The following is a 72,089-nucleotide window of genomic DNA, read 5'->3' as shown; positions in this document are numbered from 1 at the left end:
ATTTGCGTCATTCTGCTGGCTTACATCCCGGCACTTTTCTCCTTTCTCACTCAAAGGTTTGGGGGGCAAATAGCTTCTTCCACACAAATTATCATATCTAGCCTATACCTAATTGTTCCTCCAATGCTGAACCCAATAATATATGGAATAAAAACCAAAGAGATCCAGAGGAACATTTTGAAATTATTTTGTCCGCAAAAGTCCAGATTTCGGTAATTTTGGACATATTTTGCTGGACTTACTCAACAAATGCTGCAAAGAACAGGACTATGAGAACCAACCATCTTTCAGAGGTAGAACAATGACAAAGTGTTTCTGATTATTTACCAAAGGTACAAGTGGAGTCAAATTTGGGGCGGAGGTGTGCAATTGACTGTAATGTTGCTATAGACTCAAATAGGGGGTTATAAGGCCCCTGAATATCAAACTGAAAAAAGTGTCACTTCCTGATGACATGGCCCTAAAGGTTTACAATTCGACACGGAGAACTCTAATCCATGAGAAAGGAAATATGACATTTGGATTTGTTCTATGAGGTGTTCAAGATCTGTAATTTGTAGGCATTAGGTGGTTAGAGGAGAGAGGAGGAGCCGGAACATGGCGCCGTAAGCAGCATGGCTGGAGAGCTCTGGATTCCAGCCGGCTTACATGTGTGAGGTGCCCTAGGTGAAAAAGCCCTACCTGGACCGGAGCGAGGTGGAGTGCACCCGAGGACCAAGCGTGTGGACCGGAGGGCGCTCGAGTGTGTGGACCAGTCCCTCGGTGAGGCATGGGGAGTGGAGCTGTAGATGGTCCTCTGTGCTCCGTTGGCTGGTGGGAGGAAGGAGGTCCCGATTCCTCTATATAGATCTATATATTACTAGAGGGGTCACCGGCAGGAGGAAGGGGGTCCTGATTCCTCTATATAGATCCTATCACTGGAGGGGTCACCGGCAAGAGGAAGGAGGTCCTGATTCCTCTATATAGATCTATCACTAGAGGGGTCACCGGCAGGAGGAAGGAGGTCCTGATTCCTCTATATAGATCTTTATATCACTAGAGGGGTCACCGGCAGGAGGAAGGAGGTCCCGATTCCTCTATATAGACCTTTATATCACTAGAGGGGTCACCGGCGGGAGGAAGGAGGTCCTGATTCCTCTATATAGATCCTATCACTAGAGGGGTCACCGGCAGGAGGAAGGAGGTCCCGATTCCTCTATATAGATCCTATCACTAGAGGGGTCACCGGCAGGAGGAAGGAAGTCCTGATTCCTCTATATAGATCCTATCACTAGAGGGGTCACCGGCAGGAGGAAGGAAGTCCTGATTCCTCTATATAGACCTTTATATCACTAGAGGGGTCACCGGCGGGAGGAAGGAAGTCCCGATTCCTCTGTATAGACCTTTATATCACTAGAGGGGTCACCGGCGGGAGGAAGGAGGTCCCGATTCCTCTGTATAGATCTTTATATCACTAGAGGGGTCACCGGCAGGAGGAAGGAGGTCCCGATTCCTCTGTATAGATCTTTATATCACTAGAGGGGTCACCGGCAGGAGGAATGAGGTCCCGATTCCTCTATATAGACCTTTATATCACTAGAGGGGTCACCGGCAGGAGGAAGGAGGTCCTCATTCCTCTATATAGATCTTTATATCACTAGAGGGGTCACCGGCGGGAGGAAGGAGGTCCTGATTCCTCTATATAGATCCTATCACTAGAGGGGTCACCGGCAGGAGGAAGGAGGTCCTGATTCCTCTATATAGATCTATCACTAGAGGGGTCACCGGTAGGAGGAAGGAGGTCCTGATTCCTCTATATAGATCCTATCACTAGAGGGGTCACCGGCAGGAGGAAGGAGGTCCTGATTCCTCTATATAGATCCTATCACTGGAGGGGTCACCGGCAGGAGGAAGGAGGTCCTGATTCCTCTATATAGACCTTTATATCACTAGAGGGGTCACCGGCGGGAGGAAGGAGGTCCCGATTCCTCAATATAGATCCTATCACTAGAGGGGTCACCGGCAGGAGGAAGGAGGTCCCGATTCCTCTATATAGATCCTATCACTAGAGGGGTCACCGGCAGGAGGAAGGAGGTCCTGATTCCTCTATATAGATCCTATCACTAGAGGGGTCACCGGCAGGAGGAAGGAGGTCCTGATTCCTCTATATAGATCCTATCACTAGAGGGGTCACCGGCAGGAGGAAGGAGGTCCTGATTCCTCTATATAGATCCTATCACTAGAGGGGTCACCGGCAGGAGGAAGGAGGTCCTGATTCCTCTATATAGATCCTATCACTAGAGGGGTCACCGGCAGGAGGAAGGAGGTCCTGATTCCTCTATATAGATCCTTATATCACTAGAGAGGTCACTGGCAGGAGGAAGGAGGTCCCGATTCCTCTATATAGACCTTTATATCACTAGAGGGGTCACCGGCAGGAGGAAGGAGGTCCTGATTCCTCTATATAGATCTATCACTAGAGGGGTCACCGGCAGGAGGAAGGAGGTCCTGATTCCTCTATATAGATCTATATATCACTAGAGGGGTCACCGGCAGGAGGAAGGAGGTCCCGATTCTTCTATATAGATCTTTATATCACTAGAGGGGTCACCAGCAGGAGGATGGAGGTCCTGAATCCCTTTTATAGATCTTTATATCATTAGAGGGGTCACCAGCAGGAAGAAAGATGTTCTGATTTCTCTATATGGGGGGTCAACAACCAGTAGATCTCGACCAGGCAACTGATAGATCTTGGTCAGGGCATGCTGGCCCACAATCCTGGGTCCTCAAGGACTCAGAGGGACCAGGAGGTTCCCGTGGACTGCCTGAGCGGTGGGAGGGCAGCTCCTGGAGGGGGGCTGTGGCGGACCAGAGTCTAGATTCCCCTGAGGTGAAACATCTGAGGGGCCACATTACCCCACTCTGAAAATACAACATACAACCACAACAGCTCCCCCAAAGCCCACTGTGGGGGGAACAACAGTGGTCCAAAGACACAAGACCTGAAGGGGATCCCGTTTGCATCGGGGGTCTCTAAGCAGATGGGACAGCAACACTAAGCCGCACGAAGAGGAGGGTGAGTTGTAGTAAGACCCTGTAAAATAGATCTATGAACTGCTACTGACCTGCATCAAAGTAACATACCAAGTGTTTGCTGTCCGAAGAAGAAAAAAACAATTAAATAGAGGGCTTTTGGGGTCTTGTGACCCAGAGGGACCAACCATTCATTTATAATTTCACTACATTTAAAGTATAAGAAGTCATGTATCCCTAAGGAGTAAAGAGACTTTTCAGCGATGTGTTTTGGGGGAAAGGAAAAGAGGACTATATAGGTGGCAGTGTATTGTGACCCTAAAAGGTTAAGAGGTAATTAACAGGTAAAGTCCTAAGGGAAAAAAGAAAAGAACATGAGAAGCAGACCGACTAAAGGGGGTTCGTCACGTACCTGATGGGAGACTGAAATGACGAGGCCGGCCTCACTTGTGTCACCAGCCCTGACCCCACTGGAGGTGGAACAGAGGGAGTCTAGGACCCAGGGGAGGAAGAGCGCCAGTAGTTGTTGTTTGCAGCTCTTGCAGATGATGACTCTGGAAGACCGATGATCCTCTGATTCAGGCACAGTAGTAGCAGGCAGAGCAGGTCTTGTAGATTGCCAGGCGTGCACCAGAGCAAGGCAGGTAGTGAGGGTAAGAGACAGGAGCAATGTCATGGAATAGCCAGGGTCATCAACAGTCGGGCAGCACGGTACAGAATCAGAAGGAAAAGCCAAGGTCAGGAGCAGAGCCGAAGTCAGGAACCGGTATCAGGAGAGCAATCAGAGTCAGGTGAGGAACAAGCCGGGTCAGCAACAAAGGAATCACACAGGAACAAGCAGGACACGGGGGAGCTGAAGACCAGTCAGCACTGAACATGAGCAGAGACACTCCTTAAATAGGCCATCTGGCGCCAATCTTCGCCGTGCGTGTGCACGATAGTGCAGTTCTGCACGCATGCGCACAACCGACCACTCTTCTCCGGACGTTCCTATTCACATGCGCACTTCTATTCGCAATACGTCTAGCCGGAAATCCCTTACAGGGTAGTTCAAGGGGGGGACACAGTGGACAGAGCAGGTTGGCAGTCCGGGAGGCTCAGTACATGGCTGCCTTCAAGCTAGGAATGTCATCTGCCCAGTTGAAGGAGAGGTGGCCATGTTTTGAGTTTCACCCTAAATTAGGAATCGGTAGTAGAGATATACCTCAACAGATTCCAAGGCCTAATGCAGGCCAGGAGGGGAGGAGGTTGGGAGAAATGGATTATATATTTATGAAATATTTTTTATAATGGATGTTTTCTAGTTTTTTTTGTATAATAATCAAATAAAAATTTAAATTATAAAAAAAAAAAGATCTGTAATTTGTACTGAATGGAATTTTTTACTTACTTTATTCTCTTGTGTAATCAATCAGTCTTTAATAACCTGTTATGGTAACAGGAAAGCCTGAGGGTAGGGAGACAAGAGATGTCTGTGAAGGTTCCCATCTATCCAGGTCATGGTACATCTAGCAGGAGTTCTTCACCTTCAACTGGACTTGCTCTGTAATGTTGAAGACATTCCCTAGCTTATCCAATCCGCCTCGCCAGTTCCAATGAGTGCCTGGAAGACACCCCAACACTTACAGTATATCCACACAGGTGGTACAGACACCTTTATCCAATCACCATGAGAAGTGTTGAGGAAGATGTTGATTGTCCAAGAACAAGATGGGAGGTGTGAAAGTTGTGGAACCACCACACCACCATCCCATCCATGGTGGCAGGACGTCTGTGGAGGTGATAATCCTTTGATTCACATGGATAATTGTGTACATTTTTGTCAAATCACCAGGGTAGAGATGTTAAAACAGCATAGTTGATAGATGTTGAGAAAAGCCCCCAACTCTTGTGTGAAAGGGTGCACCACTGAATATGATGGAAAGCCTTGTGTCGAACTTTGAAGTGCTTCTGGTGAAGCTTCAAATCCTTAGGTGAGGTTACTTGGTTAGCTCCAAGGGTGCTTAGGAATAGGCTCCCCAACTCTGCCAAGGCTGGGACCTCTATGAACGTCCTCTGAGGCTCCAAACCCCAGACTATTTATTGCAGAAACAATGGAAGAAAGGGCTTATCAGCCTAGTGCAATACCTGAGAACAGGATTTTTATTAAAACACCAAAATATATAATCACAAACAATTATGTGTCAAAAGCATCAGAGAGCTGATATACAGAAAGGATACAATGTTGCAGAGAGTGATCTGATATACAGAACAGATACAATGTGCAGAGAGTGATATACAGAACAGATTCCTCTATATAGATCCTATCACTAGAGGGGTCACCGGCAGGAGGAAGGAGGTCCTGATTCCTCTATATAGATCCTATCACTAGAGGGGTCACCGGCAGGAGGAAGGAGGTCCTGATTCCTCTATATAGATCTATCACTAGAGGGGTCACCGGCAGGAGGAAGGAGGTCCTGATTCCTCTATATAGATCTATCACTAGAGGGGTCACCGGCAGGAGGAAGGAGGTCCCGATTCCTCTATATAGATCCTATCACTAGAGGGGTCACTGGCAGGAGGAAGGAGGTCCTGATTCCTCTATATAGATCCTATCATTAGAGGGATCACCGGCAGGAGGAAGGAGGTCCTGATTCCTCTATATAGATCTATATATCACTAGAGGGGTCACCGGCAGGAGGAAGGAGGTCCCGATTCCAGTATATAGATCCTTATATCTCTAGAGGGGTCACCGGCAGGAGGAAGGAGGTCCTGATTCCTCTATATAGATCTATCACTAGAGGGGACACCGGCAGGAGGAAGGAGGTCCTGATTCCTCTATATAGATCCTATCACTAGAGGGGTCACCGGCAGGAGGAAGGAGGTCCCGATTCCTCTATATAGATCTATATATCACTAGAGGGGTCACCGGCAGGAGGAAGGAGGTCCTGATTCCTCTATATAGATCTATCACTAGAGGGGTCACCGGCAGGAGGAAGGAGGTCCTGATTCCTCTATATAGATCCTATCACTAGAGGGGTCACCGGCAGGAGGAAGGGGGTCCTGATTCCTCTATATAGATCCCATCACTAGAGGGGTCACCGGCAGCAGGAAGGAGGTCCCGATTCCTCTATATAGATCTATCACTAGAGGGGTCACCGGCGGGAGGAAGGAGGTCCTGATTCCTCTATATAGATCCTATCACTAGAGGGGTCACCGGGGGGAGGAAGGAGGTCCTGATTCCTCTATATAGATCTTTATATCACTAGAGGGGTCACCGGCAGGAGGAAGGATGTCCCGATTCCTCTATATAGATCCTATCACTAGAGGGGTCACCGGCAGGAGGAAGGAGGTCCCGATTCCTCTATATAGATCTATCACTAGAGGGGTCACTGGCAGGAGGAAGGAGGTCCCGATTCCTCTATATAGATCCTATCACTAGAGGGGTCACCGGCAGGAGGAAGGAGGTCCTGATTCCTCTATATAGATCATTATATCACTAGAGGGGTCACCGGCAGGAGGAAGGAGGTCCTGATTCCTCTATATAGATCTATATATCACTAGAGGGGTCACTGGCAGTAGGAAGGAGGTCCTGATTCCTCTATATAGATCCTATCACTGGAGGGGTCACCGGCAGGAGGAAGGAGGTCCTGATTCCTCTATATAGATCTATCACTAGAGGGGTCACCGGCAGGAGGAAGGAGGTCCTGATTCCTCTGTATAGATCTATCACTAGAGGGGTCACCAGCAGGAGGAAGGAGGTCCTGATTCCTCTATATAGATCCTATCACTAGAGGGGTCACCGGCGGGAGGAAGGAGGTCCCGATTCCTCTATATAGATCTATCACTAGAGGGGTCACCGGCAGGAGGAAGGAGGTCCTGATTCCTCTATATAGATCCTATCACTAGAGGGGTCACCGGCAGGAGGAAGGAGATCCTGATTCCTCTATATAGATCCTATCACTAGAGGGGTCACCGGCAGGAGGAAGGAGGTCCTGATTCCTCTATACAGATCCTATCACTAGAGGGGTCACCGACAGGAGGAAGGAGGTCCTGATTCCTCTATATAGATCTATCACTAGAGGGGTCACCGGCAGGAGGAAGGAGGTCCTGATTCCTCTATATAGATCCTATCACTAGAGGGGTCACCGGCAGGAGGAAGGAGGTCCTGATACCACTATATAGATCCTATCACTAGAGGGGTCACCGACAGGAGGAAGGAGGTCCTGATTCCTCTATATAGATCTATCACTAGAGGGTTCACCGGCAGGAGGAAGGAGGTCCTGATTCCTCTATATAGATCCTATCACTGGAGGGGTCACCGGCAGGAGGAAGGAGGTCCTGATTCCTCTATATAGATCTATCACTAGAGGGGTCACCGGCAGGAGGAAGGAGGTCCTGATTCCTCTGTATAGATCTATCACTAGAGGGGTCACCAGCAGGAGGAAGGAGGTCCTGATTCCTCTATATAGATCCTATCACTAGAGGGGTCACCGGCGGGAGGAAGGAGGTCCCGATTCCTCTATATAGATCTATCACTAGAGGGGTCACCGGCAGGAGGAAGGAGGTCCTGATTCCTCTATATAGATCCTATCACTAGAGGGGTCACCGGCAGGAGGAAGGAGATCCTGATTCCTCTATATAGATCCTATCACTAGAGGGGTCACCGGCAGGAGGAAGGAGGTCCTGATTCCTCTATACAGATCCTATCACTAGAGGGGTCACCGGCAGGAGGAAGGAGGTCCTGATTCCTCTATATAGATCTATCACTAGAGGGGTCACCGGCAGGAGGAAGGAGGTCCTGATTCCTCTATATAGATCCTATCACTAGAGGGGTCACCGGCAGGAGGAAGGAGGTCCTGATTCCTCTATATAGATCTATCACTAAAGGGGTCACCGGAAGGAGGAAGGAGGTCCTGATTCCTCTATATAGATCTTTATATCACTAGAGGGGTCACCGGCAGGAGGAAGGAGGTCCTGATTCCTCTATATAGATCTATCACTAGAGGGGTCACCGGCGGGAGGAAGGAGGTCCTGATTCCTCTATATAGATCCTATCACTAGAGGGGTCACCGGGGGGAGGAAGGAGGTCCTGATTCCTCTATATAGATCTTTATATCACTAGAGGGGTCACCGGCAGGAGGAAGGAGGTCCTGATTCCTCTATATAGATCCTATCACGAGAGGGGTCACCGGCAGGAGGAAGGAGGTCCTGATTCCTCTATATAGATCTATCACTAAAGGGGTCACCGGAAGGAGGAAGGAGGTCCTGATTCCTCTATATAGATCTTTATATCACTAGAGGGGTCACCGGCAGGAGGAAGGATGTCCCGATTCCTCAATATAGATCCTATCACTAGAGGGGTCACCGGCAGGAGGAAGGAGGTCCCGATTCCTCTATATAGATCTATCACTAGAGGGGTCACTGGCAGGAGGAAGGAGGTCCCGATTCCTCTATATAGATCCTATCACTAGAGGGGTCACCGGCAGGAGGAAGGAGGTCCTGATTCCTCTATATAGATCATTATATCACTAGAGGGGTCACCGGCAGGAGGAAGGAGGTCCTGATTCCTCTATATAGATCTATATATCACTAGAGGGGTCACTGGCAGTAGGAAGGAGGTCCTGATTCCTCTATATAGATCCTATCACTGGAGGGGTCACCGGCAGGAGGAAGGAGGTCCTGATTCCTCTATATAGATCTATCACTAGAGGGGTCACCGGCAGGAGGAAGGAGGTCCTGATTCCTCTATATAGATCTATCACTAGAGGGGTCACCAGCAGGAGGAAGGAGGTCCTGATTCCTCTATATAGATCCTATCACTAGAGGGGTCACCGGCGGGAGGAAGGAGGTCCCGATTCCTCTATATAGATCTATCACTAGAGGGGTCACCGGCAGGAGGAAGGAGGTCCTGATTCCTCTATATAGATCCTATCACTAGAGGGGTCACCGGCAGGAGGAAGGAGGTCCTGATTCCTCTATACAGATCCTATCACTGGAGGGGTCACCGGCAGGAGGAAGGAGGTCCTTATTCCTCTATATAGATCTATCACTAGAGGGGTCACCGGCAGGAGGAAGGAGGTCCTGATTCCTCTATATAGATCCTATCACTAGAGGGGTCACCGGCAGGAGGAAGGAGGTCCTGATACCACTATATAGATCCTATCACTAGAGGGGTCACCGACAGGAGGAAGGAGGTCCTGATTCCTCTATATAGATCTATCACTAGAGGGTTCACCGGCAGGAGGAAGGAGGTCCTGATTCCTCTATATAGATCCTATCACTAGAGGGGTCACCGGCAGGAGGAAGGAGGTCCTGATTCCTCTATACAGATCCTATCACTAGAGGGGTCACCGGCAGGAGGAAGGAGGTCCTGATTCCTCTATATAGATCTATCACTAGAGGGGTCACCGGCAGGAGGAAGGAGGTCCTGATTCCTCTATATAGATCCTATCACTAGAGGGGTCACCGGCAGGAGGAAGGAGGTCCTGATTCCTCTATATAGATCTATCACTAAAGGGGTCACCGGCAGGAGGAAGGAGGTCCTGATTCCTCTATATAGATCTTTATATCACTAGAGGGGTCACCGGCAGGAGGAAGGAGGTCCCGATTCCTCTATATAGATCTATCACTAGAGGGGTCACCGGCGGGAGGAAGGAGGTCCTGATTCCTCTATATAGATCCTATCACTAGAGGGGTCACCGGGGGGAGGAAGGAGGTCCTGATTCCTCTATATAGATCTTTATATCACTAGAGGGGTCACCGGCAGGAGGAAGGAGGTCCTGATTCCTCTATATAGATCCTATCACGAGAGGGGTCACCGGCAGGAGGAAGGAGGTCCTGATTCCTCTATATAGATCCTATCACTAGAGGGGTCACCAGCAGGAGGAAGGAGGTCCTGATTCCTCTATATAGATCCTATCACTAAAGGGGTCACCGGCAGGAGGAAGGAGGTCCTGATTCCTCTATATAGATCTATATATCACTAGAGGGGTCACCGGCAGGAGGAAGGAGGTCCCGATTCCTCTATATAGATCCTATCACTAGAGGGGTCACCGGCAGGAGGAAGGAGGTCCTGAGTCCTCTATATAGATCTATCACTAGAGGGGTCACCGGCAGGAGGAAGGAGGTCCCGATTCCTCTATATAGATCTATCACTAGAGGGGTCACCAGCGGGAGCAAGGAAGTCCTGATTCCTCTATATAGATCCTATCACTAGAGGGGTCACCGGGGGGAGGAAGGAGGTCCTGATTCCTCTATATAGATCTTTATATCACTAGAGGGGTCACCGGCAGGAGGAAGGAGGTCCTGATTCCTCTATATAGATCCTATCACTAGAGGGGTCACCGGCAGGAGGAAGGAGGTCCCGATTCCTCTATATAGATCCTATCACTAGAGGGGTCACCGGCAGGAGGAAGGATGTCCCGATTCCTCTATATAGATCCTATCACTAGAGGGGTCACCGGCAGGAGGAAGGAGGTCCCGATTCCTCTATATAGATCCTATCACTAGAGGGGTCACCGGCAGGAGGAAGGAGGTCCCGATTCCTCTATATAGATCTATCACTAGAGGGGTCACTGGCAGCAGGAAGGAGGTCCTGATTCCTCTATATAGATCCTATCACTAGAGGGGTCACCGGCAGGAGGAAGGAGGTCCCGATTCTTCTATATAGATCTATCACTAGAGGGGTCACTGGCAGGAGGAAGGAGGTCCCGATTCCTCTATATAGATCCTATCACTAGAGGGGTCACCGGCAGGAGGAAGGAGGTCCCGATTCCTCTATATAGATCCTATCACTAGAGGGGTCACCGGCAGGAGGAAGGAGGTCCTGATTCCTCTATATAGATCCTATCACTAGAGGGGTCACCGGCAGGAGGAAGGAGGTCCTGATTCCTCTATATAGATCATTATATCACTAGAGGGGTCACCGGCAGGAGGAAGGAGGTCCTGATTCCTCTATATAGATCTATATATCACTAGAGGGGTCACTGGCAGTAGGAAGGAGGTCCTGATTCCTCTATATAGATCCTATCACTGGAGGGGTCACCGGCAGGAGGAAGGAGGTCCTGATTCCTCTATATAGATCCTATCACTAGAGGGGTCACCGGCAGGAGGAAGGAGGTCCTGATTCCTCTATATAGATCCTATCACTAGAAGGGTCACCGGCAGGAGGAAGGAGGTCCTGATTCCTCTATATAGATCCTATCACTAGAGGGGTCACCGACAGGAGGAAGGAGGTCCTGATTCCTCTATATGGGGGGTCAGCAACCAGTAGATCTCGACAGGCAACTGATAGATCCCGGCCATAGAGGACAGTGTATGTAGCGGCCCCAGGCTTTGCTCTTTATAACACTGATAGGGATCACCCTGTGCCACCTTCCTCTACAAGGCAATCATAATTGGTCCCTCAGCTGCCCGACACTCATTTTTCTCCTGATCTTTGACCCTCAAAGCAGAACTAAACTCTCTCGATCAGCGTGAACCACATTTAACTCTTGTGCTGCTAGCATTAGTAAACGGTCAGGAAGGTAGACTTTATTTACTTGGAACTTATTTTTACATTTCTTACAGTTGCTTCCTGGTTTCTGGTCTAGGCCAAAATGATGTCATGCATCCCAGGAGTCTTCAGGAGGGGAGGAGGTGATTTCTTAGCTAAGCATACACTCCTGCCTGCATGCCTGAGCTAAGGGCAGATGGTTTCCAGGAAGTCAATGCTACATGAATCATCTGCCCTTACTCAAGATGGCCGCAGCTAGAAATGCTGGGGCGGGGGGTTTCAAAGCGTTTCCTTAATAAGGCAAAGTATGGAGACATGGATGGATGGGGGGGAGTTTTCTTTGAATATTAAAAATGAATTAAAAAGCATTTTGCAGCTCGTGATGCTCAGATACCTTTCAATTCCACTTTATCTGTCTTTTACTGTAAAATATTATTTCCATGTATTGTTCCTGTGTTATCCGAGATTGAACTGCTTTCATATGTAAGTGACAGTCACAGTGACAGACTCTTAGAGTGATCAGTAATAAATCTGGGGAAAAAAACGTAATTACAGAATATTTACAAGGTGTCTCCATGCTGGGATATGTCACATTTCCCATTCTCTGATTTCACCTGTGGGAGGCGCTGATTTCCAAAAGGCAGTAGCATGTGATTCCACTAGCTACCAGAAGGTGCCTCTTCTTTGCACCCTCGCCTTTATTCTATACCAAGGCCCGTTTACTGTTCTTCAGACTTGAGGGGGGTGGGAGCAGTGGGAGGAGATAAGTCCCTGGCATTAGTGGACATAAATTCATCATTGGTTTGAATGGAAGGAATTGTTGGTATCAATGGGAAGAATAGTGCCCCATCATTGGTTTGAATGGAAGGAATTGTTGGTATCAATGGGAAGAATAGTGCCCCATCATTGGTTTGAATGGAAGGAATTGTTGGTATCAATGGGAAGAATAGTGTCCCATCATTGGTTTGAATGGAAGGAATTGTTGGTATCAATGGGAAGAATAGTGCCCCATCATTGGTTTGAATGGAAGGAATTGTTGGTATCAATGGGAAGAATAGTGCCCCATCATAGGTTTGAATGGAAGGAATTGTTGGTATCAATGGGAAGAATAGTGCCCCATCATTGGTTTGAATGGAAGGAATTGTTGGAATCAATGGGAAGAATAGTGCCCCATCATTGGTTTGAATGGAAGGAATTGTTGGTATCAATGGGAAGAATAGTGCCCCATCATTGGTTTGAATGGAAGGAATTGTTGGTATCAATGGGAAGAATAGTGTCCCATCATTGGTTTGAATGGAAGGAATTGTTGGTATCAATGGGAAGAATAGTGCCCCATCATTGGTTTGAATGGAAGGAAATGTTGGAATCAATGGGAAGAACAGTGTCCCATCATTGGTTTGAATGGAAGGAATTGTTGGTATCAATGGGAAGAATAGTGCCCCATCATTGGTTTGAATGGAAGGAATTGTTGGTATCAATGGGAAGAATAGTGTCCCATCATTGGTTTGAATGGAAGGAAATGTTGGAATCAATGGGAAGAACAGTGTCCCATCATTGGTTTGAATGGAAGGAATTGTTGGTATCAATGGGAAGAATAGTGCCCCATCATTGGTTTGAATGGAAGGAATTGTAGGTATCAATGGGAAGAATAGTGCCCCATCATTGGTTTGAATGGAAGGAATTGTTGGTATCAATGGGAAGAATAGTGCCCCATCATTGGTTTGAATGGAAGGAATTGTTGGTATCAATGGGAAGAATAGTGCCCCATCATTGGTTTGAATGGAAAGAATTGTTGGTATCAATGGGAAGAATAATGCCCTGTCATTGGTTTGATTCACAAAGCGCAGTGCTACTCAAGCATGCACAATAAGCACCTGGCTGAAGCCGGGTGAAGCCGCAAGCTGTCAGGTGCCCATGCTTAAGATGCCGACTCTGGGAACACAGGGCGGATAATGGAATAGGCTGCTGGGGGGGGGGGGCACCGCGAGACCGAGGGATAGGTGAGTGTCCATTTTTTTAAAAGTCAGCAGCTACAAAAACTGTACATTTTCTTTTATTATTATTTTCACTGGAACTCTGCTGTAAGGACTTCCTTCCTGAAGACTGATGACCAAAACTGCGAACTAAAGGTAAAAGTTCTTCGCTCCATTCCCCAGTGTGGGAAATTGATGGGGCACCTACTCCAGTACAGGCTGATCAGCTGCACCCTTTCAGTGTAGGGCCAGGGGGTTTGTTTTGGGGCCCTTATGTTACCGGCAGTCCCCTTCCTGTACTGGAGTGGGTCCTAGCTCCATAAATTTTCCACGCTGGGGCATACTAACAGAAATGGATGTAAGTGGATAAGGGTCCCCGTACGGTTCTGCACAGCCAGGAAACACAAATTTCCACACAGACTTTGCATTGAGGAGTCAGTAACCAGTCCTTGAACTTGTTTTGAAGTTTTACTACGGGGAATTTCAACTTAGATGGGGTTAGGGGTGTACAGGATGCCCAATGGAACTAAGAAACCGAGGACAGCTTCCTGAACTATGTACACATCTTTACACACAGATCCTCTTCTGGTAGAGCAAGCCAGCATCTCTGGTAGTACCACCCCAGAAGCTCCTCAATCTGGCTGCCTGGAGGAATACCTGGAGAATAGGGATCCAGAGTCTGCAGCTCTAAGACACAGTCCGGCTGGGGGCTAGTTCAGTTTCCCACCCAAATGCCCTCTCCCCTACTCCAGTCCAGAGGGTGTAGAAGTACTCGCTTAGCCATTCTCCTCTGCTGCGGATGGGTAGATGGCTTCTACCAGGCCTTCAAGCTGGCAGCTCCTTCCCTGCTGCCTGGTAGTCCTCTCTCAGGGGGCCAGTGAAGTTCCAAGCTTTCCTCCTGTCTGCAACCCTCCGGAAGGCAGGCCCCATCCCTGGGCCTCCTCCCATTCTCCTGCACTTCAGCCTCACTTCTTCCACCCAAACTCTCCTCCAACTCCCCTCCTCCAGCTTAGCATGCTCAGTTGCTCCTAAAGGTTGTCCCAGCCTCTTTCCAAGTCTCCTGTTGGGGATTGGCTACGATCCTTTAAGTGTACTGAACAGCCACTCTTCAAACCCACCCACTGCTTCTAGATCTTTCTCCAAAAATCCAGAACAGGGGGAAATTCCAGAGAACTGTTCTGCAGAGTCTCTCAGCTCTGACCAAAATTTGACCCATCTGGCTATCACACCCAGGGTGCTACTCAGCCTCTAGCTACCAATTATATTCTGGCTCCCCCTAGCTAACTAGGAGGGCACTACAAACACTTGAAATGATGCCTTTCTAACAGTACAATGCAGACCTGTTATAATACATGTAGCGCTACCCCCGCAGGAGCCTCTGATGTTTACTAGTTCTTTCCCACACAGCACTGATCGATAGGCAATGTCATGGTCCTAGTCAACGGAGAAAAGACTGATAGATGGTTTTGAAAAGAAAGTAGAAAAATCATGTGGGTTCAACACTTGGAACATGCAACCCAGATCTGTTATAGTACACGTAGCACCACCCCCCCAGGAGCCTCTGATGTTTACTAGTTCTTTCCCACACAGTACTGATCGATAGGCAATGTCATGGTCCCAGTCAATGGAGAAAGATTGATAATTGGTTTAGAAAAGAAAGTAGAAAAATCATGTGGGTTCAACACTTGGAACATGCAACCCAGATCTGTTTTAGTACATGTAGCTCTACCCCCTCAGGAGCCTCTGATGTTAACTGGTTCTTTCCCAAACAGTAAAGAAGCCATCAGTCACCTCTACAACAGCCCATGTAGTCCAGTAAACAGTCTGGGTGTTGACTTTTTGAGCTTTATTGCTGTTAAACCTGAACAGAAGGAAGGGGTGCAAGGGTGGTATGGGATACTCCAGGAACACTGAATCAGGAGGACATACTTCACTAGGCTAGGCTTCTCTGGAGAGTCTTTATACCAAAGACAAAGGAGAATGGCCAGAACTGAGACCCTATAATAGCTATCTCAGTAAGAGCTCCTACTGGCACTTATCGCCCAAAGCACATAGTCTTGAGATCAGGGCAGTACTCACAATGTCCCATGACAGCAAAATACCTGTCAGTTTCCACCGGACATCCCTATGTCACAGGACAATTGCACAGTTCCTACCTTCCACCAGGCTTTATTGGCTGCAGGATAGTTACTCAGTACCAGCTTCTACCAGACACTCTTCAGTGAGGGAGAGGTTAATACTTAAAATGCCACAGGACAGCTATACCCTTTCCAGTTTCCACCAGGCACTCCTCTGTGAGACTGGATCCTTAGGTGAAGTCCCTTAGCTAGCTCCAAAGGTACTTAAGAATAGCCCCCCCCCCCCCCCCAGAGCTCTGCCACAGCTGGGACCTTGGTGAACATTAGAAAACGCCGGTAGAACTGCCTCAAAGGGACTGCAGCCGCTGAGGCTGTGGAATTTCTCCAACTGGACCTGAGGGTGTGCAATTTCTCCAACTGGACCTGAGGGTGTGGAATTTCTCCAACTGGACCTGAGGGTGTGGAATTTCTCCAACTGGACCTGAGGGTGTGGAATTTCTCCAACTGGACCTGAGGGTGTGGAATTTCTCCAACTGGACAAGAACCCACCGGCAGCTCCAGACCTCAGACTAATGTTCCATTACCCCACCAATTGGGCACACATTCCCAGGGATTGGCTGGGGCACAATAAATATTCAAGCTGCTTTTTTAACTCTTCCAACCCTATGTTCTGGAAACTTCCCGAAGGCAGTAGGGAAATAGTCAAACCTGCAAGCTGTGAGATCTACAACGGCCCAATGAAATCAATAGCTGCTCAAATGATTACAAGGGAGCCAACTAGAATGAAATGTGCCTGATATCCTAGCAGGCTATCTAGGAGTGGGGTACATACTACATGCTACATACAGTCATGGCCAAAAATATTGTCCCCCTTTCCCCGCATTTATGTCAGATAACACACCACTTTGCCCAGAAAATTGCTGCAATGACAAATGTTTCGGCATTCTCGTTTTATTTCTTTTGTTTGTATTGGTAGGACACAAAAAAATGGAGAAACAAAAAGCCAAATCTGACACATTCCATGCAACACAATGGACAAAATTGTTGGCACCCTCAATTTAATATTTGGTAGCACACCCCCTTGGAAACAAATTGCTGAAATCAATGGCTTCCTGTAATTATCAATGAGTTTCTTCCACCTCTACTGGAATTTTGGAGCACTCTTCTTTCACCAACTGCTCCAGGTCTTGCAGATTGGAAGGGTTCCTTTTCCCAACTGCCATTTTGAGATCTCTCCACGCTCTGTTGGATTGAGAGCTGGCCAGTTCAGTCCTTTCCAGCGCTTTGTCTGAAACCATTTCATGTCTTTTTTGGCATTAGTTTTAACTGTATTGACTAGGGAGACATGTTCCCATGATCTGTGCTCAGTCCAGATTCACAATAAAATCCAGAAGATGAAAATAAATAAATAAAAATTCACTTTTTTTTTGTAACCTTGATTTGGTCTTTGAAGTAAATGCTTGCTGAAGAAAATACAGCTTTGGTAAATGAAGCTGCGCTGGGGCTAGCAGTGATCTTTATTTCATAGTTGTGTGATGACTTTGTAAACGGCAGTCCTGATCTCCTTGGTCTTCACACCATAAATGATGGGGTTTATGGCTGGTGGGATGAGCACATAAAAGATGGCCATTATGATGTGAATACACGGGACAATGGCACCTATCCTGTAGGTCACACAGGAGAAGGCTCCCAGGGTGTAGGACGTGAGGAAGACACAGACATGGGACGTACAGGTGCTAAAGGCTTTTTTTTTGGCAGCCTGAGAGGAGAGCTTCAATACTGTCCTCAGGATGAAGTAGTAGGACACAGCAATGAGGGTGACATCACATATAATGACAAACAGGACAACGGTCAACCCAAAGACACTGTTGATAGTGACATCGGTACAAGCCAATTTCACCACTGCCATATGGTCACAATAGCAGTGGGCAATACGGTTGGTCTGGCAGTATGGTAGTCTACTGGCCATCACTGGACATGGAGTCACTATAATGGTCCCTCTTATAAGGAAAACTGTGACTATCTTTACTATTAGGGTGCTGGTCAGCGTGGTGGTGTAATGGAGAGGGTTGCAGATTGCCACGTATCTGTCGAAGGCCATGGCCAGGAGAATTCCAGATTCAAAAGAGCTGAAATAATGAACGAAGAACATTTGAACAAGGCAGGAGAAGGAGGTGATCTCCTTGACGTTCATCCAGAAGATGGCCAGCATTCTCGGGACAACGGAGCTGCACACAATTATGTCAGCGATGAACAAAGTACAAAGGAAATAGTACATGGGGCTGTGTAGATGTTTTCCCATCATAATCAGGCTCAGCAGCAGGCAGTTCCCGATAATTGCCATCAGGTACATGAGGAAGATGGGCATGGAGATCCATACGTGAGCCGACTCGCAGCCTGGAAGGCCTTCCAAGAGAAACACACTGGGGTAGAAGATTGAAATGTTTTCTGATGACATGATGATGTTGGAGATCAGGATTTACAGTAAAGACATGGTGGTTACCTGGAAAGATAAAGACATTGCTGATAAACGCATGGAGATAAAAAATATAGATATTCTGCAATTTTCAGACTTTATTACTGGCCTTCTGAATATATCCAGAGGACACACTCCTTAAAACCTCAAGTCACAGAAAAAAAAATTAATCTATGTTTATCAATCTTATCTTTGAATATTGGAGAACACGGCTAAAAGTCACATGCAAGAGGTCTCCTTCAATTTACTTTCTCTTGGAGCAGCCTTTCCCAACGAGGCTTCCATGAAAACCCAAGGGTTCCTCCAGAGGTTGCTAAGGGTTCTTTGAGCAATGAGCGCTTTCTGCCTCTCAGGTACGTAACCACTGATTCCAATTTATTTTTAAAGAATTTGACTTTATTCCTTTTCAATCAAGGAAACACAGGCATGCACGAAAGAAAACATCAACGAGGCGGTACCAGAGTAACAAAAAGAAGAGTACAATAATCAACATATGAATCCGGCCCAAAGTAGCCTGAGAACTTGCGTATGAAGGAGCCATCAAAGAGAGGCAACTATACGTGAAAAATACACGCAACAATACATGCAAATCAAAATAATACAATTATATCCATCAAATCTGCTTCATCATGGGCGGTCATAAACCAAGTGAATAGATTTTAGCAGGTGGTGTGTCACGGAGGTCTCAGCAAGGATCTCGGTAAATACAGTAGGCATCAGCAAGTGCAGATCGTACTTGAAAAAAATGGTGTTCCCAAAGAAAAAAAAAGTTGCAAAGGGATGACCAAAAAGGAAATGCTACTTCGAAGAGGAGAGTCGATAAACCCTCAACACTGCCCACCGCCCCCCACCCAGGAGGACAGTGGACCACAAATTAAAATGTACTTAATCTCAAGGGGAATAAAGAACAGAAAAGAGGGAAAAGAAGGACAGAAGAAGTTGGGAGCCGAGGAAGGCCAATTATTTTTTTATTAATATATGTGTGGTCAGCGGTGGTGTGCGTGGATCTGTGTTCGGACAGGGAAGCGGGAGTCTAACGGAAAAATCCCTAGTGCAGTCGGGGTCTGGTTCCGATACAATCTGTGAGGAGGAAGATTCTTCGAGGGGGAGAGTCGATAAACCCTCAATACCCCCCCAAGGAGGAAAGCGGACCACAAATGAAAACGTACTCGTACTTTGAAGAGGAGAGTTGATAAATCCTAAACACCCCCCCGGAGGACAGTGGACCACAAATGAAAACTTACTCATTCTCAAGGGGAGTAAAGAACAGAAAAGAGGGAAAAGAAGGACAGAAGTTGGGAAACGAGCAAGGTCAATGATTTTCTATTAAGATATCTGTGAGGAGGAAGATTCATCAAGGAGGAGAGTTGATAAAACCTCAACACCCCCCCTCCCCAGAAGGAAAGTGGACCACAAATGAAAACGTACTTTTACTTCAAGGAGGGGAGTCGATAAACCCTCAACACTCCCCCCCCCAAGGAGGACAGTGGACCACAAATGAAAACGTACTCATCCTCATGAGAAGTAAAGAACAGAAAAGAGGGAAAAGAAGGACAAAAGAAGATGGGAGCTGAGCAAGGCCAATTATTTTTTTATTAAGATATCTGTGGGGAGGAAGATTCTTCGAGGAGGAGAGTCAATAAACCCTCAAACCCCCCCAAGGAGGAAAGTGGACCACAAATGAAAACATGCTTGTACTTCAAGGAGGAGAGTCGATAAACCCTCAACCCCCCCCCAAGGAGGAAAGTGGACCACAAATGAAAACGTACTTGTACTTCAAGGAGGAGAGTCGATAAACCCTCAACACCCCCCCCCCCCCCAGGAGGACAGTGGACCACAAATGAAAACGTACTTGTACTTCAAGGAGGAGAGTCGATAAACCCTCAACACTCCCCCCCCCCCAGGAGGACAGTGGACCACAAATGAAAACGTACTTGTACTTCAAGGAGGAGTGTCGATAAACCCTCAACACTCCCCCCCCAGGAAGACAGTGGACCACAAATGAAAACGTACTTGTACTTCAAGGAGGAGAGTTGATAAACCCTCAACATCCCCCCCCCAGGAGGACAGTGGACCACAAATGAAAACGTACTCATCCTCATGAGAAGTAAAGAACAGAAAAGAGGGAAAAGAAGGACAAAAGAAGTTGGGAGCTGAGCAAGGCCAATTTTTTTTTTATTAAGATATCTGTGGGGAGGAAGATTCTTGGAGGAGGAAGATTCTTCGAGGAGGAGAGTCAATAAACCCTCAAACCCCCCCAAGGAGGAAAGTGGACCACAAATGAAAACATGCTTGTACTTCAAGGAGGAAAGTCGATAAACCCTCAACACCCCCCCAGGAGGACAGTGGACCACAAATGAAAACATACTCATCCTCAAGAGGAGTAAAGAAAAGAAAAGAGGGATAAGAAGGACAGAAGACGTTGGGAGACGAGCAAGGCCAATTATTTTTTTATTAAGATATCTGTGGGGAGGAAGATTCTTCCCGATGACCAAATATGGAAGGAGCGTTGTTTCCAGCGACCGTCGCACCGATGTACCGTGAGTAGATATAGTAATTATTAGCAAGGGTTCCCTGATAATGGAATCCTCCATAGAAAAAGCTTGAGGAAGGCTGCCTTAGGGTATCTGATGGGATATAGCTATCTAAAGGCTTCATTCTTACAAGAGTTCATCTATCTAGAAAACCTGAGGGCAAATATCATGGTAACCACCAAATACTGGGACTCTTAAGAGGTTCCTGCAGAGAAGAACCAGTCTCTGTTTCAAAGCTCCGAACAGGACGTAGGGGTTGTTGGGAGGATACACTGAGTGTAACAGAAGTGTTGGTTTCTGAAGAGCCTTAAATTGGCAATTCTTTTTTATTGATGAGCTCAGGCGTCCTCCAAAATGCATCGCCAAGCTGAACTCCAAACTCCCGTTTTTTTTTTTGTACTCCAATGAGCTACAGATCGGGTCATTCCCCTCCCTGCAGATTGTGGAAGGCTGAGTTGGGGGTTAGAGATGCATTTGGAGGACACCTGAACTCATCTTTATTTTTCTTCATTACAGGAGAGCGAAGTACTTACTTTCTTTTATGCAGAGGCAAATCTTATTGGTAGTTTACGTTTTTACTGCCATCTTGTGAGAGGCGCGTCTCTAACGCAAGAACTCTTCAGAACATTAGAACAGAGGAATATGAAATCATCTTTTCTCAAACTTTACACCTTGGAGGAACCCTCAAAATAGCTTGGAAGTCTAAGGGAACCCACGCTAAAAATTATTAGATCTACATTTTGTAAAATTGTATAAAATTATTTTCTTATAAAATAATTTAGATTATGGTATATATATATATATATATATATATATACAGTCAGGTCCATAAATATTGGGACATGGACACAATTCTAACATTTTTGGCTCTATACACCACAATGGATTTGAAATGAAACGAACAAGATGTGCTTTAACTGCAGACTGTCAGCTTTAATTTCAGGGTATTTACATCCAAATCAGGTGAACGGTGTAGGAATGACAACAGTTTGCATATGTGCCTCCCACATCTTAAGGGACCAAAAGTAATGGGACAGAATAATAATCATAAATCAAACTTTCACTTTTTAATACTTGGTTACAAATCCTTTGCAGTCAATGACAGCCTGAAGTGTGGAACGCATAGACATCACCAGATGCTGGGTGTCATCCCTGGTGATGCTCTGCCAGGCCTTTACTGCAACTGTCTTCAGTTCCTGCTTGTTCTTGGGGCATTTTCCCTTCAGTTTTGTCTTCAGCAAGTGAAATGCTCCATCGGATTCAGGTCAGGTGATTGACTTGGCCATTGCAGAACATTCCACTTCTTTCCCTTAAAAAACTCTTTGGTGTCTTTTGCAGTCTGCTTTGGGTCATTGTCCATCTGCACTGTGAAGCGTCCAATGAGTTCTGAAGCATTTGGCTGAATATGAGCAGATAATATTCCCGAAACACTTCACAATTCATCCGGCTGCTTTTGTCAGCAGTCACATCATCAATAAATACAAGAGAAGCAGTTCCATTGGCAGCCATACATGCCCACGCCATGACACTACCACCACCATGATCACTGATGAGGTGGTATGCTTAGGATCATGAGCAGTTCCTTCTCCATACTCTTCTCTTCCCATCACTCTGGTACAAGTTGATGTCGGTCTCATCTGTCCATAGGATGTTGTTCCAGAACTGTGAAGGCTTTTTTACATGTCGTTTGGCAAACTCTAATCTGGCCTTCCTGTTTTTGAGGCTCACCAATGGTTTCCATCTTGTGGTGAACCCTCTGTATTCACTCTGGTGAAGTCTTCTCTTGATTGGTGACTTTGACACACATACACCTACCTCCTGGAGAGTGTTCTTGATCTGGCCAACTGTTGTGAAGGGTGTTTTCTTCACCAGGGAAAGAATTCTTCGGTCATCCACCTCAGTTGTTTTCCGTGGTCTTCCGGGTCTTTTGGTGTTGCTGAGCTCACTGGTGCGTTCCTTCTTTTTAAGAATGTTCCAAACAGTTGTTTTGGCCACGCCTAATGTTTTTGCTATCTCTCTGATGGGTTTGTTTTGTTTTTTCAGCCTGATGATGGCTTCACTGATAGTGACAGCTCTTTGGATCTCATCTTGAAAGTTGACAGCAACAGATTCCAAATGCAAATAGCACACTTGAAATGAACTCTGGACCTTTTATCTGCTCATTGTAATTGGGATAATGAGGGAATAACACACACCTGGCCATGGAACAGCTGAGAGGCCAATTGTCCCATTACTTTTGGTCCCTTAAGAAGTGGGAAGCACATATGCAAACTGTTGTAATTCCTACACCGTTCACCTGATTTGGATGTAAATACCCTCAAATTAAAGCTGACAGTCTGCAGTTAAACCACATCTTGTTCGTTTCATTTCAAATCCATTGTGGTGGTGTATAGAGCCAAAAATGTTAGAATTGTGTCCATGTCCCAATATTTATGGACCTGACTGTATATATATATATATATATATATATAGAATATTTGATATATCTTTCTAACATAAATACACAGACCGAACACAATACAAGAGTTTCCCAGCAGACATTTTGCTGTGCTGTGCTTCTGGTTTGACTCCGCGCCTTTAAGGAGGATTGGGTTACCTCCAGACATACCTGCCTTCAACGTACCCCTGTACTGCGCATGAATAGAGGGCGCCAACTCCTCCGATTGATTGACCTCATGGATTCATACAACCCATATACAACACATTTGACCTGACCCCTGTACTGTGCCCTCCTGACTCCCCCTGTACTGTGCCCTCCTGACTCCCCCCCTGTACTGTGCCCTCCTGACTCCCCCTGTACTGTGCCCTCCTGACTCCCCCGTACTGTGCCCTCCTGATCCCCCTGTACTGTGCCCTCCTGACTCCCCCCGTACTGTGCCCTCCTGACTCCCCCTGTACTGTGCCCTCCTGATCCCCCTGTACTGTGCCCTCCTGACTCCCCCCCTGTACTGTGCCCTCCTGACTCCCCCCTGTACTGTGCCCTCCTGACTCCCCCGTACTGTGCCCTCCTGATCCCCCTGTACTGTGCCCTCCTGACTCCCCCCGTACTGTGCCCTCCTGACTCCCCCTGTACTGTGCCCTCCTGATCCCCCTGTACTGTGCCCTCCTGACTCCCCCCGTACTGTGCCCTCCTGACTCCCCCTGTACTGTGCCCTCCTGATCCCCCTGTACTGTGCCCTCCTGACTCCCCCCTGTACTGTGCCCTCCTGACTCCCCCTGTACTGTGCCCTCCTTACTTCCCCTGTACTGTGCCCTCCTGACTCCCCCTGTACTGTGCCCTCCTGATCCCCCCTGTACTGTGCCCTCCTGACTCCCCCTGTACTGTGCCCTCCTGACCTCCCCTGTACTGTGCCCTCCTGACTCCTCCTGTACTGTGCCCTCCTGACTCCCCCTGTACTGTGCCCTCCTGACTCCCCTGTACTGTGCCCTCCTGACCCCCCCTGTACTGTGCCCTCCTGACTCCCCCCCTGTACTGTGCCCTCCTGACTCCCCCTGTACTGTGCCCTCCTGACTCCCCTGTACTGTACCCTCCTGACTCCCCCCTGTACTGTGCCCTCCTGACTCCCCCGTACTGTGCCCTCCTGACTCCCCCTGTACTGTGCCCTCCTGACTCCCCTGTACTGTACCCTCCTGACTCCCCCTGTACTGTGCCCTCCTGACTCCCCCGTACTGTGCCCTCCTGACTCCCCCTGTACTGTGCCCTCCTGACTCCCCCCTGTACTGTGCCCTCCTGACTCCCCCCTGTACTGTGCCCTCCTGACTCCCCCGTACTGTGCCCTCCTGGACAATTGGGTGAGACCGCATAATATCAGAGTCTGTGGTCTCCCCTGAGTCTGTGGAACCCCAGGCCATAGAATGGGCTATCACTGCCATCATCAATGACTTCACGGACCGGCCTGCCGACACACTGATTGATTTAGATGGAGCTCACAGAGCCCTCAGACCAAAAGGGCGAGACTCAGATCCTCCATGAGACCTAATCTGCTGCCTGGTCAGTTTCCCACTTAAAGTGGCAATTTTACACAAGCCAAGGGAAGAAGATCAAATTCCCCTTGATGGCACTGAAATCTAACTGTTTCAGGACATAACCCGACCGCATCGCCGAGCCCTATGTCCCCCTGCTGGAACTTCTTCTCTCTAGAGGCATCTGTTTATATGGAGGATCTGGCTCCTTACGAGTGCCAGAAGATCTCCAGCCATCCAGCAGAATGTTTCCACCACCATGTTTCACAGTTGGGATGGTATTCTTGGGGTCAGAGGCAGCATTCCTCCTCCTCCAAACACGGCGAGTTAAGTTGATGCCAAAGACCTCGATTTTGGTCTCCTCTGACCACAACACTTCCCACCAGTCCTCCTCGGCATCATTCAGATGTTCAGTGGCAGACTTCAGACGGGCCTGGACATGGGCTTTCTTGAGCAGAGGGACCTTGTGGGCACTGCAGGATTTCAGTCCTTGTCGGCGTAGTGTGTTACCAATTGTTTTCTTGGTGACTGTGGTCCCAGCTGCCTGGAGATCATTGACAAGATCCTCACGTGTAGTTCTGGGATGATTCCTCACTGTTCTCATGATCATTGACACTCCACGAGGTGAGATCTTGCATGGTGCACCAGACCTAGGGAGACTGACACTTGTTTTGTGTTTCTTCCATTTGTGAATGATTGCACCAACTGTTGTCACCTTCTCACCAAGCTGCTTGGCCATAGTTTGGTAGCCCAGTCCAGCCTTGTGTAGGTCTACCATCTTGTCCCTGACATCCTTGGACAGCTCTTTGGTCTTTGCCATGGTGGAGAGTTTGGAATCTGATGGTTTGATGGCTCCTGTGGACAGGTGTCTTTTATACAGGTAACACAGTGAGATTAGCAGCACTCCCTTTAAGAGACTGCTTCTAATCTCAGCTTGTTACCTGTATGAGAGACACCTGGGAGCCAGAAATCCTGCTGAATGATAGGGGATCAAATCCTTCTTTCCCTCATGAACATGCAGATCCGTCATCATTTGTTAGACGCATTTCTGCTGAATTTGTTGTTGTATTCTGTCTCTCAGTGTTACACCGAACATTCCATTGTTAGACCGATCATTTCTGTGTGAGGGGCGAACATTCCATTGTTAGACCGATCATTTCTGTGTGAAGGGCGAACATTCCATTGTTAGACCGATCATTTCTGTGTGAGGGGGAACATTCCATTGTTAGACCGATCATTTCTGTGTGAGGGGAGAACGTTCCATTGTTAGATCGATCATTTCTGTGTGAGGGGCGAACGTTCCATTGTTAGACCGATCATTTCTGTGTGAGGGGCGAACGTTCCATTGTTAGACCGATCATTTCTGTGTGAGGGGCGAACATTCCATTGTTAGACCGATCGTTTCTGTGTGAGGGGCGAACATTCCATTATTAGACCGATCGTTTCTGTGTGAGGGGCGAACATTCCATTGTTAGACCGATCGTTTCTGTGTGAGGGGCGAACATTCCATTGTTAGACCGATCATTTCTGTGTGAGGGGCGAACATTCCATTGTTAGACCGATCATTTCTGTGTGAGGGGCGAACATTCCATTGTTAGACCGATCGTTTCTGTGTGAGGGGCGAACATTCCATTGTTAGACCGATCGTTTCTGTGTGAGGGGCGAACATTCAGCATCAGCCGGGGGGCAAATACGCATTTCCTTCAGTGTAGCTGATCTAGCTCTATTATGTATAGTTTCTGTCTTTTTCTGCCTATTCTCTCCAGATTTCTCTTTTGTTTCTTTCGGTTATAACAATGATACTAATAATAAAATAATAATAACAAAATAATAATAATAATAATAATAATAATAATAATAACAAAATAATAATAATAATAATAATAATAACAAAATAATAATAATAATAATAATAATATTAATAATAATAACAACAAAATAATAATACTAATAACAAAATAATAATAATAATAATAATAGTAACAACAAAATAATAATAATAATAATAACAAAATAATAATACTAATAATAATAGTAACAACAAAATAATAATAATAATATTAACAACAAAATAATAATAATAATAACAAAATAATAATAGTAATAATAACAACAAAATAATAATAGTAATAATAACAACAAAATAATAATAATAATCACCACCATACTGATAATAGTCGTCCTATGAGGATTTGGTGAGGAGCCACGCTGGGATTTATGGGTAGATTATACAGAGGGGTAATTTCAGTCTGATGAAGTTCAGAGGGCGGTAAACTTACACTGCTGAGACAGGTAAGTAAATGCTTCTTCCAGCACAGAGGGGGTCTGTGGCCACCCTGAGGTCTGACCTCAGCTCTTCTATACTGGAGAATCCAAGGTTTAATTTTCCTTAACAGCCCTCCCCCCCCCCCATGGGGTCCCCTCCTATGCCTGGCCCCATAACAATTGCTTGGGCTGCTTTGACCATGGTTACACAGCTTGTTGGATGAAAACCTTCCTGGGATTTATTTAAAAAATCAATTTCTATACATGAAATAACCAGGAAAAAAAACAAGGCCAGCCCAGGAGGAGTGGGGATTGGCTCCAGAGGATCTATAAGAAGGTAGGTGTCTACAATGACCTTACCTACATCTATGCAAACTGAACCCGGTGGCTCTGCATGGGACCTGAACGGGATCTGCACGGGACCTGCACGGAATCTGCACGGAACCAGCACGGGACCTGCACGGGATCTGCACGGAACCAGCACGGGATCTGCACGGAACCAGCACGGGATCTTCAGGGGTGGTATTGCTTTTTTTCACAGTGCAGGAGATAGCAATGCGTATAGACAAACAGGTCAGCATGGGGGAGGGGAACATGCCAGGAGCTTCCTGTTGGGAAGGAGGGCATAAAACCCCGTCTACCATACTGGTTACCAGGGTGGGTTGGTGGGATCCACTGCTTGGCAGGTCTATTGGGTTCCTGTGGGGGGCTGTAAGCAGTCAGATACCACCAGTGCCAGCTTGCCATACATGGTCATTGAAAGTCCACCGATCTGTCCATAGGAATCCTTCCACCCTTTACAGCTCCGGAAAGGCCAACCCACCACTACAGAGCGAACCTCTACTCCGCAGCACCACCCAGCCTCTGCCTCCCCCCCTCCCCCAGCAATGTCAAACAACAGCATGGACAAATTGGAGGGTATTTGCTTCACCTTCAACCTCTTTCACCCACCATGGCCACCCCATGACCTGCACAGGGTCCCATGGTTCATAATGGTGGCCCCAGGTCCATGCAAAGCCCCCTAAACCCCTTATTCCTGGGCTCCCTCACTGCTCCTTTCTCAGTCCTACCACAACGGTGTCAGCAATGGGGGGGTGCGGTGATGTAATTTCCTTGGTCATGTGACAGTGAGTGTGCCTAGTGATTTGCTGCCAGACCTATGGATTGTCCCTGGGGAAGGCGGTCACATGCTCCCCCCATACCTGAAAGCCCCGGCTGTCATGGAGGAAGGAGCAGTGGGGGGAGCACAGGCGGTGTCAACGGTGTGAGTGATCAGGGGGGTGCAGTCATAACATCTCCTTGGTCATGTGACAGTGAGTGGGCCTAGTGATTTGCTGCCAGACCTATGGATTGTCCTGGGGAAGGCGGTCACATGCTCCCCCCATACCTGAAAGCACCGGCTGTCATAGAGGAAGGAGCAGTGGGGGAGCACAGGCGGTGTCAACGGTGTCAGCGATCAGGGGGGTGCGGTCATATCATCTCCTTGGTCATGTGACAGTAAGTGGGCCTAGTGATTTGCTGCCAGACCTATGGATTGTCCTGGGGAAGGCGATCACATGCTCCCCCCATACCTGAAAGCACCGGCTGTCATGGAGGAAGGAGCGGTGGAGGGAGCACAGGCGGGGGCATGGACAAGGTGGCCATGTCCCTTCCAGCTACAATGATCAGTAGCAGCGGTGGACTGGCAACTCATGGAGCCCCCGGGCAATAGGGGATCATGGGGCCCCTGTGTCCTCACCCACACTCAAACCACACAAAAAAAGCCTATGAAAGGTACCAGGGGCATCTCATGGGGCCCCCTACTGACCCCAGGCCCTTGGGCAGTGCCCGAGAGCCTGGATGATCAGTCCACCCCTGATCAGTAGGATCCATCATCTTGGTGTGTTGGTAAATCTGGGTAGACGAGGAATTCCGAGACACAACACAAACACGACTTACACTCAGTGATCTGTACGTCCTCCAAGCTGCCGGACGGGAGAGCCCCAGTCAGACCTCCTATATATACCACAAGTGACCGTATGATGGAGGCAACTTACAGCAGAGCCGGTCTCCGTCCCGGAGGGTTCAGGAGTAAATTGGTCCCTCTGCAGTCGTCAGCAAATGAAATGTCTCTCCCGAGAATTCAGAATATGGACTGTCTGTGGTTGTAATTAGAATTTGTGTTTTATTTGCGTTCAATTCATTTTTTCAGTCTCAACAAAATCTGTATTTTCTCGGCTTGGGGGGAACAATCGGTATTATGTTACTAAAGGGTCACCAATGTATGTCCATGGACTGGCCTCGACTTTCCGACCAATCACAGTACAGCGAATAACACCGGTTATCTGATCACGATGACATCTGACAGTGCGTGGGATATATCAGACAGAAAGTAAAGGTTGTCCCAGGAAAAACAATGGACATGTGTAAGGACTGGAGGGACCTTGACAAGGACCACATTGTAATGTTTCGACGACTTGGTCAGAGCAACTCCAAAACTGAAGATCTTGTGGGGTGTTCCCGGCCTGCACTAGTCAGGACCGAAAAGTTGTCCAAGGAAGGAGAACCGGCAAACTGGCAACAAGGTCGTGGGTGGCCAAGGCCGATTGATGAGTTGGGAAGGCTCACTGATAGAGGTGGGGGAGGGAAGGCTCATTGATGGAGGTGGGGGGAGGGAAGGCTCATTGATGGAGGTGGGGGGAGGGAAGGCTCATTGATGAAGGTGGGGGGAGGGGAAGGCTCATTGATGGAGGTGGGGGGGAGAGAAGGCTTATTGATGGAGGTGAGGGAGGGAAGGCTCATTGATGGAGGTGGGGAGAGGGAAGGCTCATTGATGGAGGTGGGGAGGGAAGGCTCATTGATGGAGGTGGGGGGGAAGGCTTATTGATGGAGGTGGGGGAGGGAAGGATCATGGATGGAGGTAGAAGGAGGGAAGGGTCATTGATGGAGGTGGGGAGGGAAGGCTTATTGAGGGAGATGGGAAGGGAAGTCTCATTGATGGCAGTGGGGAGGGGGGCTCATTGATAGAGGTGGGGGGAGGGAAGGCTTATTGATGGAGGTGGGGAGGGAAGCCTTATTGATGGAGGTGGGGGAGGGAAGGCTCATTGATGGAGGTGGGGGGAGGGAAAGCTCATTGATGGAGGTGGGGAGGGAAGGCTTATTGATGGAGGTGGGGGAGAGGCTTATGGATGAGATGGGGGGGCAAGGATCATTGATGGAGGTGGGGGGGAGGCTCATTCATGGAGAAGGGGGGGAGACTCATTGATGGAGGTGGAGGGCAAGGTTCATTGATGGAGATGAGGGGAGGCTGATTGATGAAGGTGGGGATGGAAGGCTCATTGATGGAGGTGGGGAGGGAAGGCTCATTGATGGAGGTGGGGTGGGAAAGCTCATTGATGGAGGTGAGGAACGAAGTTTCATTGATGGAGATGGGGGGGCTTATGGATGAGGTGGGGGGGCAAGGCTCATTGATGGAGGTGGGGGGTGGCTCATTGATGGAGGTGGGGATGGAAGGCTCATTTATGAAGGTGAGGAGGGAAGGCTCTTTGATGGAGGTGAGGGGGGAGGCTCATTGATGGAGGTGAAGGGCAAGGTTCATTGACGGAGGTGGGGGGAGGCTGATTGATGAAGGTGGGGAGGGAAGGCTCATTAATGAAGGTAGGGAGGAAAGGCTCACTGATGTAGGTGGGGAGGGAAGGCTCATTGATAGAGGTGGGGAAGGAAAGCTCATTGATGAAGGTAGGGAGGGAGCTACTGGAGCTCAGATTGCTGAAAATTGAATTCTGGTTCTGCTAGAAAGGTTTCAGAACACACAGAGCATCGCCGTTTGTTGTGTATGGGGCTGTGTAGGTGCAGAGTGGTTTGGGGTGCCCATGCTGACCCATCTCCACAGCCAAAAAAGCCTGCAATGAGCATGTGAGCATTAGAATGCAGGATGGAAAGAAGGTAATCCTGGGAAGCCAGTGTGATCCTTTGTCTAATGCAGTCCATGTCTTGATGTGTTGGGGCTGTTTTGGAGGTAAAGGGGACCTATGCAATGTTAGGTGGTCCAACATCATGGTGGGTGGTCACAATGTGATGACTGATCGGTGTATAGTGCGCTGTGTATATATCTATATAGTGACAAGTCCATGCTTTGGGCTCAGTGACTGTACCACATTGTTCCTCTGTCCATGCAGGTCCATCAGTCTGCTCAGAAAGTAGTGTGTAGGCCGTAGTCAGCCTGAGCTCTGTGTATGTTGTCTGGTTTAGTTGGGTTTCTCCTAAGCCGGAGGACGTGCTTCCTCCTGCTAGTGCTCAGTGTTCTCCATTAGGCCGAGTGAGAAGATACATTGTATTGGATTATGACCTTGGCCAGTCATTGAGGGGTTAATGCCAGAGGATAAATATTTGGAGAAACCTTCTAGAAGGATCCTTTCCCTCCTAGGCTTCATTTGGAAAGAATGTAATAGTGGAAGTTCCTTCCCCCCTAAAGCTGCAGTCTGAGGTGGTAAATGTGAGAGGTCCCTTTGCCTGGAGGAGGAAGCGAGGGACAGGAAAGGGTGTTTTGTTCTTTTAGTTGCCCATCTGGGCCTAAAAGAGGGCTGACCTGACCTGTGGAAGAAGCTGAAGAGCTGAAAGGTAGACACCGGTCTGGATCTACAGAACCTACACTGGCCTGTGTCAGAGACATTAAAGTGTCTTGAACTTGACCTCTAGTAGAGGTCCAAAGGTAGTTGGCTCCCTCACCTTCTCACCAGTGTCCTGTTATTGGTTAGTGAAAACATTTACTTCACAAAAGGTTAAGGGGGAGGTCCTGGAGGTAGAAGGAACACGAGCAGGCTCACTTTAAAAAGACTAACAGTTGTGAAGCTTACCTGCCACTTCCTGCCCACTTCCTGCCCACTGCAAGCAGGCCTCGCCATTTTTTCCAGCGAAGCTGCCAATCGTAATAATATATGAATGTGTGGTAGTGGGAGGCGGTAACAAGTGTAGCACCCTTTAGTGGTGCTAGAGTTAGGAAAATGTATAGGCTCACAGAGTACAGTTGCAAGAAAAAGTATGTGAACCCCTTGGGATTACGTGGAGTTTTGCATGAATTGGGCATAAAATGTGCTCTGAACGTCATCTAAGTCACAACAATAGAAGAACACAGTCTGCTGAACATAATACTACACAAACATTAGATGTTGCCATGGTTTAATTGCACATAACATGTAAACATTCACAGTGCAGGGAGGAAAAAGTATGTGAGGCCCTAGCTTAATGACTTCTCCCAGAGCTAATTGGAGCCAGGAGTGAGCCAACCTTGACTCCTATCAGTGTGATGATATTGGATGTGTTGCTGACACCTGTTTTGGGTTTACTGGTTTCAAGAAGCACTGTCTGATGTGAACCATGCCTCGCAGAAAAGAGCTCTCAGAAGACCTACCATCAAGAATTGTTGACTTGCATGAAGCTGGAAAGGGTTACAAAAGTATCTCCTTGAGCCTTGATGTTCATGTGTCCACGGTAAGACAGACTGTCTACAAATGGAGAAAGTTTAGCACTGTTGCTACTCTCCCTAGGCGTGGTCGTCCTGTAAAAATGACTGCAAGAGCACAGCGCAGAATGCTGCATGAGGTAAAGAAGAATCCCAGAGTGTCAGCTAAAGACCTACAGAAATCTCTGGCACATGCTAACATTTTTGTTGACACATCTACAATAAGGAAAACATGAAACAAGAATGGAGTACATGGGAGGACACCACGGAGGAAGCCATTGCTGGCCAAAAAGAATATTGCAGCACGTTTGAAGTTTGCAAAAGAGCACCTGGATGTTCCACAGCACTACTGGCAAAATATACTGTGGACAGATGAAACCAAGATTGAGTTGTTTGGGAAGAACACACAACACTATGTGTGGAGAAAAAAAGGCCCAGCACACCAACATCAAAACCTCATCCCCACTGTGAAACATGGCGGAGGGAGCATCATGGTTTGGGGCTGCTTTGCTGCCTCAGGGCCTGGACGGATTGTTGTCATTGATGGGAAAATGAATTCCAGAGTTTATCAAGACATTTTGCAGGAAAACGTACGACCATCTGTCCGCCAACTGAAGCTCCGCAGAGGATGGGTGATGCAACAGGACAATGACCCAAAGCATACAAGTAATTCAACAAAACAATGGCTGCAACAGCACAGAATACGCCTTCTGGAGTGGCCCGGTCAGAGTCCTGACCTCAACCCCATTGAAATGCTGTGGATGACCTTAAGAGAGCGATTCACACCAGACATCCCAAGAATATTGCTACACTGAAACAGTTTTGTGAAGAGGAGTGGTCCAAAATGACTCCAGATCGTTGTGCAGGTCTGATCTGCAACTACAGGAAACGTTTGGTTGAGGTTATTGCTGCCAAAGGAGGGTCAACCAGTTATTAAGTCCAAAGGTTCACATACTTTTTCCTCCCTGCACTGTGAATGTTTACATGTTATGTGCAATTAAACCACGGCAACATCTAATGTTTGTGTAGTATTATGTTCAGCAGACTGTGTTCTTCTATTGTTGTGACTTAGATGACGTTCAGAGCACATTTTATGCCCAATTCATGCAAAACTCCACGTAATCCCAAGGGGTTCACATACTTTTTCTTGCAACTGTAGCTGATGTAAGCATTTCTGCGGGGGTCAGGCTTAAGTCAGGATGGAGGACTCAGCAGGTCAGGCCTCCCCCTGGTTCTGGAGGTCCATGAAACTAGTGGGTGGAGTGGTGGAGACCAAGATCTGCATATGCATGGGAGTTTGACCAACCTCAAGCAGAAAGCCTTGCAGTGTGGTGAGACCTACCCATAAATATCAGAGAGCCTAGCCCAGGGGCGGACTTACCATTTGGAAACTCGGGCACTGCCTGTGGGCCCGGGGTCAGTAGGGGGCTCCATGAGATGCCCCTGGTACTTTTTTCATAGGCTTTTTTGAGTTTGGGCAAGGACACAGGGGCCTCCTGATCCCCTATTGCCCAGGGGCCCCATGAGTTGTCAGTCTGCCCCTGGCCTAGCCCTCAAAAGTTTGGTGATCAGGTAGAAGATGGAGTGCTGAGGATCTTGAGGCCTGGGAAAGGAGCTCATCCTCCAGGCTGTATGTAGGCCCGAAGGTAGAAACTCTTCAGCCTTTACAACCACTTTAGGGTCACATGGGTGTAATCCATCTAGTCCAGGTGCTTTTTTCATCTTTATTTTGTTTAAATGTTTCTGGATCAAACCAATCATAGGACAATGCATTTAATTTGAGGCTGGGATAATACCATCTACCTATGATGTTCCTTCCTCAGAGGAGTAGGATTAGTTTGTGGCATACGTCTATATTTTAGAGAGCCATTACATTTTTCTGAATGCCTTCTGGTACTTTGTGGCACTTTGTGAACCTAAGGAAGCAGTTTTTGAATGTGTGTGAGAGTTGGAGACATCAGGTAAGCTTTAAAGTAGAACTCCAGACAAATCCTAAACCTGCTCCCACCCCCATTCTAAGCCTATTCCAACAACCCTGTAAAGGAATGATCATGTGACCGGACTGGACCGGGCACTCTGGTCTGGTCACATGTTCTTCCAAGCGACAGAATCAGGAAAACTAAGCTCATACCAGTGCTCAAAGAAATGTGAGTGCAGAAGTTAGAGCTAGGGTCATGTGTGCGTCTACACGAGCACATGAGAATTTGCGAGCTGCTTGTGCTCATGAGTGTTAGCATGCTTGTTTGGATGGACTTTGGCACCCAATGGCTTATTTGAAGGCCTACAGGATTCAGGATCATTGCTGAGTGGTCATCAGCTCCTTCTGTCTTGTACCTGATCCCATGTGTATTTCCGTATCCTTGTTGACTCTGCATGTTCCTGAACCCTTGTTGCTGACCCTGGCTTGTGACCCGCCCTTGTATCCTGCCTGCTGTTCTGGTACCTCCTCTGCTCGCCTGATATTGACCTTGGCCCGTCTCTGACTCCTCTCCTGGTTCCTGATTGTGTACTCCTGTTGTTGCCAACTCCTGCCCATCTGACCACACATCTGAGATCCCGCATCTGCCAGTTGCCAGCTTGCCTGTATCACTGTCTTCAGTTTTGCATCTGCTACAAGATCTGCCAGCTTGGATCTCCTACAGGCACCCATGCCACTCTGTGCCCTGTTATACCTGGTCATCAACCCCAAGGGAAATGGGACAACTGGTGTAAGGGAAGCCCTCTCATCAACTCTCCCTCAACCAGATACGTGACAAGGAAGAGTCAGTGAAGAGGAGAGATTAATGGCTGCAGGGCCTGGGCAATGACTTCACCCATGGGGTATCCATTGTGAGCTGTCCCTCCTCTACATCGAAGATGCCACTGGGAGCCAATCGAGTGACCAGACTGGATTGGATTCAGATTAGGTAAGTACAGATTTTTTTTCTTTACAGAATAAGTAGACTAATCTTAGAATGGGGTGGCAGCAGGTTTGAGTATATTTAGTATTTGACAGGAAGGCTACTGTAATATCTAGAAAAATGGTGTATTTGAAGACTTTGTAAGGTTGCTGATAAGAGGGAAGGGCCCAACAAAGAGGATCATTCAAACCAAGAACATGGATCTAAAGGTACGATTGGGGGCATTTCTGCCATTGTACAATTGCATAGTATTGACTATGTAGATAGTTGGGTTGCCCGAGTTGGGAAAGAGTTAAGGTTTTTCCCTCCTTTCCTGGGTTTTTCTTGGGTCTGGCTCCTTGGTCTGGATATTTAAATACTGGGGAAGGGCTCAAGTTAGGAGCCCTGTGCATGGGAAGACGGAGGAATCATGCAGTCCCGCCAGGAGCGCCTAGTCCCCCTACCGGGTCACTTGTTTGAGATCTCACCTGGAGCCAGGAAAGCTCCAGTATTGGACTTGTACAGAAAGACTGTGTTACCTTGGAGAAGGTATGATCCTCAGCAACCTGTGTTAGGTAGTTAGGTTTGGACTTTGTTCATGTAAGCTGTACTGTTAGACTGCATTACTGAATGTACAGAAAAGTTCCATTAACTGCTTTATGAATGGTCTGAAGTTTGTCCAAAGGGGGGCATGAAGATACCTAGCGTATCCAAAGAAATGGCCCTTTACAGAAATGGGGGTGAAGAGGAAAAGCTAGAGAGCCACCAAGGAAGGGTTAACCAAGCAGTGGTGTTGGCGAGAAGTCATGTCTAACATGTGGTTGCCATGGGTGATGAGGACTGATGAAAATGTTATAGCAGTCAGCCAGCAACGAGTGGAACCGGGCATCGGTGACGAGTCCTCTGGTTTGTGGGGGTTGGTACTCTGACTCCCTCCCTAGCAGGTTGGTGCCCCATAGCATTTGGGACCAAATCCGCAGCATGAAGGCCCCATGGACCAAGCTGCAGCTACGGGAGAATAAAGGAGTTAACTTGTGCTCAGTTCATGGCAAGATCTTTGTTCTCCCACTGGGAGTGGGGTGGTAAAGTAGCTGGCCTAGTGGAGTGGGACACAGGCTCTACAGTGTCTCCCCCAAAATACTGCATTGGAAGACGAGATGTACAGTTCCATGGGAGTAGAGGTCCTCACAGTGAAGAGCTCCAAATTTAATGTGCATCTGTGCAACGGCCTCCTTAATGCTGATCTTCCCCGTACGCCTGATCTTGGGTATTGGGTACCTGGTGCATCCAAAGAAAGGGCCCTGTAACAGCAATGGGGGCGAAGAGGAAAAGCTAGAGAGCCACCAAGGAAGGGTTAACCAAGCAGTGGTGTTGGCAGGAAGTCATGTCTGACATGTGGTTGCTATGGGTGATGAGAACTGATGAAAATGCCAGCAGAGAGTGGAACCGGGCATCGGTGATGGGTCCTCTGGTTTGTGGGGGTTGGTAGTCTGCCCCATAGCATTTGGGACCAAATCTGCAGCATGGAGGCCCCATGGACCAAGCTGCAGGTACAGGAGAGTGAAGGAGTTAAGTTGTGCTCAGTTCATGGCATGCTCTAGCAGGTTGGTGCCCCATAGCATGGAGATCCCTTGGACCAAGCTGCAGGTACGGGAGAGTAAACGAGTTAACTTGTGCACGCCAGAGGTCTGGTTCATGGTGGGATCTCTTTTCTGCCACTGGTCCCAGGCACTAGTGAACACATTCACAGAGAAGTCCCCCATCTGCAGGGTGAGAAGGCCTCTGCCCCACACAACAACACTTCAAGAGTATGAATACTTACAGTGGGGATGGAAAGTTTGGGCACCCCAGCTAAAAATTTGTATTAAAGTGCCTAAAGAAGCCAAGGAAAGATGGAAAATTTCCAAAAGGCATCAAATTACAGATTAGACATTCTTATAATATGTCAACAAAAGTTAGATTTTATTTCCATCATTTACACTTTCAAAAAAACAGAAAACAAAAAAATGGCGTCTGCAAAAGTTTGGGCCCCCTGCAGAGTTAATATCTTGTACTGCCCCCTTTGGCAAGTATCACAGCTTGTAAACACTTTTTGTAGCCAGCCAAGAGTCTTTCAGTTCTTGTTTGAGGTATCTTTGCCCATTCTTCCTTACAAAAGTCTTCCAGTTCTTTGAGATTTCTGGGCTGTCTGTCACGCACGGCTCTTTTAAGGTCTATCCATAGATTTTCAATGATGTTGAGGTCAGGAGATTGTGAAGGCCATGGCAAAACCTTCAGTTTACGCATCTTGATGTAATCCCCCGTGGATTTCCAGGTGTGTTTAGGATCATTATCCATTTGTAGAAGCCATCCTCTCTTTAACTTCAGCTTTTTCACAGATGGCATCAAGTTACCATCCAAAATTTGCTGAAATTTTATTGAATCCATTTTTCCTTCTACTCGTGAGACGTTCCCTGTGCCACTGGCTGCAACACAACCCCAAAGCATGATTGATCCAACCCCATGCTTCACAGTTGGACAGAGGTTCTTTTCATTCAATTCTGTGCCCCTTCTTCTCCAACCGTACCTTTGCTCATTCCGGCCAAAAAGTTCCATTTTAACCTCATCGGTCCACAGAACTTGTTTCCAAAATGCATCCGGCTTGTCTATATGTTCATTTGCAAAGTTCAAACGATGATTTTTGTGGTGAGGACGTAGAAGAGGTTTTCTTCTGATGACTCTTCCATGAAGACCATATTTGTACAAGTATCTCTTTATAGTGGAATAGTGACCACAACTCCAGTGTCTGCCAGATCTTTCTGGAGGGATCGTGCCGTCAAACGTGGGTTTTGAATTGTTTTTCTCACAATCCTGCGAGCTGTTCTGTCTGATATTTTTCTTGGTCTTCCAGATCTTGCTTTAACTTCCACTGTTCCTGATGACTGCCATTTCTTAATGACATTCCGAACAGAGATTATTGACATCTGAAAACGCTTTGCTATCTTCTTATAGCCTTCTCCAGCTTTGTGAGCGTCAACTATTTTCAGTTTCAGTTTTCTAGACAACTGCTTAGAAGAACCCATGGTGCTGATTGTTGGGGCAAGGTCAGATGAGTCTGGGCATTTAAAACCTTTGAGATTGACATCACCTGGTCTTCCCAGATGATGATTGAGAACAATCCATGACACTGGCAGGTCTCAGCTTGGCAAAGGGGGCAGTGCATGCTATAAATTCTGCAGGGTGCCCAAACTTTTGCAGACGCCATTTTTTTGTTTTGTGTTATTTTGAAAGTGTAAATGATGGAAATAAAATCTAACTTTTGTTGACATATTATAAGAATGTCTAATCTGTAATTTGATGCCTTTTGGAGATTTTTCCATCTTTCCTTGGCTTCTTTATGCACATTAATACACATTTTTAGCTGGGGTGCCCAAACTTTCCATCCCCACTGTATGTATTATGTTTTATTTTTCGTTCCTTACATTGTCACAACATTTATAAAAGGAGTTGCCGCTCAAGCATTATGAAAACAAAATCCCTACAGTCTCAGTTTAGTTTTTGTTTCTTTTATAGATTTTAAAATAACGACATCTTACAAAACAGCGTTGCAGTCGTTTCTTGCCTCTCAAATACATTCTCTGTTTATACTCACAAAGTCTCCTTTACAATACTCTGGCAAGAAAGTAAAATGGTCTTCATTTCTTCATTTTTGTGATTTTTATCAATACCTTGGAAGTTATAAATGATCGATCTCAATATTTCTTTATCTTTTTTGGCACTTTAGCAGTTGTTGCACCAATACCGGATGTCAGCGTCGTGGGGGAAAGGAACACAAATGCCCCGCCTTCGTGGGACTATTTAACATTTCAGTTTAAAAATGTAGATATTACACAGAGGAATACTAATGATAATGTATTGATTTTTCTTGATAGCTCTATTGTTTGCCTGGAGGATTCTGGGTAATATTGTAAAACCGTAGGTAGCTCTCAATACATGTGCATTTTCGGGAAGCTGTTTCATGTTCCTACACAGTTGAATCTGCTCATTGACAAATAAAAAGGAGTAAAACTCGGCTTAACCCTTCTGATGGAAAATGACAACTACTCTTCTCCGGATCTCCTTGGTCCTGGCCCCGTAGATCATTGGATTACACATGGGTGGGATGAGAATGTAGAGGTTGGCGAGGGTAATGTGAACGTGGAGAGGGATGTTGTGTCCAAACCTGTGAGTGAAGAAGGAGAAGAGAGCCGGGATGTAGGAGATCAGGATGACACAGATATGGGGGCCACATGTGCCCAGGGCCTTGCGACGAGCTTCCCTGGAAGACAGTCTGTAGACCATCCTGAATATGGCACAGTACGACACAGCTATACAAACAATATCCACAGCAATGACCAGAAGTGCCACTGTAAGGCCGTACACCTGGTTGATGGTGGTATCAGTGCAGGCAATCTTTACTACAGCCATATGTTCACAGTAGGTGTGATAGATGACATTGTTCTGACAGTAAGACAACCTTCGTATCAGGAAAGGAGCCGGAGCCATCAAGAATGACCCTCGAATTACTGCTAAGATCCCAATCTTGGCAATGATGGCATTAGTCAAGATTGAGGTGTATCTGAGAGGATGGCAGATGGCGACATAACGGTCAAAAGCCATCGCCAATAGAATGGTAGACTCCATCATGGAGAAGGCGTGAATTAGGAAGAGCTGGGCCAAGCAGGCATTGAAGTCAATCTCTTTAGCGTTGAACCAGAAGATGCATAGGATTTTTGGGGTGGTCGTGGCAGATGCCACAAGGTCAATGATGGCCATCATAGAGAGGAAAAGGTACATGGGCTTGTGGAAAGTCTCTTTTGGCATAATGATGGCAAGTATGGCACAGTTTCCTAGGATGGTCAGGATGTACATGACGACCATAAGAATGGAGATCCAGAAGTGGGCTACTTCCAAGCCTGGGATCCCTATTAAAATGAAGTTCTTTGGCTGGTAGAAGGTCTCATTTTGCCCAGACATGGCACCATTCATCGCTGAAAATAAAATTGGAAAAATATGAAATATTAACTGAAATACAACCCTAATCTGGTTATTGGTTTTGGTGGGATGAAACGTTTTGACGCCAATTCCAAAATGGAGCTACCTCCTCTCAATTTATATACTCTGCTCTCCGTGTGTCTCCTCTTGCTTCTTTAATATGCATCAGACCAAGAAAGATGCCTTCAGAACTAAGCACGTTTTCAGGGAAAGTGGTTCACTTTTGGGATGCATTTGAAAAAATTACTCAGAGTCAGTGGTAGGTGAAACAGTATGTCTATTAGGAAGTAGGAGAAGACAATGCTCTGGTGTCAGTGGTAGTTGGAAGGAATGCCCCAGTGTCAGTGGGAAGGGAGCAACCTGGCATATTTGGGATGAAAAACAAAATGTCTTGATGTTGGATGGTCAGTGGTAGAAAATATATTGTGGTTATTAAGCTGAGCTGGGGGGCCCTGGAGGGGCCAGTTAGTGCTGTTGGGGGGGGCTGAAAGATTGTACATGAGGTTTGGAACAACTGGGAGGTACTGTTTGGGGTTCTGGAGAGTTCTTCAGGATCCAGGACACTTGAACCGAGCTGTTCCTTGCTGCCTTTATCAGCAATGGTGCTCTAAGCCACAACTTATGGGTCCTAAAGGCAAATCTGGCCCTTACACTATTTACTCATTGTAAGGGCTCTCTTGTTTCCTGTAGACCCTAGGCATACATGGAAGGATTAGGTGTATCTAAATCCAAGAACAAAAATGTGATCTCAGTCCAGGAAGTAGACAAAGGGATGGACCATGGTTTGTCCCTGGATAATGGCTAAACAAAGATGGTGCTGTCCATCTGGGGAGAAAAGCAGATGAAGACATTGTCAGGAGAGAGATAATAAATGACACATTACTGTGAATGCATGGACTAAACCCTATGAGGTAGTGGGTCACCTCTCCACCGCTTTGCAGTTGATATAAATAGATGTAGGAGCTAAAACTGGTTGTATTTAGTGGGTTCCAGAATCTGCTATTTATCTACCACCTAGAGCAGACCTTTGTGGCATATTATAGGTTGGTTAAAGACCTTCAGAACCCTGGTAATGGTGATTTAGAAGCTGTATTCCTTGTAGGTTCCCCATGGAAGGACACAAAACACCAATCAGTAACCAACCCTGTAGAAGTGTCTGTAATGGAAGAGAGACAGATGTCTAACCTCTGGTGTCCAGAGCATGAACTGACCTTAATTGGCTTCTACGGGCTGACAGTGGAGTCCCTCGTGTCCTGACATTGGTCAACAACCAGACAGGAAAGTTACAATCCCTCCTCCTTACTGAACCCAATTATCTTGAGCGCTTTCACTGGGTAAAATACAACAGTGTAGGCATAGATTACCCCAGAGACCAAGGACACGTCAGGGGGTACCTAGGGGGCTATGTCCAAGGATCGAGGACACATATCAGGGGAGGTTCTAGGGACTATCTCCAATAATTGAGGACACATGTCAGGGATACCTAGGGGGCTATGTCCAAGGATCGAGGACACATATCAGGGTAGGTTCTAAGGGCTATCTCCAATAATTGAGGACACATGTCGGGGGGTACCTAGGGAACTATGTCCAAGGATCGAGGACACATATCAGGGGAGGTTCTAGGGACTATCTCCAATAATTGAGGACACATGTCGGGGGGTACCTAGGGGGCTATGTCCAAGTATCGAGGACAAATATAAGGGGAGGTTCTAGGGGCTATCTTCAATAATTGAGGACACATGTCAGGGATACCTAGGGGGCTATGTTCAATGATCGAGGACACATATAAGGGGAGGTTCTAGGGACTATCTCCAATAATTGAGGACACATGACAGGGTGTACCTAGGGGGCTATGTCCAAGCATCGAGGATACATATCAGGGGAGGTTCTAGGGACTATCTCCAATAATTGAGGACACATGTTGGGGGGTACCTAGGGGGCTATGTCCAAGGATCGAGGACACATATAAGGGGAGGTTCTAGGGGCTATATCCAATAATTGAGGACACATGTTGGGGGGTACCTAGGGGGCTATGTCCAAGGATCGAGGAAACATATAAGGGGAGGTTCTAGGGGCTGTCTCCAATAATTGAGGACACATGTCGGGGGGTACCTAGAGGGCTATGTCCAAGGATCGAGGACATATATCCGGGGGGTTCTAGGGGCTATATCCAATAATTGAGGACACATGTCGGGGGGTACCTAGGGGGCTATGTCCAAGGATCAAGGACACATACCAGGGGGGTTCTAGGGGCCATCTCCAATAATTGAGGACACATGTAAGGGGTACCTAGGGGGCTATGTTCAAGGATCGAGGACACATATCAGAGGAGGTTCTAGGGGCTATCTCCAAGGATTAAGGACACATGTCGGGGGGTACTTAGGGGGCTATGTCCAAGGATCGAGGACACATATCAGGGGAGGTTCTAGGGGTTATCTCCAATAATTGAGGACACATGACAGGGTGTACCTAGGGGGCTATGTCCAAGGATCGAGGACACATATCAGGGGAGGTTCTAGGGGCTATCTCCAATAATTGAGGACACATGTTGGGGGGTACCTAGGGGGCTATGTCCAAGGTTCGAGGACACATATAAGGGGAGGTTCTAGGGGCTATCTCCAATAATTGAGGACATGTGTCCGGGGTTACCTAGAGGGCTATGTCCAAGGATCGAGGACATATATCCGGGGGGTTCTAGGGGCTATCTCCAATAATTGAGGACACATGTCAGGGGGTACCTAGAGGGCTATGTCCAAGGATCAAGGACATATATCTGGGGGGTTCTAGGGGCTATCTCCAATAATTGAGGACACATGTCAGGGGGTACCTAGGGGGCTATGTCCAAGGATCGAGGACACATATCAGGGGAGGTTCTAGGGGCTATCTTCAATGATTGAGGACACGTGTCTGGGGTTACTAAGGTCTTCTCCGAGGCCCGCCTCACCACCTGCCCCCTCGACCCTGTCCCCTCACAATTTTCTACGACCTCCCTCCTCCATCCTACGCTCCCTCACCCACATCTTTAATCTCTCCCTCTCTTCTGGTGCATTCCCCTCCCCTCTGAAGCATGCACACATCACTCCCATACTGAAAAAGCCCTCGAACAACCTTAGACCCATCTCCCTGCTGCCATTTACATCCAAACTCCTTGAGTGCTTAGTCTATAATCGCCCACCTCACTGACAACAACCTCCTCGACCCCCTACAGTCCGGCTTCCGTCCCCTACACTCCACCGAAACCGCCCTACACTCCACCGAAACCAACCTACACTCCACCGAAACCGCCCTACACTCCACCGAAACCAACCTACACTCCACCGAAACCGCCCTACACTCCACCGAAACCGCCCTATTTAAACTCACCAACGACCTGCTAACCGAATCACTAGCCTACTGAATGACATATCAGACTGGATGTCGCTCCACTTCCTTAAACTGAACCTCTCCAAAACTGAGCTCCTAGTCTTCCCCCCAGCCCGGACCCCACCCCCAGTGACTTCTCCATCACATCCAACAACGCCACCATAAGACCCACCCCGCAATTCAGAGTACTTGGTGTCATTCTTGACTCCAATCTATCCTTCCAGCCCCAAGTCCAATCGCTAACAAACTCGTGCAGACTCCACCTCCGCAACATCGCCAAAATCCGCACATTCCTAACCCCAGAAACCACTAAACAGCTCATCCACTCCCTCATCATATCACGACTCGACTACTGCAACTCCCTCCTCACTGGCCTGCCTCGCCACAGGCTATCCCCGCTTCAGTCCATCCTGAATACGGCTGCCAGACTCATTCACCTTTCCAACCGCTTTGTTTCCGCCACCCTTCTCTGCCAATCCCTCCACTGGCCTCCACTCAGTGTCCTCCACCCCCCTCTGCCAATCCCTCCACTGGCCTTCGATTGCACAACGGATCAAATTCAAAATCCTAACACTGACGTACAAAGCCGTCCACCATACTGCCCCGAACTACATCACTGACCTAATATCCAAGTACCACCCAAAACGAACTCTCCGCTCCTCACAAGACCTCCTTCTCTCTAGTTCCCTGGTCTCCTCCTCCCATGCCCGCCTCCAGGACTTCTCCAGGGTGTCACCCATCCTCTGGAACTCCCTGCCCCAACCCATCAGACTATCACCTACTCTCCTCTTCTTTAGGCGCACCCTGAAAACCCACCTCTTCAGGGAAGCCTACCCCACACCCTGCTAATTGACGATCTCCTCCACTCCTCCTACCACTCCATCCCCCACAGCTATTTCCTCCCATACCACTATCCCCTCCCTCCTAGATTGTAAGCTCTAAAGAGCAGGGCCCTCGAATCCCTCGTGTATCACATTGTATTGGTATTGTTCTGTCACATGTTCTGTCCCCCTCTGTAATGTACAGCGCTGAGCAAACTGTTGGTGCTTTATAAATACTGTATAATAAAAATATGTGAAATAAAGTGCCCTTTGCAAGGACTGAGGACACATGTCATGGAGGTACATAGGGTGTCGTGTCAAGGGACTGAGAACACATGTCATGGAGGTACATAGGGTGTCGTGTCAAGGGACTGAGGACACATATCATGGGGGTACATAGGGTGTCGTGTCAAGGGACCGAGGACACATATCATGGGGGTACATAGGGTGTCGTGTCAAGGGACTGAGGACACATATCATGGGGGTGCATAGGGTGTCGTGTCAAGGGACTGAGGACACATATCATGGGGGTACATAGAGTGTCGTGTCAAGGGACTGAGGACACATGTCATGGGGGTGCATAGGGTGCCGTGTCAAGGGACCGAGGACACATATCATGGGGGTGCATAGGGTGTCGTGTCAAGGGACCGAGGACACATGTCATGGGGGTGCATAGGGTGTCGTGTCAAGGGACCGAGGACACATATCATGGGGGTACATAGGGTGTCGTGTCAAGGGACCGAGGACACATGTCATGGGGGTGCATAGGGTGTCGTGTCAAGGGACTGAGGACACATGTCATGGGGGTACATAGGGTGTCGTGTCAAGGGACTGAGGACACATGTCATGGGGGTGCATAGGGTGTCGTGTCAAGGGACTGAGGACACATGTCATGGGGGTGCATAGGGTGTCGTGTCAAGGGACCGAGGACACATATCATGGGGGTACATAGGGTGTCGTGTCAAGGGACTGAGGACACATGTCATGGGGGTGCATAGGGTGTCGTGTCAAGGGACCGAGGACACATATCATGGGGGTGCATAGGGTGTTGTGTCAAGGGACTGAGGACACATATCATGGGGGTACATAGGGTGTCGTGTCAAGGGACTGAGGACACATGTCATGGAGGTACATAGGGTGTCGTGTCAAGGGAGTGAGGACACATATCATGGGGGTGCATAGGGTGTCGTGTCAAGGGAGTGAGGACACATGTCATGGAGGTACATAAGGTGTCGTGTCAAGGGACTGAGTACACAAATCATGGGGGTACATAGGGTGTCGTGTCAAGGGACTGAGGACACATGTCATGGAGGTACATAGGGTGTCGTGTCAAGGGAGTGAGGATACATGTCATGGAGGTACATAGGGTGTCGTGTCAAGGGAGTGAGGACACATGTCATGGAGGTACATAGGGTGTCGTGTCAAGGGAGTGAGGACACATATCATGGAGGTACATAAGGTGTCGTGTCAAGGGACTGAGTACACAAATCATGGGGGTACATAGGGTGTCGTGTCAAGGGACTGAGGACACATGTCATGGAGGTACATAGGGTGTCGTGTCAAGGGAGTGAGGATACATGTCATGGAGGTACATAGGGTGTCGTGTCAAGGGAGTGAGGACACATGTCATGGAGGTACATAGGGTGTCGTGTCAAGGGACTGAGGACACATATCATGGGGGTACATAAGGTGTCGTGTCAAGGGACTGAGTACACAAATCATGGGGGTACATAGGGTGTCGTGTCAAGGGACTGAGGACACATGTCATGGAGGTACATAGGGTGTCGTGTCAAGGGAGTGAGGATACATGTCATGGGGGTACATAGGGTGTCGTGTCAAGGGAGTGAGGACACATGTCATGGAGGTACATAGGGTGTCGTGTCAAGGGACTGAGGACACATATCATGGGGGTACATAAGGTGTCGTGTCAAGGGACTGAGTACACAAATCATGAGGGTACATAGGGTGTCATGTCAAGGGACTGAGGATACATGTTGAAGGGAAATGTATGTCTTTTAGGTCTGTCATTTTGTTTTCCCCACTCCATTTTGTACTAACATGTTGATTAATTGTTTTGTATTATAACCAGAATGAGTTAATGAAAATATGCTATGTCAGTTATTTATTACAGAACTATACTCACAACATTCTTCTATCTTTTATCTTAGCTCAGCCTTGGTAGAGACGGTGATAGTATTCAACTATTTCTTTGTATTAACAAGCACCTGTTTCTGTTATGATACAATTAAATGTCAAATATTTCTGTTCCATGAGAAAATAATTGTTTGTTACTTATAACTAATTAAAATCATGTTCATAGCCTTGAAAAGTATCTAGCCAGATTCTATTGTATGTAGCAGATAAGTTTTTATGTAATATTATAGACATTCCTTAAATTTTGTTTCTCATCATTATTCAGGATTGACGTAAATGCTTGTATTCTCACTTGCACGTTATATTGTACTATAAAAGAGAGCTTTCGTTGTGGAATAAATTAGAAGTTTTTTGGTTACTGACAAGACGGTGTCATGTGTGATTACTTGTAACCAATGCTTCTCCAGGCCTGAGGAGACAGAACGAGTGACAGAGAATTTAGACCAGGGGTCTAAAGGGTCAACAGAACCAACAGTTTTGGGGGCTCGTCCGGGATATCGGTATCATCCGCTCAGTAACCATCCACTTGTCCGGTGAGTAGAATTATTTTCTATATAACCTGTACAAGTTGGATATAAGGAAACTGGGAGGCTCTGATTAGTCCGATATCCATTTAAGCCAAAATGTGTTCAGGGAACACAACACTCCGGGAGTGTTAGAAAAATTGTCTCAGGGAGACTAAGAAATCTCAGGGAGATTGCCAATAAAGTGTTCAGGGAACACAACACTCCGGGAGTGTTAGAAAAATAGTCTCAGGGAGACTAAACAATCTCAGGGAGATTGCCTATAGTCACTCATTCTGTGTCTAAAGTTTATTATTTTCCACATATAGAAGTATAAGATAATTTGTTTTGTATGAGTAATAAGTCTGAGGTGGTAAGTGTACAGACCGAAATCACTGAAGACCTATTGTCAGAAGGTGTAAGACGCACCACCCTCTCAGCTAGACCTTATTGGTTGTTGACCTGAGAAAGGTGAACGCATGGTGACACCAACTGGGAGGTCTATGTAATGACATGTACATTGTGTAAATGTGGGTTGCTGATACATTATAAAGGTCGTGATAGTAATAATCACGTTATTGTAGATGTTGTAAATAGACCTTATAATCAAGGTGAAGTATATACCAGAAGGGGTCAGTTGTATAAAATTAATTGTCATATACCAGTACCGCATATGTTTATAGGCCAAACGTTGGGACAATTAAGATCCTTTGAAAGAAGGTATTATCTGTAAATGACTTTCAAATATTGTGTCTGTGGGGTGATTTTTCAGAAAGACAGTCAGGGAAAGGACTCTGATCTCATTTTGACAGTATCCAACTTGAGAGATTGATTTTACCTATCACTGTGTGTATGTCTGTTGTCTCTTCTGAGATGAAGTCAATCTCCCCGACGCGTCCGTACCTGAAACTGACTATAAAGACTGATAGCCAGGGGCTATGGACAACCTTTCATTGAGTCTCCGGGAGACTCAGATAAGGAAAGGTGATTTATGTAGACGGGGTCTACATTTGAAATACCTAGACAGGGTCTAGGTTAATTACAGAGTCTTAACTAGTCTGTTGGGGGTAATCAATTTTCTTTTCTTTGCTTCTACTATCAAATGCATAGAGTAATAAGATAATTTGTTTATGCAAATAAGTGAACCTGGTTGGTAAGTGAACGGGTCAAAGTTATTGAAATAGAGTCAATATTTAAGTTCTTATTGTCTATCCTTTGTTGAGAGTGATAAGTGGTTATGTGTTACTAGACCCGCTCTGTACTGTCAGCTCCGTACTGTCAGAATATATCCCTCCTTCTCCAAAGAGGACGTGAATTTTTCTTTGCAGCACAGCAGCAAATCCAATCCACAGCCTCATCCACTGTCCCAGTCCAGGACGCTGTGGAAGATCAACCTAAACCCCCACCCAAGGAATTCCTGATTCCACACAGGATGAGGAAACTTTTTTTTTCCTGCTGAAGGATTAAAAGAGATATCAGGGTCCTTATTAGTAGACTTGGCAAATAAAGCAGGAATAGATAAAATTTTCTGTCCTGGACCGGCAGGTAGAACCAGATACAAACCAAGCAATATCCATTTCTCACTGTAGGAGACACATTAATAATTAAATGTTTAGAAATAGAGGACATTGACTGTGTTACAAAACATTGTTCTGTTGGTGTTTGACATTCTTTTTTTACAGCCATACCGTCTGATGTTTCAATAATTGATTTAGCAAATGCATTTTTTAGCGTCCTTGTTGATGCAGAGACACAGCCCATTTTTGTTTTCTGTTTAATGCCTCAGGGTTTTTGTAGATTTTTCTGTAATCTACACAACTGTTCTCCAAGCCACTCTGAGGGAATGGACACCGGACTATGGGTCAGTCCTGCTGCAGTACGCAGATGTCATCTGCCTCTGCAGTCTCACTAAGGGGGCCGGCCTGAGGGATGGGGAGAGTTTGTTGAAATGTTTCTTTGAAAGTGAATAAGAAAAAAAACTACAATGGTGTAAAATAAGTGTTGAATATCTGGGTTTTGTGTTTACAAAAGGAGGAAAGGAAAGTCAGTCCAAAGAGAGCTGTGGCTCTCCTGAAACTTGCCCGCCCACAAACCAAGAAAGACATGCTCACCTTTCTTGGAGCCATTGGTTACTGCCGCCAGTGGATACCTGACTGTTCCTATTATGATAAGTCACAACCCAGCAAATGTCAGAAATTGTTAAGTGGTCAGATGACATGGTTGATGCATATGTGTATTTGAAAAATGCAATGGTAACTGCCCCAGGCCTTAGCCTTCCTGATTATGTAAAAAGGTTTCATGTGTATGTAAGGGACAATTGTAAGACCATGGCTGGTGTACTCGCCCAGGAGCACGGAGGCAGACTTTGCCCTGTAGTTTTTTTTTTCTCTCAAAAATGGTGCCAGTTCAGGTCCAAGGCATGCCTGCGTGTCTCTAAGTGTTGGCATTTTATGTTATGGCTGTGGAGATGTCTATGTCATTCACCTTAGGACACCCCATGATATTGCACACTACACATAATGTAGTTATTTTATTAAGAAATATACACACTCAGCACATGTACTCCAAACAACTCAGCGGATATGAGGTTATCTTGATGAGCAACCCCATGTTGCATATCAAGTATAACAACTCAGGTCTAGCAATGATCCTAAACGCACTGTTGGGTCTCAAATTGTCAAACGATCTAGGACCCGAGGCTCATGACTTCCTCAAATCCATTAAGGCTAATATTTCATCCAGACTAGATTTATTAAAGATTCCAATCCCAAATGCTGATGTTGTTTTCATAGATGGCTCCTGCACTAGGCCAAATGACCAATCTTTTTTCAATCAGCCCAGGCTGATGAATTGTTTTCACTAAAGCATGTGAACTGTACAAAGATCAGTCTGTCACTATTTACATGGATTCTAATATGCCTATGGAACAGTATATGACCATGGTGTATTATGGTTTCTCAGAGGCTACATAGGAGCGGAAGGGAAAAAGATTGCCCATTCCCAACTATTAGCCAATTTGCTCAAGGTTCTCACACTTCCCAAGGAACTTGCTGTCATACACTGCAGAGCACATACCAAAGGGGACGATGATATAACAAAAGGTAACGCTCTAGCAGATTATGAAGAAAAAAAGGTAGCTCAGTAATAATTTGTTTTACTGCAGATGCCCACTTTATGCCCCATTCTCCCAGATGATTCCCAATTGATCACAAGTTTGTAGCAGTCAGCTTCCACAAAGGAGCTCAAAGACTGGTGCTACCCTATTTTACAGAAGAATCCAAGGACTGGATTAATCTGCAAAGAGGGGAAGCCATGTATTCCCCAAGCCAGTGCACCCATCTACATTGCACAATTCCATGGGATAGGACATATAGGATGGAAGGCAACCCTAAAACAACTCCAAAAAAGATTTTTATATCACAGAAGTGGTGGAGTTAGTACAAGATTTTGTGAAAAGATGCATCACATGTATCAGGAGTAACCCAAACAACCCAAATAAAGCCATGCATCAACACCTGCCTTACCCCACAACACTTTTTACACATCTTCAAATTGATTTTACACACATACCCCAACAAAAGGGAAGACAACAACCAGCTTGTGTGGTCACAGATGTGTTTTCCCGATGGCAAGAAATGTATCCCACAAAAAGAGAACGATGTTATCCGCAAGTTTCCGTTTTTTTACAGGAAAATACCCACCCATTCCAGGCCAGAAATCGTATTGTGGTGAAACAGCTGATGAGAAACAAGAAATAGCAGGAATTCGCCTATGGACCAGAAATTACAGTCGTAGCAGTAACCAGAACAGCAGTTCTCACTGAACATAGTTCCATCTGGATCCATGCTTCCAGAGCGAAGCTGGTCGAGAAAGGCCCAGGACCAGACCCAAGGGAAATAGGAAAGGAGGTACTAACGGGGGCAGAAAGCCCTGACCTTGAACAGGACAATCAAGGAAAGAGGGTACTAACGGGGGTAGAAAACCCTGACCCTGAAGAAGATGAACTGCTTCCCCAATTTTGGACCATGGTTCTGCCACTTTCTCCTGATTATACTGATTTTGTTGGCACCTAGCCATGGTGAAGTGGTGATAATACAGGACTCAGGCCACACCATATTGTGGTATAATTCATCAAATACTGAGGTTGCTACCTTTATTATTGATTACTGCCAAAGTGTACAATGTTCCCATAACTCCCACTTACTCTGGTTGTATAATATGTATCATACTGCACATGCTGTTAGCCATGTATATATAGATACCATAGGGGTACCAAGAGGGGTTCCAGACGAATTTAAGGCCAAAAACCAAGCAGCAACTGGATTTGAGTCTATGTTTTTCATTGTTACCGTAAATAAGAACATTGATGGATAAATTATATTTATTACAATCAATAAAGATTTGTTAATTATACTAGGGATGCCCTAAAGGGAACTGCTGAACAATTAGAAGCCATTTCACAGATGACACTCCAAAACCGCATGGCCCTAGACATGATTCTTGCTGAAAAGGGGGGTACATGTGTATACATTGGTAAAACCGAAGGATGTTGTACCTACATACCTGATAATACTGGGCCTAATGGGAAGATCACGTTGGCCATAAAAAGTTGGAGGACCTTTCTGAAGAGCTAAAAACAAACTCAGGCATTGATAACCCTTGGGACCAGTACTTTGGATGGTTTACTAGTTAGAAACAAGCATTAGTGCAATTTTTCATTATTATAGTTATTATCATGATAATCATAGGTTTAGTTGTATGTTGTGTAATCCCTTGTTTCCGTAAAATGCTCAGTAAAGGCATTGAAAATGCCTCTATGCTCTCTATAAGTCTTGAACACACACGATTATTTGACAATAAAGCCCAATGACTATTCTGTTTATGTTGCGAAACACAAAGAGAGGAAGAAAGGTAGCCCAGTTATTTGACGGATGGGGGCGGCCCTTATGCCACCTGGGATTCCAAGGATGCTAGCATCGCCATACCCATTGTATGTAGCCAGAGAGTTGCCAAACCTCTGATGACGTCAAGGTAACTGTGGATTAAAGTAATAAAATCACCCAATTAGAAATAGTTGATTTTAAGAGGGGATTGAAGGGAAATGTATGTCTTTTAGGTCTGTCATTTTGTTTTCCCCACTCCATTTTGTACTAACATGTTGATTAATTGTTTTGTATTATAACCAGAATGAGTTAATGAAAATATGCTATGTCAGTTATTTATTACAGAACTATACTCACAACATTCTTCTATCTTTTATCTTAGCTTAGCCTTGGTAGAGACGGTGATAGTATTCAACTATTTCTTTGTATTAACAAGCACCTGTTTCTGTTATGATACAATTAAATGTCAAATATTTCTGTTCCATGAGAAAATAATTGTTTGTTACTTATAACTAATTAAAATCATGTTCATAGCCTTGAAAAGTATCTAGCCAGATTCTATTGTATGTAGCAGATAAGTTTTTATGTAATATTATAGACATTCCTTAAATTTTGTTTCTCATCATTATTCAGGATTGACGTAAATGCTTGTATTCTCACTTGCACGTTATATTGTACTATAAAAGAGAGCTTTCGTTGTGGAATAAATTAGAAGTTTTTTGGTTACTGACAAGACGGTGTCATGTGTGATTACTTGTAACCAATGCTTCTCCAGGCCTGAGGAGACAGAACGAGTGACAGAGAATTTAGACCAGGGGTCTAAAGGGTCAACAGAACCAACACATGTCATGGGGGTACATAGGGTGTCGTTTCAAGGGACTGAGGATACATGTCATGGAGGTACCTAGGGTGTCGTGTCAAGGGACCGAGGACACATATCATGGGGGTACATAGGGTGTCGTGTCAAGGGACTGAGGACACATATCATGGGGGTACATAGGGTGTCGTGTCAAGGGACTGAGGACACATATCATGGAGGTACATAGGGTGTCGTGTCAAGGGACTGAGGACACATATCATGGGGGAACATAAGAAGCTGGTAGGAGGGTAAATAAGGGGCTGTATCCAAGGACAAAGGACACATATGAGGCTAGCTTAAATAAGGTGCTGGTTCCAGGGACTGAGGATGCATCTCCGGGAGGTACATAGGGTGCTGTGACAAAGGGGCTGAGAACACATATCATGGGGGTGTATGAGGTGCATGAGGTGCATGACATCTCCTGGACTTATCGCTATTGTTTATATCTGACTCCCAGAAGTTGGCTATCGCTGTATTTCCAGACACTGATCATTCTGATTTCTGCATTTTCAACAGTAGAGTTCCTGCAGCTGCTATGCCTGCCCCTCCCCATGCCCAGTCACAGAAGCCTTTGTATTACGTGAACATTTATACAAAGGCTTCTGTGAATGGGCAGCAGAGGGGAGGGGCGGGCATAGCTGCTCTGTGTCTGAGTAATCTCAGTGTCTCTCCAGCAGAGTAATAATCCTGTCAAATGTAAATAATAGAGAGAAGTCCAGGAGATGCCATGCACCTAGTTGGACTTAACTCACAGTGTGCATTCACCTTTTATAAAGTGGCTGAAATCCTGGAATTCAACTTTAACCACTCAAAGACCAGCATGTTGAACCCCCTTCCCTTCCGGGCAACTTTTCCATTTTCAGCACTGTTATACTTTGATTAACAATCACTCAGTCATGCAACACGTTACAAAATACATTTTATATTTTTTTTTGAGACAGACAAAGCTTTTGTTTTCCTTTTTAATAACCCCCTGTTTTTTTTTCTATTTTTCAAAGTATTAAGTAAAAAAAGACCAAAATTTTGAAAAAGCTCTTTTCCTTAGTTCCTACTATAATCTACAAACTATGGGATATCTGAAAATCGATCAATCCTGATGTACTGACGGACGATCTCATTTCCTGAATTCCTAAAATGTCAGGAGAATACAAATCCCCCCCAAATGTCAGGACAGTAAAAATCCCCCCCAAATGTCAGGACGGTACAAATCCCCCAAAATGTCAGGACTTTACAGATCCCCCCAAATGTCAGGACGGTACAAATCCCCCCCAAATGTCAGGACGGTACAAATCCCCCCAAATGTCAAGATGGTAAAAATTCCATCAAATTTCAGGATGGTAAAAATCCCCCCCAAATGTCAGGACAGTAAAAATCCCCCCAAATGTCAGGACAGTAAAAATCCCCCCAAATGTCAGGACAGTAAAAATCCCCCCCAAATGTCAGGACGGTACAAATCCTCCCAGATGTCAGGATGGTAAAAATGCCTCCCAAATGTCAGGAGAGTACAAATCCCCCCAAATGTCAGGACAGTACAAATCCCCCCAAATGTCAGGACAGTACAAATCCCCCCAAATGTCAGGAGAGTACAAATCCCCCTCAAATGTCAGGACGGTACAAATCCCCCCAAATGTCAGGACGATACAAATCCCCCCAAATGTCAGGACGGTACAAATCCCCCTCAAATGTCAGGACGGTACAAATCCCCCCAAATGTCAGGACGGTACAAATCCCCCCCAAATGTCAGGACGGTACAAATCCCCCCAAATGTCAGGACGGTACAAATCCCCCCAAATGTCAGGACGGTACAAATCCCCCCCAAATGTCAGTATGGTACAAATCCCCCCAAATGTCAAGGCGGTACAAATCCCCCCCAAATGTCAGGACGGTACAAATTCCCTCCAAATGTCAGGACAGTACAAATCCCCCCAAATGTCAGGAGGGTACAAATCCCCCCAAATGTCAGGACGGTACAAATCCCCCCAAATGTCAGGACGGTACAAATCCCCCCCAAATGTCAGTATGGTACAAATCCCCCCAAATGTCAGGGCGGTACAAATCCCCCCCAAATGTCAGGACGGTACAAATTCCCTCCAAATGTCAGGACAGTACAAATCCCCCCAAATGTCAGATGAGTACAAATCCCCCCAAATGTCAGGAGGGTACAAATCCCCCCAAATGTCAGGAGGGTACAAATCCCCCCAAATGTCAGGATGGTACAAATCCCCCCAAATGTCAGGATGGTACAAATCCCCCCCAAATGTCAGAAGAGTACAAATCCCCCCCAAATGTCAGAAGAGTACAAATCCCCCCAAATGTCAGGACGGTACAAATTCCCTCCAAATGTCAGGACGGTACAAATCCCCCCAAATGTCAGAATGGTACAAATCCCCCCAAATGTCAGGATGGTACAAATCCCCCCAAATGTCAGGATGGTACAAATCCCCCTCAAATGTCAGGACGGTACAAATCCCCCAAAATGTCAGGATGGTACAAATCCCCCTCAAATGTCAGGACGGTACAAATCCCCCAAAATGTCAGGACGGTACAAATCCCCCCAAATGTCAGGAGGGTACAAATCCCCCAAATGTCAGGACGGTACAAATCCCCCCAAATGTCAGGACGGTACAAATCCCCCAAATGTCAGGACGGTACAAATCCCCACAAATGTCAGGACGGTACAAATCCCCCTCAAATGTCAGGACGGTACAAATCCCCCCAAATGTCAGGACGGTACAAATCCCCCCCAAATGTCAGGACGGTACAAATCCCCCCAAATGTCAGGACGGTACAAATCCCCCCCAAATGTCAGGACGGTACAAATCCCCCCAAATGTCAGGACGGTACAAATCCCCCCCAAATGTCAGTATGGTACAAATCCCCCCAAATGTCAGGGCGGTACAAATCCCCCTCAAATGTCAGGACGGTAAAAATCCCCCCCAAATGTCAGGATGGTACAAATACCCCCAAAATGTTAGGACGGTACAAATCCCCCCCAAATGTCAGGACGGTACAAATCCCCCCCAAATGTCAGGACGGTACAAATCCTTCCCCAAATGTCAGGACGGTACAAATCCCCCCCAAATGTCAGGACGGTACAAATCCCCCCCAAATGTCAGGACGGTACAAATCCCCCCAAATGTCAGGACGGTACAAATCCCCCCCAAATGTCAGGACGGTACAAATTCCCTCCAAATGTCAGGACGGTACAAATTCCCCCAAATGTCAGGATGGTACAAATCCCCCCCAAATGTCAGAAGAGTACAAATCCCCCCAAATGTCAGGATGGTACAAATCCCCCCCAAATGTCAGAAGAGTACAAATCCCCCCCAAATGTCAGAAGAGTACAAATCCCCCCAAATGTCAGGACGGTACAAATCCCCCCAAATGTCAGAATGGTACAAATCCCCCCAAATGTCAGAATGGTACAAATCCCCCTCAAATGTCAGGACGGTACAAATCCCCCCAAATGTCAGGACGGTACAAATCCCCTTAAATGTCAGGACGGTACAAATCCCCTTAAATGTCAGGACGGTACAAATCCCCCCCAAATGTCAGGACGGTACAAATCCCCCCAAATGTCAGAATGGTACAAATCCCCCTCAAATGTCAGGACGGTACAAATCCCCCCAAATGTCAGGACGGTACAAATCCCCCCAAATGTCAGGACGGTACAAATCCCCCCAAATGTCGGGACGGTACAAATCCCCCCACATGACCCCTTTTTGGACAGTCCCAGATATTTAGGAAGAGGGATGGCGAGTTGCTTCTGAAGTTGTAATTTTTTTTTGTCACAATTATTGGAAAAGTTAAGAAATTAAATGAAATGGTTTTTTTCCACAATTTTATAATAAATATTAATCACAGATCTGGGTTTCTCCTGCCAAAGAAATGTCGCAGAATACATTTTAGCCTAAATTTATAAAGAAAGATTATTTGCTTGGAACATTTTTAAACATGAGATTCTTTTTCCCCAAATGTTCTGTCTTTTTTCATTTATATAGCCAAAAAATACAATAAAAACCCCCAGCGGAGATCAAATACCACCAAAAGAAATCTCTGTGTGGAAACAAAATGATATCAATTTCATATGGGTACAGGGTTGCATGACCGCCAATTACCAGTTAAAGTAGCGCAGTGCTCAATAGCAAAAAATGGCCTGGTCATGAAAGGGGGAGAACCTACCGGAGCTCAAGGTTCAGCTAAGGACTCGTATTTGTATTCGATCGCTAACTCTTCATGCATAACGAGAATTAGGATCTGAAGTTCCAGACATAGACATCAGACCAGGGGCGCCCGAGGGCCCGGGGTCAGTAGGGGGCCCCATGAGTGCCCCTGGTACCTTTTTCATAGGCTTTTTTTGAGTTTGGGCAAGCACACAGGGGCCCCATGATCCCCTATTGCCCGGGGGCCCCATGAGTTGTCAGTCCGCCCCTGCATCAGACCAGCATCTAGACCTCATCTACAGAACTCTGTAGAGAACATCAGGTCCACACTAAGAACCATGGAGGACAGAGGGGGGCGCTACGCTCATAGAAACTGGATGAAGTCCCATATTATAGAAACATCTATAGATGAGGAACCCAGACTTACCGATATGTCATCCACCCCGAACACCAGAGCCTGCCATGGGGAGACTGAGCCTTCCACGTGCTGCAGGGGACAATGCATTTATATAGTTGTACATGGTGATCATACGAGAGAGTCAGTGCCTCGGCCGGTCCCTGTGGAGGACCTGAATTCCCTGTCCTGATGCTTCAAGATCACTCCTCCGTGCCGTTCTATTTCTGGGACGGGTGGGATTTAGAAGAGTAATTATCATTATGTGGTCATTATCTTCACCGAACTCTTACTGAGATACACTCGTTACCATGTCAGGGACAAAGGGGAACTCGGGAAAAACAAAAGGTGACATATGTGACGTGGTCTGCCATTAGCATGTGATGTGGTCTTCCATTAGCATGTGATGTGGTCTTCCATTAGCATGTGATGTGGTCTTCCATTAGCATGTGATTTGGTCTTCCATTAGCATGTGATGTGGTCTTCCATTAGCATGTGATGTGGTCTTCCATTAGCATGTGATTTGGTCTTCCATTAGCATGTGATGTGGTCTTCCATTAGCATGTGATGTGGTCTTCCATTAGCATGTGATTTGGTCTGCCATTAGCATGTGATGTGGTCTTCCATTAGCATGTGATGTGGTCTTCCATTAGCATGTGATTTGGTCTTCCATTAGCATGTGATGTGGTCTTCCATTAGCATGTGATGTGGTCTTCCATTAGCATGTGATGTGGTCTTCCATTAGCATGTGGTGTGGTCTTCCATTAGCATGTGATGTGGTCTTCCATTAGCATGTGATGTGGTCTTCCATTAGCATGTGGTGTGGTCTTCCATTGCATGTGATTTGGTCTCTATTAGCATGTGATGTGGTCTTTCATGAGCATGTGATGTGGTCTTCCATTAGCATGTGACGTGGTCTTCCATTAGCATGTGGTGTGGTCTTCCATTAGCATGTGATTTGGTCTCTATTAGCATGTGATGTGGTCTTCCATGAGCATGTGATGTGGTCTTCCATGAGCATGTGATGTGGTCTTCCATTAGCATGTGACGTGGTCTTCCATTAGCATGTGGTGTGGTCTTCCATTAGCATGTGATTTGGTCTCTATTAGCATGTGATGTGGTCTTCCATGAGCATTTGATGTGGTCTTCCATGAGCAGGTTACGTGGTCTTCCATTAGCATGTGGTGTGGTCTTCCATTAGCATGTGATTTGGTCTCTATTAGCATGTGATGTGGTCTTCCATTAGCATGTGATTTGGTCTTCCATTAGCATGTGATGTGGTCCTCCATTAGCATGTGATGTGGTCTTCCATGAGCATGTGACGTGGTCTTCCATGAGCATGTGACGTGGTCTTCCATTAGCATGTGGCGTGGTCTTCCATTAGCATGTGATTTGGTCTCTATTAGCATGTGATGTGGTCTTCCATTAGCATGTGATTTGGTCTTCCATTAGCATGTGATGTGGTCCTCCATTAGCATGTGATGTGGTCTTCCATGAGCATGTGATGTGGTCTTCCATTAGCATGTGATTTGGTCTTCCATTAGCATGTGATGTGGTCTTCCATTAGCATGTGATGTGGTCTTCCATTAGCATGTGATTTGGTCTGCCATTAGCATGTGATGTGGTCTTCCATTAGCATGTGATGTGGTCTTCCATTAGCATGTGATTTGGTCTTCCATTAGCATGTGATGTGGTCTTCCATTAGCATGTGATGTGGTCTTCCATTAGCATGTGATGTGGTCTTCCATTAGCATGTGGTGTGGTCTTCCATTAGCATGTGATGTGGTCTTCCATTAGCATGTGATGTGGTCTTCCATTAGCATGTGGTGTGGTCTTCCATTGCATGTGATTTGGTCTCTATTAGCATGTGATGTGGTCTTTCATGAGCATGTGATGTGGTCTTCCATTAGCATGTGACGTGGTCTTCCATTAGCATGTGGTGTGGTCTTCCATTAGCATGTGATTTGGTCTCTATTAGCATGTGATGTGGTCTTCCATGAGCATGTGATGTGGTCTTCCATGAGCATGTGATGTGGTCTTCCATTAGCATGTGACGTGGTCTTCCATTAGCATGTGGTGTGGTCTTCCATTAGCATGTGATTTGGTCTCTATTAGCATGTGATGTGGTCTTCCATGAGCATTTGATGTGGTCTTCCATGAGCAGGTTACGTGGTCTTCCATTAGCATGTGGTGTGGTCTTCCATTAGCATGTGATTTGGTCTCTATTAGCATGTGATGTGGTCTTCCATTAGCATGTGATTTGGTCTTCCATTAGCATGTGATGTGGTCCTCCATTAGCATGTGATGTGGTCTTCCATGAGCATGTGACGTGGTCTTCCATGAGCATGTGACGTGGTCTTCCATTAGCATGTGGCGTGGTCTTCCATTAGCATGTGATTTGGTCTCTATTAGCATGTGATGTGGTCTTCCATTAGCATGTGATTTGGTCTTCCATTAGCATGTGATGTGGTCCTCCATTAGCATGTGATGTGGTCTTCCATGAGCATGTGACGTGGTCTTCCATTAGCATGTGGTGTGGTCTTCCATTAGCATGTGATTTGGTCTCTATTAGCATGTGATGTGGTCTTCCATGAGCATGTGATGTGGTCTTTCATTAGCATGTGATGTGGTCTTTCATTAGCATGTGACGTGGTCTTCCATTAGCATGTGATTTGGTCTCTATTAGCATGTGATGTGGTCTTCCATGAGCATGTGACGTGGTCTTCCATTAGCATGTGGTGTGGTCTTCCATTAGCATGTGATTTGGTCTCTATTAGCATGTGATGTGGTCTTCCATTAGCATGTGATTTGGTCTCTATTAGCATGTGATGTGGTATTCCATTAGCATGTGATGTGGTCCTCCATTAGCATGTGATGTGGTCCTCCATTAGCATGTGATTTGGTCTTCCATTAGCATGTGATGTGGTCTTCCATTAGCATGAACGCAGCATTGTTCGCAGGTCCCACATGTTGTACAAGGTGGCCTGGACATGGTTCAAGGGACCCAAATGACCTGACATGAGATTTGGAGGGGACCCTATGACTTTTAAAAAAAATATTTTGGAAGGATGTAGGATAGGACATTTTAGGAAGCCCCATGACATTTTTCCGGGGTCCTCTATTAACATCTACCTCAGTCTGGGATCTGATATAGATGAAGGGAACCCCCTCCCCCCCGTCCCTACAAAACGTAGGTAAAGAGGCTGAAGCTGTTTTTTGTTGGCCATTTTTTTTCCTAGTAAATGCCGGTGTTGCTGTGATAGGTTGTATACATCGTACAGATGGGCCTCTTCACAGGACGGGTCATGGCACCCCCCCCCCCAGACATTTTAGAAATGTTTCATCTTAAAGCTTTATTAAATGTTCCCCGTCAAACAGAATTTCTTAAGAAAATGCTGACCTTTGTACTTGTCCTAGCCCCCCCCTTTGTGTGACACCCCTTGACTGTTAATCTAGAAATGGGCCATTACTGTTTATACAGTTGCAAGAAAAAGTATGTGAACCCCTTGGGATTACGTGGAGTTTTGCATGAATTGGGCATAAAATGTGCTCTGAACGTCATCTAAGGCACAACAATAGAAGAACACAGTCTGCTGAACATAATACTACACAAACATTAGATGTTGCCATGGTTTAATTGCACATAACATGTAAACATTCACAGTGCAGGGAGGAAAAAGTATGTGAACCTTTGGACTTAATAACTGGTTGACCCTCCTTTGGCAGCAATAACCTCAACCAAACGTTTCCTGTAGTTGCAGATCAGACCTGCACAACGATCTGGAGTCATTTTGGACCACTCCTCTTCACAAAACTGTTCCAGTGTAGCAATATTCTTGAGATGTCTGGTGTGAATCTCTCTCTTAAGGTCATGCCACAGCATTTCAATGGGGTTGAGGTCAGGACTCTGACTGGGCCACTCCAGAAGGCGTATTCTGTGCTGTTGCAGCCATTGTTTTGTTGAATGACTTGTATGCTTTGGGTCATCATTGTCCTGTTGCATCACCCATCCTCTGCGGAGCTTCAGTTGGTGGACAGATGGTCGTACGTTTTCCTGCAAAATGTCTTGATAAACTCTGGAATTCATTTTCCCATCAATGACAACAATCCGTCCAGGCCCTGAGGCAGCAAAGCAGCCTAAACCATGATGCTCCCTCCGCCATGTTTCACAGTGGGGATGAGGTTTTGATGTTGGTGTGCTGTGCCTTTTTTTCTCCACACATAGTGTTGTGTGTTCTTCCCAAACAACTCCATCTTGGTGTCATCTGTCCTCAGTATATTCTGCCAGTAGTGCTGTGGAACATCCAGGTGCTCTTTTGCAAACTTCAAACGTGCTGCAATATTCTTTTTGGACAGCAATGGCTTCCTCCGTGGTGTCCTCCCATGTACTCCATTCTTGTTTAATGTTTTCCTTATTGTAGATGTGTCAACAAAAATGTTAGCATGTGCCAGAGATTTCTGTGGGTCTTTAGCTGACACTCTGGGATTCTTCTTTACCTCATGCAGCATTCTGCGCTGTGCTCTTGCAGTCATTTTTACAGGACGACCACGCCTAGGGAGAGTAGCAACAGTGCTAAACTTTCTCCATTTGTAGACAGTCTGTCTTACCGTGGACACAGGAACATCAAGGCTCAAGGAGATACTTTTGTAACCCTTTCCAGCTTCATGCAAGTCAACAATTCTTGATCGTAGGTCTTCTGAGAGCTCTTTTCTGCGAGGCATGGTTCACATCAGACAGTGCTTCTTGAAACCATTAAACCCAAAACAGGTGTGTGTTTTTTAAGGGCAGGACAGCTGTCAGCAACACATCCAATATCATCACACTGATTGGAGTCAAGGTTGGCTCACTCCTGGCTCCGATTAGCTCTGGGAGAAGTCATCAAGCTAGGGCCTCATATACTTTTTCCTCCCTGCACTGTGAATGTTTACATGTTATGTGCAATTAAACCATGGCAACATCTAATGTTTGTGTAGTATTATGTTCAGCAGACTGTGTTCTTCTATTGTTGTGACTTAGATGACGTTCAGAGCACATTTTATACCCAATTCATGCAAAACTCCACAGAATCCCAAGGGGTTCACATACTTTTTCTTGCAACTGTAAGCATTCGTCTTCCATTGACTTCAGAAGGGTTCTGATTATCTGGCCAAACTTTAGTCATGTTCTGCAGCCTTGCCTCAGACTGAATCCTGGTAAGTTCAGTCCATTGATATTGTTGTTGGGCCAAAGATTTAGTGTCCTCCTACCCTCCTCTATGTCATGGCAACACAGTGTATTGTCAACTCTGGAATCCATAGCAAGTGGTGTCAGCCCTGCCTATGTAATTTCTGAGGGATTACAAGGGACACAGACCCCTCCTTATAACCTCACCCCATCCTATCCCCACAACTCCTCCTTACCTCCGTAACCCCTTCTCATCTCCATAACCCTTCATTATCTCCATGACTCTTCCTTATCTCAGTAACCCATCCTTGTCTTCATAGCCCCTCCTCATCTCCATAAACCCTCCTCATCATCTTCTCTCCCATCCTCATATCAATAACCCCCTCTCCTCATCATCTTCCCCCTCCTCATCTCCATAACCTCTTTATCTCCACAATCCCTCCATATCGCCTTAACGCTTCCTGCACATTGTCATAACCCCTCCTTCTTACCCCCCTTCTCATCTCCCACACTCTTCCTCATCTCCCACACTTCTCCTCATCTCCATAACCCTGCCTCATCTCCATGACTCCCCCTTATCTTCATAGCCCCTCCTCATCTCCATAAACCCTCCTCATCATCTCCTCCCCTATCCTCATCTCAATAATCCCCTCTCCTCATCATCTTCCCCCTCCTCATCTCCATTACCTCTTTATCTCCACAATCCCTCCATATCTCCTTAACGCTTCCTGCACATTGTCATAACCTCTCCTCCGTATTCCCACCTTCTCATCTCCCACACTCTTCTCATCTCCCATACTTCTCCTCTTCTCCATAACCCTGCCTCATCTCCATGACTCCCCCTTTTCTTCATAGCCCCTCCTCATCTCCATAACCTCTCTTTATCTCCACAATCCCTCCTCATCTCCATAACGCTACCTCCACATCGTCATAACCCCATCTCCTCCCCTCTTCTCATCTCCATCACATTTCCTCATCTCCATACCTCCTCCTTATCTCCATAACCCCTTCTCATTTCCATGAGCCTTTCTCATCTCCATGACACCTCTTTATCTCCATGGACCCTCCCCCTCATCTCCTCCCCCATCCTCATCCCAATAAACCCCTCTCCTCATCATCTTCCCCCTCCTCATCTCCATAACCTCTCTTTATCTCCACAATCCCTCCATATCGCCTTAACGCTTCCTGCACATTGTCATAACCCCTCCTCCTTATCCCCCTTCTCATCTCCCACACTCTTCTCATCTCCCATACTTCTCCTCTTCTCCATAACCCTGCCTCATCTCCATGACTCCCCCTTTTCTTCATAGCCCCTTCTCATCTCCATAACCTCTCTTTATCTCCACAATCCCTCCATATCTCCTTAACGCTTCCTGAACATTGTCATAACCCCTCCTCCTTATCCCCCCCTTCTCATCTCCCACACTCTTCTCATCTCCCATACTTCTCCTCTTCTCCCACACTCCTCTCATCTCTCAAGCTTCTTCTCTTCTCCATAAACCTGCCTTGTCTATATGACTCCCCCTTTTCTTCATAGCCCCTTCTCATCTCCATTACCTCTCTTTATCTCCACAATCCCTCCATATCTCCTTAAAGCTTCCTGCACATCGTCATAACCCCTCCTCCTTATCCCCCCTTCTCATCTCCCACACTCTTCCTCATCTCCCACACTCTTCTCATCTCCATAACGCTTCTTCTCTTCTCCATAACCCTGCCTCATCTCCATGACTCCCCCTTTTCTTCATAGCCCCTTCTCATCTCCATAACCTCTCTTTATCTCCACAATCCCTCCTCATCTCCATAACGCTTCCTCCACATCGTCATAACTCCATCTCCTCCCCTCTTCTCATCTCCATCACATCTCCTCATCTCCATACCTCCTCCTTATCTCCAAAACCCCTTCTCATTTCCATGAGCCTTCCTCATCTGCATGATCCCTCCTTATCTCCATGGACTCCCCCCCCTCATCTCCTCCCCCATCCTCATCTCAATAATCCCCTCTCCTCATCATCTTCCCCCTCCTCATCTCCATTACCTCTCTTTATCTCCACAATCCCTCCATATCTCCTTAACGGTTCCTGCACATTGTCATAACCCCTCCTCCTTATCCCCCCTTCTCATCTCCCACACTCTTCCTCATCTCCCACACTTCTCCTCTTCTCCATAACCCTGCCTCATCTCCATGACTCCCCCTTATCTTCATAGCCCCTCCTCATCTCCATAACGTTTCCTCCACATTGCAATAATTGTGTCATCTGTCTTTGTAATAAAGTGAGGAAAAGGAAAGTTGATAATTTGATTTCTTCAACAACAGGGAAGACGTAGAAGATTGAGAATTTCATCTCATGCAATAGCAGGCATGTAGTGTGTTTTTTGCAATGTCCGTGTAAAAAGCAATATGTTGGTCGGACTACGAGAAGGTTAAGGGACCGCTTAAGGGAGCATGTGTACAACATCAAAAAGGGCTACAAGGAAGGTTCCCTTTCCAAGCATTACCGGCTATGTCATAATAGGGATCCCTCTTCATTAAAGTTTATAGGCATAGATGTCATTAAAGCACATTGGAGAGGAACACTTAAGAGAATGGCTGTCTCCCAGCTTGAGTCTAAATGGATTTTTGAATTAAATACTTTATACCCCAAAGGACTCAATGTTGAGTTTGATATCAATTGTTTTATAGACAACAGCTAAACTGGGACATACTCTGTTTTATCTCCTATTTCATCATCTTTATCGCCACCCCCCTCTGCCTATCCCTCCACTGGCTCCTGGTTGCCCAACGCATTAAATTTAAACTACTAACCCTGACCTACAAAGCCTTTCACAACACTGCCCCTAACTACCTAACCGACCTGATACCCAAATACCACCCTACCCGTACCCTTCGCTCCTCACAGGACCTCCTTCTATCTTGCTCCCTGGTCTCCTCCTCCCACGCACAACTGCAAGACTTCTCCAGGTCCTCCCCCATCCTCTGGAACTCACTACCCCAATCCATCAGACTGTCACCTTCCCTCCTCACCTTCAGGCGTTCCCTAAAAACCCATCTCTTCAGGGAAGCCTACCCCACCCTCACCTAACAGCCGTTCTCCATCATTCCTCCTACCACTCCATCCCCCACAGCCATTTCCTCCTGTACCACTACCCCCTCCCTCCTAGATTGTAAGCTTTAAAGAGTAGGGCCCTCTAACCCCTCGTGTGCTGTTTGTTGCTGTTCTGTTTCATGTATTGTCCCCCCCCCCTCTATTGTACAGCGCTGAGCAAACCCTTTGGCGCTATATAAACTCCATCTAATGTAATGTAATAATGTCTTCTATTGGTTTAATATTTTTACCTGTTTTTGTCCCCAATTTTAACTCCCATTTTTAATTGTCATCGCAAATTTTTAAATAACACCTCTTAGTAAAATGTTTTATAGCTATTCTATTCTATATTTTATGGCTATATATCATCATTTTATTCAGGCTTATTTTATTATTTTCTCTTATTCGATATATGTTTTACTTTGATATGAGTCTTTTATATATTTTTTAGGGATTTACTCTTGATTTAATAAAATTACCTCAGTTGTTTATAAAGATATATTTACGTAATATAGATTTTAGTGACGGTTTGACCGCACATATTCCTTTTTATGATTATATCATTTTTTTCTGATTATTTACTGAGCATACCTGGATTTATCATACTGATTATTGTATCAACATTACAGCATATTGTGCACACCATGTTATGTGATACTTACAGTCAGGTCCATAAATATTGGGACATCGACACAATTCTAACATTTTTGGCTCTATACACCCCAATGGATTTGAAATGAAACGAACAAGATGTGCTTTAACTGCAGACTGTCAGCTTTAATTTGAGGGTATTTACATCCACATCAGGTGAACGGTGTAGGAATTACAACAGTTTGCATATGTGCCTCCCACTTGTTAAGGGACCAAAAGTAATGGGACAATTGGCTTCTCAGCTGTTCCATGGCCAGGTGTGTGTTATTTCCTCATTATCCCAATTACAATGAGCAGATAAAAGGTCCAGAGTTCATTTCAAGTGTGCTATTTGCATTTGGAATCTGTTGCTGTCAACTCTCAAGATGAGATCCAAAGAGCTGTCACTATCAGTGAAGCCATCATTAGGCTGAAAAAACAAAACAAACCCATCAGAGAGATAGCAAAAACATTAGGCGTGGCCAAAACAACTGTTTGGAACATTCTTAAAAAGAAGGAACGCACCGGTGAGCTCAGCAACACCAAAAGACCCGGAAGACCACGGAAAACAACTGTGGTGGATGAGCGAAGAATTCTTTCCCTGGTGAAGAAAACACCCTTCACAACAGTTGGCCAGATCAAGAACACCCTCCAGGAGGTAGGTGTATGTGTGTCAAAGTCACCAATCAGGAGAAGACTTCACCAGAGTGAATACAGAGGGTTCACCACAAGATGGAAACCATTGGTGAGCCTCAAAAACAGGAAGGCCAGATTAGAGTTTGCCAAACGACATGTAAAAAAGCCTTCACAGTTCTGGAACAACATCCTATGGACAGATGAGACCGACATCAACTTGTACCAGAGTGATGGGAAGAGAAGAGTATGGAGAAGGAACTGCTCATGGTCCTCAGCATACCACCTCATCAGTGATCATGGTGGTGGTAGTGTCATGGCGTGGGCATGTATGGCTGCCAATGGAACTGCTTCTCTTGTATTTATTGATGATGTGACGGCTGACAGAAGCAGCCGGATGAATTGTGAAGTGTTTCGGGAATATTATCTGCTCATATTCAGCCAAATGCTTCACAACTCATTGGACGCTTCACAGTGCAGATGGACAATGACCCAAAGCAGACTGCAAAGACACCAAAGAAGTGGAATGTTCTGCAATGGCCAATCACCTGACCTGAATCCGATTGAGCATTTCACTTGCTGAAGACAAAACTGAAGGGAAAATTCCCCAAGAACAAGCAGGAACTGAAGACAGTTGCAGTAGAGGCCTGGCAGAGCATCACCAGGGATGACACCCAGCGTCTGGTGATGTCTATGCGTTCCACACTTCAGGCTGTCATTGACTGCAAAGGATTTGCAACCAAGTATTAAAAAGTGAAAGTTTGATTTATGATTATTATTCTGTCCCATTACTTTTGGTTCCTTAACAAGTGGGAGGCACATATGCAAACTGTTGTAATTCCTACACCGTTCACCTGATTTAGATGTAAATACCCTCAAATTAAAGCTGACAGTCTGCAGTTAAAGCACATCTTGTTCGTTTCATTTCAAATCCATTGTGGTGTATAGAGCCAAAAATGTTAGAATTGTGTCCATGTCCCAATATTTATGGACCTGACTGTACCTATTCGTGGCATTTGCACTGATCACCATTTTATTGATTTGAGTATATTTACTCTGTGGGCATATTTACAACCCCATTTTTGATGTGTTGAGATATATGCATATAATTTTGCAACCTGAATATGTGGATCTGACAAATATGCATACAGGGATTGCTTGACTGCGCATGCGCGGGTATTAATAATTTGCGGGATGGCATAAACTTAACGGCGTCTACATGAACATCTTGACATTTACCACCGTTTTGCAATTCAATATATTGCGGCTAATTTCGGGAATTGTAAGCTTGTTGGATGATTTTGGTTTTGGTTTTCTATTCCCTGGTGATCATTGTGGTATCTGCATAGGAAGTCATCTGGAAAATGGCGCCCGGATGCGCGCGCATCCTGCTTAAGCTTAGACGGATCTGTTAATGTTTGCAGATCCACAACAAAATGGCGCCGGTGTATTGCGCAGGTGCAGGATAGCCGGAAACATGATGCCTGATGTACCGCGCATGAGCTGGATAGCCGGCAAAATGGCGGACGCGACATGCACGCACGCCATTTCTCACTACAAATAGGTGTCAGGGCAGGAATGATGGAATGGGCAGGCAGGCCTATGGTAAGGTCACGCAGCGATTGATGACAGCCACTACCCACAGACCAGAGTCCCTCAGGGCGCGGAGTCTAAGCCCCAGGCTACCCTTCGCCAGAGCCCCTGATGGTGGGGATGGACTTGACGCAGCCTGAGACCAGGTCATGGCCCCCGAGTAACCCCAGCTGCGGTAACGACTGCCGCCAATGGCGTACAGCTGGTGGGAGCTAGATGGGAACACGTGTAGCGTAGTCAGACAGGCCGGGTCAATAACAACGGAGCAGACAGTACTAGATGGTAGGCAAAGAATACTCAGGTCACGGGCCGGGTTCAGCAACGGGAGGTCAAGTAAAGGGTCAAAGCAGCGAATAGTCTTGTCCAAGCCGAGTCGGTTACCAGGAGAGCAACGAGAACAGAACAAGAGCTTGCGACAAGGGAACATACAGGACACGAATGCAGAGGGCACTTCCAGACAGCAAGTTTAAATGTGATCAGCCACACCCTTCTGAGGAGGAGCCGCAGAAGCCTGAAGGCATAAAGGTTCCCACCATGCTTTGCAGAAACCTAAGATGGACGCCAGCACATGGAGATGCACAAGCTCTGAGGAAAGGTAGGACCTTGACAATAGGACATACAAGACGTCAGACGTTGCAGGCACACCCCCTATGAGTATGTGCAAGAGCACGAAACGCGTCAGGCAGGAGCTGCAACGTCGTGACGACACGCCGCCGAGGCCCCTTGCAGGTCCGGCGGCCATCTTTACAACACACATATGGTCAGTTTCTGGTTTTCTGTTTTATCTTGTTACTTACCTGTGATTGGATTAATAAAACCCTCTGAAGCAGTATCACGCTATTCAGGCATCCTTTTTTGGGCTCTTGATGAGCCTAACCACCCACAGAGACATCTAAGGAGGAGGTGAGAGGTGCTGCATTGCACGGATGATCCAGAGGGGAGTCCATACCAGGGTATAAATGTCCATAAGAGGACCCAGCTGACCTACTGAGAAATTGTGTTCTCAAATGCGTGATGTTATTGCGCATCTGGTGAGTGCGCAGTTTCTATTATTTAATATATCACCAGAAGAACTCCACATTTATTAATATATGTGGACTTTATCAGCACTATTAATCACTTTAAGGAGTATTATTTACATTGTGTCACTTTATATAGCTGCCAGCACTGACTTGCTTGTCACTTTAATTAGCATTACCTTCACTTTAAAGACAAAAGTTGAAGAGTAACATAACCGTTGTTGCCGGCTGGTTTATAAGTCTGGGATGTATTGCACTTTATTGTATTTTAGAATAGAATAGAGTCTTAAAGGCAAATACCTTGTTTTCCTTGCGGCAGATACGCCCCTGAGGAGTCATAAAACACCACAACCAGTAATTAGCACTAGGGGACTATAATGGGGGGGGGGGGGTATTGATGCAGCAAAGTTCCATACAAATGTCAAAAAGAAAATGCAGCAGTATTATACCACCAGGGCCAAGAATCTAGAAGAGGCAATGGTAGATAAATCAAGTGGTACCATGTCCAGCCGGGTTATGAAGAGGACCTAAGAGTAATTCTCCAGATGTTGAGGAAGATGAGGGCTTTGCCGGGGGGGGGGGGAGTTCTGTGATCTCTGTGAGAGGTAATAAATACCTGGGGGGTGGGGGAGACACTGACACATTACTCACCAGGACGATGTTACTATACTACTGTACATGGTTGATGGGCAAATTCAGAGGCAGGTTTAGAGGACCCTCCATGTTGGTACATGTCCCCTGTGTTCCAGCCCCTCCCAAGCACTTTTTTTTTACCAATATCTTGGCTATTAGCCTTAAAATGGAGAAAAATTATTTCACGTATTTAGCTCCTATTACGTTCAGTGGGGTTCAGGTTCGGCATCCATGTCAGGACCTGGGTCACCTGCTGGCGGCACTGTTATTTCCAGAGTCACCAGCGGATGTCTCCCAGCATCTGGGCTGTCCAAGTAAGTAGGCTTCACCTGGCATGGGCTACTCGGGGTTATATAATCCCGCCCTTGACTGAAGATCAGTGCTTCAGTATTCTTCCTACAAGACATGTCCCTGCCTGAGCCTGATCCTTCTACCTGACCCTGAGACCTGCTCCTCTGACCTGCTCCCTGTATCCTGCTTCCTGCTCCCAGGACCTAGCTCCTTGTTCCCCTTTTCTCCTGTCCCTGCCTGAGCCTGATCCTTGTACCTGACCCTGAGACCTGCTGCTCTAACCTGCTCCCTGTATCCTGCTTCCTGCTCCCAGGCTCCTTGCTCCCCTTGTCTCCTGTCCCTGCCTGAGCCTGATCCTTGTACCTGACCCTGAGACCTGCTCCTCTGACCTGCTCCCTGTATCCTGCTTCCTGCTCCCAGGACCTCGTTCCTTGCTCCCCTTGTCTCCTGTCCCTGCCTTATCCTGATCCTTGTACCTGACCCTGAGACCTGCTCCTCTGACCTGCTCCCTGTATCCTGCTTCCTGCTCCCAGGACCTCGTTCCTTGCTCCCCTTGTCTCCTGTCCCTGCCTGATCCTGATCCTTGTACCTGACCCTGAGACCTGCTCCTCTGACCTGCTCCCTGTATCCTGCTTCCCGATCCCAGGACTTAGCTCCTTGCTCCCCTTGTCTCCTGTCCCTGCCTGAGCCTGATCCTTGTACCTGACCCTGAGACCTGCTCCTCTGGCCTGCTCCCTGTATCCTGCTTCCTGATCCCAGGACTTAGCTCCTTGCTCCCCTTGTCTCCTGTCCCTGCCTTAGCCTGAGCCTGATCCTTGTACCTGACCCTGAGACCTGCTCCTCTGACCTGCTCCCTGTATCCTGCTTCCTGATCCCAGGACCTCGTTCCTTGCTCCCCTTTTCTCCTGTCCCTGCCTGAGCCTGATCCTTGTACCTGACCCTGAGACCTGCTCCTCTGGCCTGCTCCCTGTATCCTGCTTCTTGCTCCCAGGACCTCGTTCCTTGCTCCCCTTTTCTCCTGTCCCTGCCTGAGCCTGATCCTTGTACCTGACCCTGAGACCTGCTCCTCTGACCTGCTCCCTGTATCCTGCTTCCTGCTCCCAGGACCTCGTTCCTTGCTCCCCTTGTCTCCTGTCCCTGCCTGATCCTGATCCTTGTACCTGACCCTGAGACCTGCTCCTCTGACCTGCTCCCTGTATCCTGCTTCCCGATCCCAGGACTTAGCTCCTTGCTCCCCTTGTCTCCTGTCCCTGCCTGAGCCTGATCCTTGTACCTGACCCTGAGACCTGCTCCTCTGACCTGCTCCCTGTATCCTGCTTCCTGATCCCAGGACCTAGCTCCTTGCTCCCCTTGTCTCCTGTCCCTGCCTGAGCCTGATCTTTGTACCTGACCCTGAGACCTGCTCCTCTGGCCTGCTCCCTGTATCCTGCTTCTTGCTCCCAGGACCTCGTTCCTTGTTCCCCTTTTCTCCTGTCCCTGCCTGAGCCTGATCCTTGTACCTGACCCTAATACCTGTTCCTCTGACCTGCTCCCTGTATCCTGCTTCCTGATCCCAGGACCTCGTTCCTTGCTCCCCATGTCTCCTGTCCCTGCCTGAGCCTGATCCTTGTTTCTGACCCCGTGACCTGTTCCTCTGACCTGCTCCCTGTATCCTGCTTCCTGATCCCAGGACCTAGCTCCCTGCCCTCCTTGTCTCCTGTCCTGATCTTATCCTGTTCATGTGTGTCCTCTCCATTTTGTATATAGTTAGTTAGCTTTGATTTGGGTTTTGCATGGTCACATTTATTCATCACT

At 46.6% G+C, this 72,089-nt stretch overlaps 3 protein-coding genes across 3 annotated transcripts in view; 1 reads left to right on the top strand and 2 right to left on the bottom strand.

Moving 5' to 3' along the window:
* The window catches only part of LOC149470615 (olfactory receptor 52P1-like), a 951-nt gene extending 735 nt beyond the window's left edge, over positions 1 to 216 (top strand). Inside the window, exon 1 of the mRNA XM_089662073.1 lies at positions 1 to 216. This exon is cut by the window's left edge and continues 735 nt beyond it. Coding sequence (XP_089518199.1) covers positions 1 to 216 — 216 coding nt within the window.
* Positions 217 to 17,014: 16,798 nt separating this feature from the next.
* Positions 17,015 to 17,997, bottom strand: LOC149470614 (olfactory receptor 52K1-like). Its single transcript, XM_089662063.1, has one exon. The coding sequence runs from the start codon at positions 17,995 to 17,997 to the stop codon at positions 17,062 to 17,064; it is 936 nt and encodes a 311-aa protein (XP_089518189.1). The 3' UTR covers positions 17,015 to 17,061.
* Positions 17,998 to 39,149: 21,152 nt separating this feature from the next.
* Positions 39,150 to 40,091, bottom strand: LOC149470613 (olfactory receptor 52P1-like). The gene has a single exon (XM_089662054.1). The coding sequence runs from the start codon at positions 40,089 to 40,091 to the stop codon at positions 39,150 to 39,152; it is 942 nt and encodes a 313-aa protein (XP_089518180.1).
* Between the last annotated feature and the right edge of the window lie 31,998 nt (positions 40,092 to 72,089).

Source organism: Staurois parvus, unplaced genomic scaffold (genome assembly GCF_062004578.1).
Source record: "Staurois parvus isolate SC_StPar_1 unplaced genomic scaffold, SC_StPar_1.0 ptg000035l, whole genome shotgun sequence".
Lineage (NCBI taxonomy): Eukaryota > Metazoa > Chordata > Amphibia > Anura > Ranidae > Staurois > Staurois parvus.
Note: the sequence above shows the minus strand (reverse complement) of the source record. Positions and strands in the feature narration are given on the sequence as shown.

What these genes read in the sequence shown, in the direction of transcription:
- LOC149470614 (XM_089662063.1), bottom strand. Translation starts at nt 17,997, where the DNA reads ATGTCATCAGAAAACATTTCAATCTTCTACCCCAGTGTGTTTCTCTTG.
- LOC149470613 (XM_089662054.1), bottom strand. Translation starts at nt 40,091, where the DNA reads ATGTCTGGGCAAAATGAGACCTTCTACCAGCCAAAGAACTTCATTTTA.